We start from the raw sequence: 72,089 nt of genomic DNA on the forward strand, positions 1-72,089 counted from the left end.
GACTTTTCAGACCCCTTTAGCGACATTTAAAAAAAAAAAGCGACTAGCGACAAATCTAGCGACTTTTTGGACAAACCTTAGCAACTTTCCAAATTCCAAATATCGCCAGTACTGCAAGTGTGAGGTCTTACTTCCCCGCTGCGTCTGCTCTGTTCAGTGAGCGGCTGAGAGGAGCAGCACATTCCGTTGACTGCACGCCAGCGGACATAGACATGAATGAGCTGCGCATGTGCACGCTGTGTTAGCAGGAACCAATCAGTGATCACATATCAGCTGCCTTCTCCTTTGTTTTAATTCAAAACATTTAATTTGGCCGTTTTTCGGCTATATACTTATATAAAAACAGTATGAGCACGGTTTAGGGGAGATAACCGTTATTATAAACTAAAGTAGGCTACAGTACCGAGAAATTAGGCAGAATGCAAATACGACGCGATGACGTCATTAATATGCTAATGACGCATGACGTCATCTGGCGACATTTAGCTACTTTTCGAGCAGGCTTTAGCTACTTTCCATTGAAAATAGTTGGCAACACTGCTTCAAACTGGACAAGTGGCCAAATGGCTCAGAATCACATGAAATCAACGTGTTGTTTACACGTTGTTAAAACATTGTTAACAACACGTAAACAACACGTAAACAACGAGCGAAAAGTTAACACGTAGACAACGCGTAGACAACACGTTAACAACGTGCAAACAACGTGTTGTTGACGTGTTGTCTACGCGTTGTCTACGTGTTAAAATTCGCGTATATTTGAACTGCCTGGCGTTCCATAAAGAGCAAGTTCGGCAAAAGGCGGATTCGAACTCTGGCCAAACGCGTCAAAAGCTACCATCATGCACCTCACGCCTTACGCTACAGTAGTTATTTTGTGTCGAGCGTCTTTTTGCTAAAAAGACAGGCACCGGGCCGGCACGTAGTGCAAATATACGCTCCGTTTTCGGAAATGATTTAAAAAATAAAATAAAATAAAATAAATCTTCCCCTCGCTTGGGCCCCAAGTGCGCATGGGCCCCTGGGCCCCTGCCCATAATGCCCATTGGGTAATCCGGGCCTGAGTAGATGCCTCCAAGGCAAGTTCAAAACAAAGCGCGCGTGCGCTGTACTGTGATTGGTGGCTTGTTTGACCAGTTACGTTTTTATCCACTCATAAATAAAAAGGAACGACTGATTTTGAAAATGTAGTAGAGTAAAAAGTAAGATATTTGACTTTGAAATGTAGTGGAGTTAAAGTAAAAGTCTCCCCAAATTTAAATACTTCAGTAAAGTACAGATACGCAAAAAAGCTACTTAAGTACAGTAAGGAATTACATTTACTTCGTTACTGTCCACCACTGAGGAGGAAGTAGGATAGACACTATTATTCCTTAACACCAGAAGAACTAATGATAAAATACAAATGTGTGAAAGTTTGCTAAGTTTTGCACTTTTCCTGGCAGTGTGTTGTACCTGCCGCTCTGCATATCCTTCTGGAGTTTATTTTTAACAATGTTCCTGATCATTTAGTTTAGTTTAAGTGGCATGTCTCAGGATGGATTGTTTTGTGAACCTGTAAAAATGTGACTTCTGACTGCATTTTCCTTTTTTTGATTATTCCACAGCAACCTGATGTGCATCTGAAATGCGTGCTGGTCTACGGGGACTTTATCAGGATCAAGTAAGTCCAAAAATTGACCTTTTCACAATTCGGTTTAAGGTAACACCTGCTTCTCACACTTTATCCTAATGAGGACAAATATCCAGTGACAAGTCATTTGTCTGTCCACACTAACAAAATGCAAATAATCTGATTTACATGGAAGAGATAGTATTTATTGCTTATCGCTTTGTGTCACGCCTAGTTAAAAATTCCATACTTGAAGTTTGTGAAAGTTTTTGTAAGTGAGTTTGTCCTTAAACTTTTGCATTCTTGCTGTTTTGCCCATACTTCTCAAATGGATGCAGTCCTTAAACTTTTTTGTAAGTATTTATGTCAATGTTTAGTAAAGCTGCAGTGGGACAGGCAGGAGGGCATGATTGCTGATTGACAGGCTGGAAAATCCCAGCCATGTTTGCCTTGGGCTCAATATCCCCAAACTGGCCTGACAGCGTGCCACAGGACCCCACCCTCACCAACAGCGGCAAAAACATTAGCACAACCATAAAGAGCTTTTTAAGAGCTATCATGGGTCTCTAAACTGCAGGTTGTATTGAAGGATTTGAGATCAGATTGCTCTCACAGTGGCTAGTTAAAGTGTTTATGTGAGCGATTGAGGATTTTCTTAGCCCTGATGACTATAAGCATGTGTTCCGCTTTGTCTACTGTTCCCACAGACCTCTTGCTAGCACCACGGGTGAATTCCTCTAAAATAGGTCTGTGGTCATATGTTGTTTGTCTTTGATAGCTTATGCAGTGTGAGTTTGTGATGACAGGATGGCATTTCTTGGCTCTTAGGTTGCTCAGTATCCCTGAATTATCAAGACCCAGAGATGGAGCCTCAGAGCAGGACAGACGCAGAGAGCTAATGTTAGCCAGAATCCGAGCCCTTATCCGTTTGCACACAGAGAGTGAGGTATGTGTAACAGTGTACCCTTCACCTCGTGTGTCTGTGCACCTTCTCTGACACATTGGGCAACTTAAGTTCAAATCTGGTCCATGCCATTACACTATATCCTCCTCTTCTTCCTATCGTTTCCCGTCTTCTCTCTGATTTTCCTATCCATAAACACTATTAAAAACAACAATAAATTAAATAAACAAATAAAACAAAAAAAAAGACAAAAATGGAAGATCATGCTGCTTTTTTAGACATTGAGACACCTAGGGTGCATTCTTGTGTTCAAAAACATCTGATTAGCACTTCTAGTGTGGATGTACCATTAGCCTGCAAATGTTTTTTCACCATTTGTAGAGAGAATGTAAGAGTAGACAGGAAACCATACTGTACACCAGCGGTTCCCAAACTTTTTAAAACCATGTCATCTCTTTATAGTGTTTTTTTCCTCATGGCACCCCAACCACTGAGAAATAAATAAATAAACAAATATGCTATCTTTTTTTTATTTTAATATTAATATTAGCAAATTAAATTCAAGCAAAGTAGCCTTCAAGAATTTAAGCAATTAAACATTGCTTGAAGCTTTTAAAGTAATTATTCAAGAGCCAGTAGTAAAACAGAGAACAGTGTAAACAGTGCTTTAAATTTTTCAGTAACAGCAGTGATTTTCATTGAAAATTCTTAATAAAAGTAATCTAATGCAAAATAAATGTACATGAATTATTGACATAATCTTTACTGTGTGATTATTAGATATACTTTGATAGATTCAATACATTCAGAGTTTGACTGTGAAGCAGACCTGCCATTGAAATGTATTGGGCTTAAAGCTGTCCAAGTTATCCATCCAAGGACAGTGAGTTCTTTTCTTTTTTTCTTGTCAATATAGTTGTTTGATTAATATTAACAATAGTCCTATAACAGGCAAAAGCAGCAGGTCTATTAGGCTGCTTTTACACATCGCACATATTTTGAGACTCATGGGCAGACATACACATTTGAGCGTTTGAAAGGAGCTGGCTGTATTCTAATTTAGTCAGTTCTTGGTACTGCTGGTACTTTTAAAAGGAGACCTTTCAAATATGAAATTAGCAGATTTTTTGCAGCACTCCTAACCAGACGCTGAGGCACTCCAGGTTCAGGAACCACTGCTGAAAGCGCCCCACACAGCCTTGGTTAAATGACTCTACTCGCTCTCTTAGACAAGATTGTCGTAAGGCTGAGCGAAAGTGGAAAAGAGATAAACTTCAAATTTCTTATGAATGTTTAACTGCATGTTTAATCAATTACCAAAAATCAGTAAAAGAGGCAAAGTTCAAATTCCTCTCTAAAATCATCTCAGAAAATGCAAATCGGCCGAGAATGCTGTTTAAGACAATTGATTCTGTGCTAAAACCTTTATCAGCCCCTACTCTAATTCCTTCTCGAGAAACATGCGAGAATTTTGCAGTCTTTTCATGAAAAAGTCTTGACGATCAGGGGTTCGATAAAGCCAGCAATATATAATCCACTTTTGACCTGCTCACCGATGAATTCTTTAACTTGTTTTCATCCTATCTCCTCTTCTCAGCTAGCTGATATTGTTTCTAAGGCAAAATGTTCCAGTTGTGAGTCTGATATCGTCCCTACTTGTCTCTTTAAGGAAGCTTTTGAAACCTTGAGTCCAACTGTAACAGATATCATTAACAGTTCTCTAGCGACTGGAATTGTTCCCGCTAGTTTTAAACATGCTGTAGTTCACCCTCTTCTTAAGAAACCTCATTTAGATCCATCTCTCCTCAATAATTTTAGACCTATATCAAAGTTGCCTTTTATTTCTAAACTTCTAGAGAGAGTCGTGCATGACCAGTTGAATACTTATCTCAGCACATCTAACATTTCAGATACTTTTCAGTCTGGTTTTAGATCTATGCACAGTACAGAAACTGCCTTGTTGAAGATCAATAATGACCTTTTGCAAATCCTTGACACCGGATCGCATGCAGTGCTTGTCCTACTAGATTTAAGCGCCGCTTTTGATACTATCGACCATAGTATCCTGTTGCATCGGTTGGAAAAAGTGGTGGGGATTCAGGGTGCGGCCTTACAGTGGTTGGCCTCGTATCTCAAAGACAGAACCTTCACAGTAAATATGGGTAAATTTACTTCTGTATCTGTTCCCCTAGTCTGTGGTGTGCCCCAAGGGTCCATTTTAAGCCCGCTTCTCTTCTCACTATATATACTGCCACTGGGGGCCATATTTGAGAAACATAGAATATCCTACCACTGTTACGCTGACGATACACAGTTTTATCTACCGGCAAAAAACGATATGTCTTATCCCCTGGAAGCCCTGTGTGACTGTTTTGATGAGATCAAATGCTGGAAAGCAAACAATTTCTTACAGTTAAACGAAAGTAAGAGCGAAATTTTGATTTTAGGCCCACCTAGCTCCTCAGCTACTTTTAATTTCGGTTCCTTCCCTGTCAGTGTTCGACCTCATGTAAGGAATCTTGGATTTACATTAGATTCGGTACTTAACTTTGAAGAACAAGTCAGCTCAGTGGTAAAAGGCAGTTTCTTTCAATTGAGATCTATTGCAAAAGTAAAACAGTTCTTGTCCCCAAAAGATTTAGAGACTGTAATCCATGCCTTCATTACATCACGACTGGACTACTGTAATTCCCTGTACTGTGGTCTGCCTCAATCTACAATCACTCGTCTGCAAGTTGTTCAAAATGCTGCAGCGAGACTTCTGACTGGTACAAAAAAGAGAGATCACATCTCTCCTGTCTTAGAAATTTTACACTGGCTCCCAGTTAAGTTCAGAATTGATTTTTGAAATTGCAGTTTTGGTGTACAAAGCGCTATCCGGTGCTGCACCAACATACATATGTGATTTACTGACTATGTACACTCCCCAAAGAAATCTTAGATCGTGTAATCAGCTTCTTTTAACTGTTCCACGCTTTCGCTGCAAAACCAAGGGTGGTCGGGCCTTCTCTGCCGCTGCTCCTAAGCTCTGGAACAGTCTGCCCTTCGCTGTGAGGTCTGCTCCGACACTAACAAGTTTTAAATCGGCTCTTAAAACGTATTTATTCTCTAGTGCTTTTAAATAAACTGCTTGATTGATTGTATATGAATCTTTTGAATGAATTATATTAGGTGCTATATGTATAAACCTGTCTTTTTCCTTGTCTATTTCAATGCTTTTAAATTGCATATTGTAATATTGTACAGCACTTTGGCGCAGCTCTGTTGTTTTTAAATGTGCTATAGAAATAAAATTTGACTTGACTTGACTTGACTTGCTGTACACAACCCCCTGCAGGCCACATCTCCGTCATGTTTGTTGGAGTATGCTGAATTTGATTCTCTCACTTGTGTCATTGCTGCACCAGCATGTGCTGTATCTCATGGACAGTCTGTGGGACAGTGCAACTGCTCTGCTGGTAGACTGGACTGGTCTTACCTCACTGCTTTTACCTCAGACTTCCTGTCAGGAACAAGGTTAGTACATTCAAGTGCACTCTTTATTACACACTCCTTCATTGTAATGCTATCATTGCTGTTTTTTTTTAAATTTTATTTAAGCTTATGACATGTTAGTGAGCACACAGTGCTACCCATCCCAACAGCATTGACACACGTAAACATTACGTAAAAAGGTTAATACAAATTTACAATTATATAATTTCTTTTTGTTAATATTATTTTATTTTTTTGAAATGACACTACAGTTTTGACTAATGTTTTTAATGATTACTTACAGTAAAAAAAAAGGAAATGATTAATGGCACCATTGCAGTATCTCCACAGGTTGAAATTTGTACAGTGTTTATACAGTACTATGCAAAATTCTTAGGCACATAAGATGTTTCACAAAAGCATTTGTCTTAAGATGGTTATTTATATCTCCAGCTTTATTATGTCAATAGGAAATATAAATGTTTGACTCCCAAACATTACTTTTGCAAATAGAGAAGATTAGTATACAAGAACAGGGAGCCCTGCAACAGATGTCATGACCCCTACAAAACCCCCACTGAACATCGAGTCAGTCTGGGATTACATAAAGAGACAGAAGCAATTGAGACAGCCTAAATAGATTGAAGAACTGTGGCGAATTCTCTAAGAAGCTTGGAAAATCCTATCTGCCAACAACCAAGAAAAACTGTGTCCAGGTGTACCTAGGAGAATTGGTGCTGTTTTAAAGGCAAAGGTGATCACACCAAATATTGATTTAGCTTTTTTATGTTTACTGGACTATGACATTAAGTGATAAATAAAAACTATTTATGACATTATTTTTGAAGACATACTCACTATGCAACATTTTTCACAAGTGCCTAAAATGTTTGCACAGTACTGTATATATGTGTGTGTGTGTGTGTGTGTGTGTGTGTGTGTGTGTGTACAGCCATGTCCAAAAGTATTGGCAGGGACATACATTTTGTGTTTTGCAAAGTTTTCTGCTTCAGTTGTTGTGGTGTTGATTCACATTGTTTCTAGATTATTGTGCAGAGTGATCAGATGCATTTTAAATAATTGCAAAAAGCTTCATTGGGCCAAAACAAATTACTTTATCACAAAAACCCAAATTTCACTGTTTTTTGGCCCTGGCTAACATAATTTCACTAATCATATCAGCAGCACCTGGGAAATTCTGAACGAGTACTAGTTAGGTGAAATCACTCTATCATACTGATTGGATTATAAGAGCAGACTGATTGCTATAAAAAGAGGGAAGAAGTGCTTCCAATCATTGTGTTCTTGTTAGCAATGGCTACCTCTAAAGAAAGATGTGCAGCCATCATCGCTTTGCATCAAAATGGCCTCACATGCAAGGAAATTGCTGCAAAGAATATTGCACCTGAAAGAACCATTTACCGGAACATCAAGTACTTCAAGGAGAGAGGTTCAACTGCAGTGAAGAAGGCTTCAGGATGTCCCAGAGTGTCCAGCAAGTGCCAGGACCGTCTCCTCCTGAGGAGTCAGCTACGGAATCGTGTCACCACCAGTGCGGAGCTTGCTCAATATTGGCAGCAGGTTGGTGTGAGTGCATCTGCACGTACAGTGAGGTGAAGACTTTTGGACAATGGCCTGGTGTCAAGAAGTGCAGCAATGAAGCCACTTCTCTCCATGAAAAACCTCAAAGACAGACAGAAATTCTTCAGGAAGTACATGGATTGGACACCAGAAGACTGGGGTAAAGTTATTTTCTCTGATGAAGCCCCCTTCTGACTGTTTGGGACATCTGGAAAATGTATAGTCTTGAGAAAATGTGAAAGCTACCATGAGTCCTGTGTCGTGCCAACAGTGAAGCATCCTGAGACATCCATGTGTGGGGTTGCTTTTCATCCAAGGGAGTGGGCTCTCTCACAATTCTGCCCAAAAACACTGCCATGAATAAAGAATGGTATCAAAACTTCCTACAAGAGCAACTTCTTGATGATCTGTGCATTTTCTAGCATGATGGAGAACCATGTCACAAGGTAAGAGTTATAATGAAGTGGCTCGGAGATTGTTACATTGAAATTTTGGATCCGTGGCCAGGCAACTTCCTGGATTTTAATCCCATAGGGAACCTGTGGTCAATCCTCAAAATCCACACAAGAACATTGTATCAGATATAAATTAATTTGATCTGGATCTTGTCTTTTTGCATGACATATTGACATCCATAAAAAAACACTAGTTTATTTATAGTGGTGTTATAGCAACTGTAACCAACACAGCAGAGGTCTAACTAAAAGCTCTTCTTTTCATCTACAGGATGGTTTCACAGGACTACACTGTGGAAATTCTGTCCACACTAAAGAAACTTACTGTGTTCAACATGTAAGCCTACATTTTGTAAATGCAATGACAAACACCAGTTTCTGGAGCGTATTGGGAGTTATTTAACCATATTTATTTGTGGGAATGAATCCTCTAAATTTGCATTCTGTGTGTGTATGGAATGCAGGAGTCAACCCTGAACTTATGATTGTTGACATAGTGATAGCTATATGTTACCCAAATGCAATGTTTTGGGGTCATGCGGCAGTAAACATTTTTGAGCAAGATTGATATTCATTTGATTGTCGACAGAGGTACCATGTTTGTTTCATGCTCATTAAGCTGCTGCTTTTAAACAGCAGGCTCTCTCTAGACCATTATGTATGGGTTTCCCCTAGACCGCGGGACTGATAATCTTTTATTACATTGCTGTATTAGCAATTAGTTGTTCGTGTCATTGTGTACACACTTAAATATAAAAATTGACCGACAATAGAAAATGAATTGGAAAGAATAAAAACAGCAATTTTAAATCAAATAATTTGTCAAAATCAATATAAATCAGTCACAATACAGAAGAAACACACACATAAATGAAGGGGTGAGACTTTACAACATGCAGAGTGCAAAACACAAATGAAAAAATGAACTGGTGACTATAACAGATAATTTTTTTAATTTTTTAAAATAAAATCTACAATTCAGCCACAAAGCAGAACACACACACACACACACACACACACACACACACACACACACACACACACACACACACACACACACACACACACACACACACAAATAAATGTGTGAGACTAACACAGCCAGAAGGCAGAACACAAAACACTCACGCATGCACACAAGAGAAGTCTGGGTCTTCTGTTTTATACACTAATTTAATTTCATAGTCCATTGCTGTTAATTTCTTTTTAATTTGCTTAATAGTTTATTACTATTAATTTTCTTCACATTATTCATTTACATTATTACATTTTTATGTCTGACTTAAATGATTGGTACCAAATGATTATTTTCGGGCTTCTCTTTGTAACATCAGTTCAGGTTTTACTGTAAGCATAATGTGACATTATTGCAAAAACTGACACTTCAAAACATTCAAAAAAAAAAAAAAAAATGCTAAACTTTTAATTTTGTGATAATGTCTAAATATACACAGATCAGCCACAACATTAAAGGGGACCTATTATACAAAATTCACTTTTACATGGTGTTCGTACATAAATGTGAGTCAGCAGTGTGTGTACACAACCACCCTACAATGTTAAAAGTCCACCCACTCCTCTTTATTACATTTTTATTAATCAAACACAGTGTGTCAGAATGAATGGTTTTCGTTTTTACTCTAACTTGACGTCATGTTAAAGCAGGCCTCGCCCACAACTGGTGACGGACTCCACCCTATTATCATAGATCCTCCCCTGAGTGACCATCCGCCAACTTTTTCCACACTGGAGCAGATACAGTTACAAGAATAATTTCTCAGCTTCGTAAGCGTAATAAGTGTTCTGTTGTTGGCTGTAAAAGTGAACATTAGAGTCTTGGCCAGTCTGGCCATTCTCTATTGACCTCTCTCATCAACAAGTCGTTTCCATCTGCAGAACTGCCACTCACTGGATGTTTTTTGTTTTCCCAGGAGATCAGCAGTTACAGAAATACTCAAACCAGCCCATCTGACACCAACAATCATGCCACGGTCCAAATCACTGAGATCACATTTTTTTTTACCCATTCTGGTGGTTGATGTGAACATTAACCGAAGCTTCTGACCCATATCTACTTGATTTTATGCACTGCTGCCACATGATTGGCTGATTAGATAATCACATGGATGAATGTTGGTGCCAGACTGGCTGGTTTGAGAGTTTCTGCAACTGCGGATCTCCTGGGATTTTCACACACAACAGTTTCTAGAATTTACGAATGGTGCCAAAAACAAAAAAACATTCACTGAGCGGCAGTTCTGTGGATGAAAACGTCTTGTTGATGAGAGAGGTCAACAGAGAATGGCCAGACTGGTTGAATTTAATTGACTAAATCTTCGGTAACTCAGATAACCGCTCTGTACAATTGTCGTTAGAAGAATAACATCTGAGTGCTATTCTGAGATGTGGGTTAGCACTGTTTTGGTGCCACGAGGGGGCCTACACAATATTAGGCAGGTGGTTTTAATGTTGTGGCTGATCTGTGTATATATAAATGCAAACTTGTGATCAATTTAGAATTACAACACAGTAGGTGGCTGCATAGAACACAGCAGCCATCTACTTGCTATTGTTGTCTTAACATGATTTTCAAGTCATGTTATTTTTCTTTTTTGACCAAATGGCAGCAATCTGCCCTTAATCAAGGATACATTCTCATATTTTCTTCATGTTACTAGGTTTTACTGTAATGAAGTTACATACATTTGTTAGCTTGCATATGCAAATTAATGGTAAAATGAGAAATTTACAGTATATATAAATAAGCTCTAAAAAATATATAAAATATAAAAGGTCATATAAAATGACCATGAACAGCAAAGAAGAGGCCCTATTTGATCAGAATAGGAGGGCTAATGTAAATTCAGTAATCACTTCCTAAATTTTTCGGGAGTGAATTTGGTTGTAGAATATGGTTGTCACTCTGTAAATAACCAAACTGTGTGGACAGAATAGGATAAAGCACTCAGACAAGTCATTAAATAAAGTATACGTTTATTCTTATTTTATTTGTTGCTGTATTGCTATATAAAATCTGTCTAGTGCTCAGGATCTGTCAAAATGGAGCCTGTATGAGCTGGGGATCAAACTCTTGGGGGTGGAGATAAAACATGGTGTTCTGCCCGTGTAGGTAGCATTGTTAGCCTGAACCAGATCCTCTAGATTATACATTTATTCAACAGGACTCATCTGTCTAATCTGTGATTCTTGTAGTTAACAACGGAGGCTCTTTGCTGTCTGTGTAGCTGCATCCTGTGGAAGCACAAACACATTTGGAAAAGATGTGACCTCCAGGGTGAGCCATCTACCTTACTCTTTCACTCTGTCTCTGATTAAAGCATAACTTCTGTCATTGAAGACTGACGTCACATTTAGAATGCTAATAATCCAGCACAGACCTTTTCCCTTGGGTGATTAATTAAACCAGCATTTTTAGGTATGCTAGACTCACAGTCTACAGAATTGCTGTATGATCCATCACAGAGCACTGTGTCCTTTAAATCTGCCATATTACATTTCAAATATCAGCCAAAGGCCTGGGGTTATGTCCAGTGGATTTTAATAAGTGATAGAAAGCGATTGATCGCTAGTCTTTAGGAAAAGTAGGAGCTGGTGATGGATTGTAGTGGGCTTAATGGTTGCGCTCTTGTGTGGATGTTTCACCGCTAATGTCTAGACTTATTATTAGGCCTGTGTTTCCATGCAGTGCACAAGGTAATCATATTTCCTCACCTCTAACCTTTATGCAGTGAAATATTGACGTCCATTAAGACTGCTGTAGGTAAGATGCGTCCAATCCGGTGGTATAGAGAAGGCTCAGGAATGGACGTTTTGTCCTCTGGCCTCCTCATCAATAACTGACAGTGCAGGCGGCAATTTTTTGGCCAAGGTGGCAACTTGGCTCAATCTGCAATTCTAATGTCAATGGCGACCCGAGGTGAAGGGAAAAAAAGGCGTGTTCAGCATAAAATTGGGACTCATGTCTGTTTCAAAATGAGTAATTTAGCAGCAACGACATCGCGACTACGTGGGATGGGGGAACCATTAGAGCACGTCCACCCTGGAGCTCCACGTGCATGTAATTATGAATGAATATTTTACACAAGAGACTGGCAGCACTGCTTGGAAAAATGCTTTCATCAGTCCACTTCAGTTAGAACTCTGCTGTGGCCTTCTTGCAGTTTCTATTATTTAGCGTAATTATGCTCTCCTCATTCTGTCTGGGGTGTGTGTGTACAAAGCCAAGCTCTCTTGCCACATACTGTTCTGTATACAACATATTTTACACCAAAAATTCTTTATATTTCAGTCCATATTCAGTTTTGTTGTCCATACCGGAAGTTCAAAGCAGCATAGAGTGTCTATTTGGGAAGATTCGGTTTTGATTTATGGGTAGTTGATGCATTAAATGTCTATTAACATATTTTTAAATCAACATCAAGATTTTAGGTTAAAATGTATATGAATGCATAATAGAAAGCATACATTTTATGTGCTGTAAATGGTCATCATCACTCTTTGTTTTGTTTTTCACACTTTTGAATTCACTAGTGCATTTTACATGTTCCATGTATTCTCTCAAAATTATAATAAGCTCAAAAGAAACTTCATGAATAATAATTATAAAACGATTAGAAAAATGGAGATTACATTTATTTTAGATAGAGTATAGTATTTCACACTGCAAGACGTCAACTTTATCTATTTTGTGTCGGCTAGCCTTGGAATCGATGCCTTTTTTCACGCAATAATAATCGGAAGATTTTCCAGATGATTATCGATATATATCGGGCTTTTCTTGACATATAAATTGGGCTGCTCGTTGCACAATAGTCTTTGTCTTTTTTAACATATTTCACAACACAACTGTTAAAGTGTGAGCGGGTAAAAGACACTTGGACGCGTCTAGTGGACGAAATGGCGCGTTCTAAAATTAGAAACAAGTATTTTCTTAGAAGGTCTGCACACTCAGCCAAAGCTCAGTGTCCAAATTCTGTAATGCAAGGCAGTGCAACTTGCATAGTTTTCCATAAAATGTATTGCCAATCATAGTCAAAGGACAAAGATTATTTACTCTAGCCTTCGCTGGAGGATATTGTGTATATGAATCTTTCATATAACCTACACAATGTATTTTCAGTGACAAGTATGTCATTTTGTGGGTTGACTGCTTGAATGAAATACCTATTAAAGGCTAAATATTGAGAAATTGCATTATAAACGTTGCACCATCATTACACCAGTTTGATACACTAACCTGCAAACTCATCATCTTCACTTTGTTCATTCTTAAAGAAGTAGGAGTGGTGGTGTAGTGGGCTAAAGCACATAACTGTTAATCAGGAGGTCGCTGGTTCGATCCCCACAGCCACCACCATTGTGTCCTTGAGCAAGGCACTTTACTCCGGGTTGCTCCAGGGGGATTGTCCGTGTAATAAGTGCACTGTAAGTCACTTTGAATAAAAGCATCTGCCAAATGCATAAATGTAAATGTAAGTGCATCAACCATCGTAAATTTGGACTGCCATCTACTGCACCACATCAGCTCATCCTGTGTTTGTGTGTGTGATACCTGTGCCTTTTGTGACCGCGACCGACTTCAGGGAATGTTATATCATCCCTTGTGGTCTTCCAACGCTATTATGCCATTATGCCATACTGTTAAACAGAGGCCAACTTAGGGAATTGGAAAGCACACAAAATGTATTATTTCTAATTTAAATGTCAGCAAATATTTGAATATCTATAAAATAATGTGCTGATCAATAATAAATATATTATGACATCCCTAGTGCCAGTTTTACTTAAGCAGATGCAAATACTATATATTTCGTGTTAATTAAATGCTTTGAAGTAGACAAATGGTCAGTTTAATGGATATGTGTTCATGTGTACTTTTTTTTAGGAGTCAGCCATCCAGCAGAGAAACCAGCTACGTTGCTACTGTGAGAAATGCCACCACTGTCTCTCGCATGTGGAGCAGCTCATAAGAGAACAAGTGAGCATCACGTCTCTTTCTGTTCAAGACATTCCACTCCATGTAGAAGTTTCAGAGAATATTCTTTGCATACAATGCAGTAGCATGTGTTTTGGTGCCAGTGTTTGATTTCTGTTTGTTTTGACTTTAATTTCCTGTGAAGTGCCCTTGGCCCTTGCTTTGTGCTTTATTGAATTCCCACTCCATGCCAGGGGTCATTGACAGCAGAAAAACCCACTAATTGTAACTAAAACAAATCAAAGATTCTGGCAAACAAACTTAGTTTTTTTCAGTACAGTGATGTCACTTATTTTCTATTCATGATGTAATGGAACAAAACAATAGCAGCCTATTCTTAATCAATATTTTGTCTTTTTTCCCAGTAAAAATCCTTTAAACAAGATAATTTTTTGAGAAGCATAATTGCATAGGATATTAAAACTGCTTTCATAGAATACACTCCTGGACAAAACAATGGGCCAAGACCAAAATGGCAAAACATTATGCTTTTAATGGTCTCCACAATAAATGTTCAATTCTTGCTAATATCCTGGGCAATTATTTGTGGTTAAGACCATTAAAATCTTAATGTTTTGCAATTTTGGGCTTTGCCCATTTTTATTTTTGCCCAGGAGTGTATATATTGAATTAAGTGCAATTATCTTACCCCATTGTTTGAACTTTAGGATGTCAGGCAGTGGATGTTTAGGTATTGTTTAGGAATTATAATAGAATTTAATTATAATTATAATTAGTTTATGTTGTTGATTGGGCTCTGTGTTTTTTGTTTTTTTTTCATAAAGGCTTTCATGTGTCTGAGTGATGTTCTCATAGCTCATAATTACCAGCTTCAGATGTGGGATGCATCTGCAGGCATTCCGCTGCTGTACACCCCTGATCCCAAACCCCTGAAAGCTCTACTCTCCTTTGTTTTGGAGCATGTTTTCACCAACCCTGAGCTGGATACCCACAATAGTAAAGGTTCTCTCCTTCTCATTTAAATTGTAAGGGTCCTTGTTTGGCCTGTGCTCTGCAGTGGGGTGAGATTGGTGGCTTCAGCAGCTGAAAGTGTTTAGAGTCATTGCTCTTTAGAACTCATTTAATAACCATGTTCTTCAGATTTTACTGTGATTTAAAAAAAAAATTATTATCAAAAAGACTTGAATGTTGTCAGTGCTCAATGACAAAATGATTATCAGGAATTCAGGTACAGTTTAAAAAAAAGAGGGATTTTAAAATGTTTATTTTGTCTCATTTTGCACTGCGCTGATATTCCACAATACATTATATGTACTAAATGTACACACATTATCCTTTTCAAAAGTTCATGTGTACACATCACATCAGGGGCGTGTCTAGGGGGAGGCTGGGGGAGGCAGTGCCTCCCCTAGGATAAGCTCTGCCTCCCCTGAGAATTTGAGAAATAATCTGTCCATCTGATGATAAATTACAATTTAAAAGTGGATTGTTTTGTGCATATTTTTCCATCGCTAGCAGATGAGTGAGGTCTGACACAACAAAAATCCAGTTTGGCGCTGTTTCACAGTGCGCGCGAGCTCGGCGTACGCGCTCAGAAAAAGTGCATTATGTCAGAACAGAACGCCAATGACATGTTTACCTGGCAGAGCTTTAAAGCACGAGCAAACAATGAACTTTTGTGATTGCGAATAAGTGCAGTGTCCTGTGAGTGTAACTCTACCACTGCATTAACATATGATGTGAATGTACGTCGAGTTTTCGGGGACTGATCGAGGCGCCAGAATTGCAGCTGATAGAATGTGAGGCGATGAGAAAGCAGTGTGCAGTGCACTGTATGCGGTGCACGAGCAGCGCGAGATGCTTTCACATATGCTGCGTTACTTTGTAGGCTAACTGATCCGCGGCTGTACTGTACCAGAAACACATAGGCATAGGCCTACTCACTATTTTTTTTATTTCAAATCCAGAAGTTATCAACAACTTTTATTAAAAAAAAAAAAAGTTTTGTCTGCATTGCGATTCTCTTTGTACACATATAGGCTAGGCTACACTCTTTAATAGACGTATTCACGTTAAAACCCAATTTAATCAACGTATTCAGTGCATTACTTCTATACAGATGTACATATTATTTTGCTCGAGCAATTAAGTGGAAAAATATTTAACCATATATTTATATTAAAATCGCAAACATTTTAAATTAAAACTTAAAATTGACAAAAACAGCAGACTCATGCCTTTTCTTTTGCATTTAAATTTTAATACAATAAATCGACTCGGTTACTAACGTAACCTCGGTTCCCTGAGAGGAGGGAACGAGTATTGCATAAGTAGCTTACGCTATGGGAAAACTCCGTTTCTCGAGAAGTATTGAAGTCTTTATGTAAAACGCATTGCAGCTGCACAGCAGACAGTAATGAGCGAGGCAGCTCATTTCTATGTACTGATATGCATAAAAAATCCTCTAAGTCGGTCAGAGACGGACTTATAAGGGACCTTATAAGGGAGGAGATATTGCTCAGCATATACATACTCCAGTCCATTCTACAGTCAGGCTGATAGAATGTTGGAATGCAATGAGGGGACCTGTAGGTTATAAAACCTGATAAATGTCGAAGGCGAGGCCCAGCCCGCCACCGCACAAATATCTTCAATGGGTATCCCACTCGACCAAGCCCACGAGGTGGCCATGCTCCTCATAGAGTGAGCTCTGACGCCTAAGGGGCATTGAAGGCCCTTGGCTTCATAAGCTAGCGCTATAGCATCCACTATCCAGCGCGATATTTTTTGCTTTGAGACTGCGAGACCTTTAGTGCGGCCGCCAAAGCATACGAATAATTGTTCCGTCTGTCTGAACAGGGCAGAACGTTCCAAATATACTCTGAGCGCCCTGACCGGGCAGAGTAAATTAGCGTCGCTTTCGTCTGCTGGGGACGATAGCGCTGCCAGAGATATCACCTGTGCTCTGAAGGGTGTGGAGAGCACTTTAGGAATATACCCGTGCTTTGGCCTAAGGACAACTATGCAGTCGTTAGGTCCAAATTCCAGGCAAGCAGCGCTTGATGACAGCGCGTGCAGGTCGCCCACTCTTTTGACTGAGGCGAGCGCCAGCAAGAGCGCAGTTTTGAGCGAGAGCTGTTTAAGGTGCACGGTTCGGAGAGGTTCGAACAGGGCACTTTTGAGTGCGTCCAGGACCGTGGCCAGGTCCCAGATCGGCACCGAGGGGGGGCGAGGAGGGTTCATCCTCCTAAGCCTCTTAGGAAACGAATGATTAGGTCGTTTTCCCTAATGAGCGTCCTTTATCAGGATTGTGTGACGCCGCTATGGCAGCCACATAGACTTTGAGCGTGGAGGGTGTGCGGCCCGCCTCCAGCAGCTCTTGCAAAAAGGCGAGTACACTTGGTATCTCGCATGATTTGGGGTTCAAGCTCTTGGTATCACACCAGTCACTGAACACTTTCCACTTTTGGGCATATAAGCCTCGTAGAGGGTGCTCGCGCCTCAGTGATGGTTCTCAAAACTCCACTGGGGAGGTTCTCGGGAACCCATTGAGGGGCCATGCATGGAGGGCCCACAGATCGGGCGGGGATGAAGAATCATCCCGTTGGCCTGCCTGAGGAGGTCTAGCCTCAACGGAATCGGCCATGGGGCAGATTGCATCATCTGCATCAGTTCTGGAAACCACGTTTGGTTGTTCCAGCGTGGGGCTACCAGGAGCACTGCACATCTCACTTCCCTGATCCGACTGATGACCTGAGGTAGCATCGTGATCGGGGGAAAAGCATACAAGGGGCGGCTCGGCCAGACTTGGGCGAGCGCGTCCGTGGTCTTTGAGAAGAAAAGGGGGCATTGCGCGTTTTCCCTGGAGGCGAAGAGGTCGACCTCTGCCTTGCCAAAGTTTTGCCATAACCACTGAACCGTCAGGGGGTGGAGAGACCATTCTCCTGGGAGAACCTTGTCTCTGGACAGCATGTCTGCTCCCTGGTTCAGGGCGCCTGGCACATGCGCTGCTCTCAGCAAGCGCAGGTGGTGTTGTGACCATAAGATGAGCTCCCTGGCCATAGAGTGCAGGGAGCTCGACCTGAGTCCACCCTGGCGATTTATATACGAAACTATCGTCATGTTGTCCGTTCGGACCAGGAAGTGTTCGTTTTTCAGGTACGGAAGCAGGGCTCTGAGAGCCAAGGCGACCGCTTTCATTTCCAGACAGTTTATATGTAGGCGCTTTTCCGGGTTTGACCAAAAGCCGGATACAGGCCTGCCCTCGTAAAGGGCCCCCCATCCTATTTTGGAGGCATCTGTCGTGATCATTTTTCTCCACGTATTTACGCCCAGACTCACGCCGGTTTGATACCAATTGACGGCTTTCCAGGGCGTCAGGGCTTTTATACAGCCGTGATTCGCTCTGATCAAAAAGTGACCCGAGCGCCACGCGTGAGTGGGGACACGGCTCTTGAGCCAGCGCTGGAGAGGACGCATGTGCAACAATCCTAGCTGGAGTACCGCTGATGCCGAGGCCATGAGACCAAGCATTCTTTGAAATCGTTTGACGGGGGCGTGTGCGCCCGTTCTGAATGATGTTGCAAGGCGTCGAATAGAGAGCGCGCGCTCTGATGAGAGGCACGCTGTCATCTGCACTGAGTCTAGCACTATTCCCAGAAAAGAGATATTCTGGCTGGGGATAGCACGCTCTTTGCAAAATTGATTCTCAGACCCAGGCATTCTAGATGGCTGATAATCCAAGATCTGTGCGTCGTTAACTGACCCTCTGATTGTGCTATGATTAGCCAATCGTCGAGGTAATTCAGTATTCGCACTCCCGCTGTCTCAGGGGAAAGTGCCGCGTCCATACATTTACGTGAATGTACGGGGGCCAATGATAGGCCGAATGGTAGTACTGTGTACTGGTATGACTGTCCCTCGAGCTGAATCTCAGAAAAGGCCTGTGATGAGCGCTATCGAATGTGAAAGTAAGCGTCTTTCAAATCCACTGTTAGAAACCAATCCCGGGCGAACTTGCGCGAGGATATGTTTGGTTGTTAACATTCTGAACGAGCGAATCATTAAAGCTTTGTTCAGATGTCTGAGATCTAGGATGGGGCGGAGGCCACTGTCCTTTCGGGACGAGAAAATAGCGGCTGTAAAACCCGCCTAGCTCATAGAGGGAGGAACAGTTTCTATAAGCCCTTCTCTATCAGTCTGAGCACCTCGGTCGTAGAACATGTGACATCTTTCCTCACTGTCTCGACCACGGCTGAAAGCGGGCGGTCTCGGCGAATTGAAGTGAGTAACCGTGTTTTATTATGTTCAAAACCCATTTCGGCATGTCGGGATTTTTCCCAGGCTTTTGCTCGCACAGATATGGGCTGAATGCTGGCTGGGGGCATGTCGCTGTGACGTATGGGCCCCACCGGCAAATTGCCTTGTGCTAACACTGAGTTTACAGCTCTCAGAGGCGCAGGTGCGCGCTGAGCAGCCGTATTGAGTGCCGAGTGCAGAGGTGCGTGTGAGAGTACAGGCACGCGCGCTATCTCCGAAATGCTTGCAGCATGAGTCGGAGAAATGCCTGAAACTGTATGAACAGAGTTTTCGGGTGGGGGTGCATACATCGTAATAGGCACGTGCGCCACATTCATAAAGCTTCCCGCTTTTAGCGGGGCGTCTCTTGGCTTGCGCATCGCATCTGTGATGTTTGCGGCATGAGACAGAGAACTGTTTGAAACTGTATGGGCAGCACTTATGGGTGGGGGTGCATATACTGTAGTAGGCACGCGCACCACTTTCATAAAGTCTTCCGCCATGGCGGGGTTTTTGGCTATGCATACAGTGTTTGTGTGTAGGGGTGCATGCAGGACAGCAGGCACACGCGCTACCTTTATAGTATTTCCCGCTTTTACTGGGGAAGTGTTTATAACTGTGGGAACAGTGCTTGTGTGTAGTGGTGCATACATGACAATAGGCACACGATCTACATTTATTGGACGTCCAGCCTGAGCTGGGGAAGTATTTGGCACTGTTTGGACAGTATTGGTATGTGGGAATGCGCACTTTAGTGTGGACATGTGAACCCTTAGTGACACAGGCAGAAAATGACTCTTTTCGTGATTTCTGTGTGTCGCCGTTTGCAGGTGAGCGAGTTCTGTGACTGGCCCATTGACTGCTGTACAGACATTTCCAACCGCCTGTAAGGGGACTGGGTAATGTTTTACATGTTTTAGAGAGAGTGGTCCGGCCTTTGCGAGACACGTACTCTCTCTTTTTCTTCCTATTGCTAGGAAGACTTACGAGGCTCCGGGTTCAGCACGATCTTGGGCCGAGGACCTCGTTGCTCAGGCGGCTTTCTTCGGCTTTCTTTCGGCGGGGTCGAAACTCAAGCCCGGCCAGTCGTCGGATGCAGCGTCAATAGAGAGGCTGTCATCCTTTTCATCGTCGTCCCTTGATGCGCCGAACGAGACGAGACCCACCACTCTGCTCGAGGGGTGCTGGTCCGTCTTCATAAAATGGACTGGCGGCAGGGAGATCTCAGGCAGCGGTGAAGCACACGGGGACTGGGCCGGCGTGACGTCACCGAAGTCTATGTGCTCTGGCAGCCTCTGTGAGCGGCGCTTTTTCTTGCGCGGCTCGAACGGAGGGGGCGGCAGCACGGTGGAAGCAGGCTCGATTGCGGCGAAAGCGGCAAAGCGAGCGCGCAGCTCGGCGAGGCCCAGGGAGTCACATTCGGGGCATCCGCCCTGAATGAGAGCAGCTTCTGCGTGGTCTGGTCCCAGGCAGTGAGTGCAAATGATGTGACGATCCCCATCAGGAAGAGGGCCTCTGCACGAGGTGCAGGCTGAAGGCATTTGCAACAACGCCTTGAAAAAATTGCTCTTTTACCAATCAAAAGCGTCGCAGGGGCGAGCGCTTGCAGTAAAGGATATAGCGTTGCGCGCCGGATGGCGTAGCAGAAGGCTTCGAAGGCGGCTGAAGATGCCGGTGTCCTCTTAGCGGTCCTGCTGTAGGCTTTTCGACGGCGGGCGAAAGACTCCAACAATCCGGAGAATCCAGCGAAGAGAAGGTCTTTGCTGAAGGAGATTAAATCTAAAGGAACTCGCATGACGGGGTGCCCATTATATAGCCTGGCTATGCTAATTTCGGCGGGCTCTGAGCGCGTGAACGAGAGGCGCGCGCCCATTGGTCGCGCGTTCAGAGTCGCCCCGTCATTGGTTCGAGCAGTTGCCGCAGCACAGCCAATGACCGAGCTGCCTCGCTCATTACTGTCTGCTGTGCAGCTGCAATGCGTTTTACATAAAGACTTCAATATTTCTCGAGAAACAGAGTTTTCCCATAGCGTAAGCTACTTACGCAATAGGAGAGACCTCTCGATAGGGAACTTGCATTTCACAAAGAACTTTTTTCCACCTCCACGAATGAGACTAAAGTCGTTCATTATCCCGCCTTGAGGTAAATTTTAGTTTTCCTTGCTTTACCCCGGTCTTAAATTAAAAATGAGACTGTGAAAAATAGTAATATTTAAATAAATACATTTATCTAAGTCTATTTTGACTATAGATCTCAAAACTCCTCCAGTAGCCCCTTAAATAAAAAACGAACAGTCCTAACTAGAACGTTCATTAAAAAAAATGTAGCCTATTGCTTTTCTATTGGCCGTTATTGGGTGTGTGTCAGTCTGCTGCCGGATCACATTAACAACCAGAGTGCGCAGTAGTCACAGTCGTCAGCACTTAAAACCAGAGAATAACATTAAAATACTGTTCTCATACCGTTCAAATGAGCATATCAAAATTTTTTACCTGGGTCCGCATTCTCAAAGAATCTTATAAGAGGCTACAAGTAGCTTCATAACTTTAGACTCCTAATGTGTTTTACTAAGAGTAGGCCTAATTCAGCATTTTAGCCCTAAAAGTAGCACCTAAGTCTGGAACAGCTTAGAAGAAGAAACAAATTAATTTACCTCTTGTCTATACAAACGTGACTTCAGATTCATTTAAAAAACTCTCTCGTCTTGGTTGCCTACTCGTGTAGCACGTCTTCTCACAAGCAAACACCTGTCAGTCATCACCAGGCAATCACCGTGATCTGATATATGAATCTGTCAATAATAATAATAATAAATAATAATAATATCATTATCATATTATTAATGTTGTCCTGGTTTAACTAACTTTTATGTGATAGCCCTATAGTCTAATAGGGGCCCTGTGCCTATCTCTGGGTTCCTGGCTTAGAAAAAGATATGCACTAAAACAGATTGTGTGTAGTATAGCTTAATTTTGCGCCGATTTTTTCAATTGTTTATGTTGCCCCCAAAACATGATATCCTGGTAACCCCTCTGCATCACATATAAATCACATCATCACATTTAAAAATGTTCTCACCAGCAGATGGCAGTCTGCCTCTACCGCTACCAATGTTATGCGGAAGAGAATGTAAAGATCATGTATAGAAAAACAATCAGCCTCATTCTCACCTTATTAGTGGCAAAGTACCATATTAGAACACAGTATTTGTTTGAGGTTAGTTAATCTAATGGCTCCCCACCTTCTAACTGACCTATGAAACATGTAATTGAATAAAGACTTATAAATCAAACAGGTAGTAGTAACCCATTATCAAAATAATTTGTAAATATATTATTATTTAAGATCTCACAGAAGTTGTAGTTCTAAATGAAGAGATAATTGTATCAACACAAACCCAGTAGAATTTGAATTAGAAGCACACAAATGAAAATGATGGTGGCATATACTGTACAAAATCACTGCATATGCCTAAAAATCAATATTAGCTCTCGTAAACTAGTTTTTCGTTTGTTTTTTTGGCTGTTGTGTTGCTTTTAGACAAACAAAAGCATATGATAACATAAAATGTTGGGGTATTTGATTAGAAATCAAGAGTGACTGAGGTAAACCATATCAATTCTATAAATATTTCAGTGAATTGTCGATTTGTTCTGGCACAAATTTCTTACTTTTTGAAAAAAATGCAATATAGGCTTTTGCTGGTAACATGTAATAAAAAGCAATTTAGTTATTGGATTTTCTTCACGTCAGTAATTTTGTTATGAAAGCTCTCTATTAAGTGATGGCTTCAGGACCAGGCAGGATGATGACAGGCGCGTTCAGTTTTCAGAGTGAAAATGTTGTTAGCTTTAGCTCACCTCAGGAAAGCATTTAATTTATAAGATTCAAGTATCATAATTATACTGCTGTGTTATTGAATCTCCACCACTCTGCTTCAATATATCTCTCCTCTCTCTGTTTGTCTCTGCAGTCGGTAAGATTGAGTGTGGAGAGTGTCGGCTGGAAGACTTGAACATGCGGCGAAATCTTCTGGCAGCATACTGCAACATGATACTGCACAGTGTGTTAGAGATGAGCATGGCTGCTGAGATTTTCAAGGAGTACGTGAAGGTATGACACTCATTGTCCATGTTTTCTGCCTCTGTCCCTTTAAACAAAACTCTGACTACAGTAAACACCAGCTTGTATCCACAAAGATAAGATGATTCTACTCCAAGACACAAACACTTATGTAATGTGCAACAAACATTGGGAGGTTTTGGAGATAGATGCACAAAAAACTGGGTCCATAATTAAGAATATAATAATATTTAAGCTCAACTGTAAATGGTAGGTTAATTAAAAAAATTTACTGGTCATATATATTTATTACTAGCCATCAAACTGATTTTTGCATTATTTTTTTATTATACTATATATATATATATATATATATATATATATATATATACACATATATAGGGTTGGGAAGGTTACTTCTGAAATGTATTCCACTACAGATTACAGAATACATGCTATAAAATGTAATTTGTAACGTATTCCATTAGATTACTCAAAGTCAGTAACGTAATCTAAATACTTTGGTTTACTACTTCAGTACTGGCAAATTTTTCACTTGTTTTGACTATAAACAAGTAAATAAAGTAAGGAAATTCACTTAATTTTAACTTGTTTTAAGGATTTTTTGATATTTTTACAGAAAAACAATATATATACATATGCGTTAGCAAGCAATGTCTCGTTCCCTTCGTCTCAGGGAAACGAGGTTATGTATAGAGACGTTTTCATGTCATTCACCATCTCTTTCTCCACACATTTGTGTTTGATTGAGGAAAAAAAGAGCGCTATGATCAGACTCGCGGAAGGGCCCTGTACATGCCAGATGGACACTGCAACTCCAAATATCATGTGTTACGTGTAAAGATGAAGCTGGAAAAAGTGATGGGAGTTACTGTTTGCTACATTACTTCAGCCCAATAACAACACAGTATAAAGCAATCGAACAAATGTCGAACACAGTCTGACTCAACACAACAAACCCAGAACAACCAATACTAAAGCCGCTCTTTCCTCTCCGTGAATGTACAGAACAATATGGATAAAATAACAAAGATAAAGCATGAATAATGTGTACGTGTTTGCTGGGATACTTTTAAAGGTAAGCTACACCCTATTAAAACAGACATGAATTGTCATTTTTAATTACTTAAACCTGAATATTGCCAGTCTCAAGATACAAAATGCATACAGAATGGCATACATTTTACAATCACAAAACTACTTGTATCGGCCGATAACCAAATCATGGTTCTTGGTACTTGTATTGGCCTTCAAAAATTGGTATTGGTGCACCTCTATGATAGATAGATAGTAAAGTTTTAGGCACTTGCGAAAAATGTTGCATAGTGAGGATGTCTTTAAAAATAGTGCTGTAAATAGTTTTCATTTATCAATAAAAATTTTACAAAGTCCAGTAAACATAAAACAACTATATCAATATTTGGTATGACCACCTTTTGTCTTCAAAAAAGCAAAAATTCTCCTAGGTACACATGGACGCAGTTTTTCTTGGTTGATGGCAGATAGGATGTTTCAAGTTTTCAGAATTTGCCTCAATTGCTTCTGACACTTCATGTAATCCCAGAATGGGGGGCTCTGTGGGGGTCATGCCACCTGTTGCAGGGCTCCCTGTTCTTCTGTTCTACAGTGCTGTTAAAACGTATTTGGCAGACGTATTTTCTTCAGTTTTTGTCAGTTTCTTCAATTTTCATCCTAAATTGTAATAAAACAAAGGCAATATGAGTAAACACAAAATGATACTGTTATTTATTGAAGCAAAAAAGTTATCCAATACCAATTGGGCCTGTATGAAAAAGCATTTGCCCCCTTAGTTACTTAAGTTATTTAAATTCCCAAACCTATGAAACTGCATTCATAATGGGGTTCAGCTAGACTAGACACACCCAGGAATACTGCCAGTCCTGTTCAATCAAATAAACACCTAAATAGAACTTTTTCAGCAGCATGAAGCTGGCTAAAATGTCTCAACCAGTAGCACACTATGCCAAGGTAGAAAAAATAAATGTTTATTGAAAGGTGATTGAATTATATCAGTCTGGGAAGGGTTACAAATCTATATCAAAGGCTCTGGGACTACAAAGAACCACTGTGAGGGCCATTATCTCCAAATGGACAAAACTTGGCACAGTAGTGAATCTTTCCAGAAGTAGCCGACTTTCCAAAATTCCTCCAAGAGCACAGAAACGACTCATTGAGGAAGTCACAAAAAAGCCAAGGACAGCATCCAAGGAACTGCGGGCCACTCTCACATCAATAAACATCACTATTAGAAAGTCACTGGCCAAAAATGCCATCCATGGAAGAGTGGCGAGGAAAAAACAACTGCTAACCTAGAAGAACATTAAGGCTGGTCTGAATTTTGCCAAACACACCTTGATGATCCTCAAACCTTTTGGGAGATTGTTCTGTGGACCGACGAGTAGAAACTGGAACTGTTTGGAAGACAGGGGTCCCATTACATCTGGTGTAAATCAAACACAGTATTACACAAAAAGAACATCATACATACGGTCAAGCATGGTGGTGGTAATGTGATGGTGTGGGGATGCTTTGCTGCTTCAGGGCCAGGGCGACTTGCAATAATTGAGGGAAACGTGACTTCTGCTGTCTACCAGAAAATCTTAAAAGAGAACGTCCTGTCATCACTCCGTGAGTTGAATATCAAGCACAACTGAATTATGTAGCAAGACATTGATCCAAAGCATAGTAGTAAGTGCACCTCTAAATTACTCAAAAGAAGCTAAATTGAAGTTTTGGAGAGGCCTAGTCAAAGTCCTGACTTGAACCCTTGATGCTGTGGCAGGACCATAAAAGGGCAGTTCTTGGGAAAACCCTCCAATGTGGCTAATCTAAATCAGTTCTGCAAAGAAGAGTGGGCCAAAATTCCACCTAGTATTCCATCAGTATTTCATACTTTACATGTGAGCTAGAATATTGTAGCATTATCATTGACATGATCATGGTAAGGCTAAGAGTATTTAAAAAAAAAAGGAAGAAAAGTGATTCATCAGTCAGATGGAGGTGATCTGTTTATTTGACTTGAAATATTGAGTGAACTCCTGTGTTCATAACTGTAGTTCTTAGGCTTTAAATTTATGAGAGGATAGGTGGGATTTACAGCACTGTTTGTGTTTATGTATTTGTGTGTGTGCTTGATACGCTGACATGTTTGGAATGCACGCTTGACTTGGTCAGCATTGCCAACAGTCTCTTAACAACATTCCTCCTGGCATTCAAAGCGTAATTTACACACACACACACTTGTTGTGTTTCCATGTTTTATGGGGACTTTCCATAGACATAATGGTTTTTATACTGTACAAACTTTATATTCTATCCCCTAAACCTAACCCTACCCCTAAACCTAAACCTCACAGAAAACTTTCTGCATTTTTACATTTTCAAAAAACATAATTTAGTATGATTTATAAGCTGTTTTCCTCATGGGTACTGACAAAATGTCCCCACAAGGTCAAAAATTTCGGGTTTTACTATCCTTATGGGGACATTTGGTCCCCACAAAGTGATAAATACACGCTCACACACACACACACACACACACACACACACACACACACACACACACACACACACACACACACACACACACACACACACACATATTTCTGAACGATGGCTTTCAAAGTTGGGCGAAAATGATGTAAAGTTGGCGAGCAACGGAAACTCCTTATTTACCCTACTTCCTGTGTCCACAGCTCTTAGCAACAAGTATTCACTTCTCTGAGCTGTCCAGCATTGCAAAATTTCATGACCAATTTGAGCCTATAATTAATATTTATTAAAGCAAATACAGTCGGAATAAATGGAGGCCATTGTTTGGCAATAGTTAGTTCACTGGCTGGGTTAATGCAGACCGTCTCCTACAGTGTTTGGGTTTAATACACTGTACCATGTAAACATGGATTTTTCTGAACCACCTGGGTTTTTAGTCACAGAGTAGTGCATCAGGGCTGGCACATACTGCATCTAAAGGAACACTACACATAAAAGACTACAGCTAAATTAATCCACATAAAAAGGCAGTCCCACCTCAACATTATGATTAGGACATTTTTACAGCTCAAATATATATTTTTGTGTTTTTGTTTTTACTGAAGCATTCATGTAAATTCTTTAACAAAGAAATTTATTCCGACTCAGTTTGTAAAAACAAAAACATGTCTACAATAATGCACTTACGTACAATGGATCTCTATAGGGTACAAACGTTAAGCTTATATTTTTGTTAATCAACAACATTACACAGTTACTATCATTACTGCTCCAACTGTATGATATACAATTGTCAAGGTTAGTAAAACAGCATACTTAAGAAAAAAGAAATCTCAAGTGACTAATAGACCATTCAAGCGTGTTATCCTGAGGGCCAGACAAACTCATGGGTAATATGCTCTCAGAATGCCACAGACTTGCATTTCTAGACGTGAAGCCATATGGCAGATATCGACACATCGACTGTGCTTTACAGCTGTCATATCTCCCCTGTAGTACTACAATGACTTCGGCGACATCATCAAAGTGACCCTGACCAGGACACGGCAGATGGACAAGATCGAAAGCGCTCACACACTGGTACTGTGCCTTCAGCAGGTAAGGAAGGTGCAGTCCTTCATGTGTGTTCTGTCTATCTCTCTCTCTCATGTGAAATGCCTCTGCATGGCATGTCTGCTTCAGTTATTGTCCCAGGCCCCTGTGCTCTCTGCTCTCTGATGAGCCCCCGCAGCTGTTGACACTTCAGAAACAACCAGCCGCACCACTACCATCACTATGCTCTAAGTGGAATGTTCTAGTAGCTCTCCCACTCCTTGAATAGCTCAATGTAGATCTCTTAGGTGGACATACACATATACTCACACATTTGCTTTCTATGTCATAGATATTTTTACTTTTCTTTCCACTTAAAGGAGAAGTATGTTTGCTGTCCTTTATCACGGTGCCGTTTTGTGGTCCGTTCTGCATAACATGGCGGCTCATTTTAGCTTATCGCGGCCCATTCGGGGTACATATTAAATACTGTATAGCTATTTATAATTACTATAATTTCTATATGTGATCAATTGAATTAATCAGCATATGATTTAATAATTACATAAAACATTTGTCGATCGACAAATTTTTCCAATTTCTAGAGAAAGTTTGAATGGTGCTTGCCAGTGCAAAACTCGCCACCACAATGCAAGATACTTTGGGTAATTGCCTACCGGCCCCCCTTCTGATAGTTTAGTCCCTAGATAAGTCTAATTGCGTAATAAAGTCATAGCACGTCACCTCAACAAGCCACATGATTTAAGGTTTCAGTTCATGTCCTTCGTACAAACAATATAGGATTACATCTTAAACTTTAACCTCCTGAGACCAAAGCGTGACAGCTGTGTGCATTTTCCAAGTCCCTTTTTGATTTGTAACTAGTCGCACCTAATATACAAGGAAATATTTTTTTCCTAAAAGTTTATATCCACATATGTAGATAGCGGGACTAAATAACACCAAGGTAAAGACAGTAAGATTGTTTATTATGTTTCCTGGAGTGTTGACATTACAGACATTTCAATAGCAATTAACATAATTAATTCTGATTAAAAGTAATGGCCAGCATCATCCAATCACTGCCAAACATGTTAAAATAAAAGTCTACATGGTAAATTCTGAATTTAAGTATGAATTACCATAGTCCCATGTCTGTCAAACATGTTGAGTGGTCCAAACATCATGTGCATCCTGAAACTGCACTTTTGGTCGGATTTAAGGAGTGAATGCACTTAGCTGCATAGAGAATTATATGATACTCCCTTGCTCCTTATTTAGTGAATGACTTAACCTCCAGTGTGCTGTCTGTCTGCACTGGTCTCAGAACAATTTGAAATGCACCTGATTATCATCCCAACTCCATATAAATCCTCTGAAAGCAAAATGTTCAGCTTTTGGATGAACCCACTGATTCTCAATGTGAAAACGCACAGTGAATATATAGGAATGCATTTACTAATGTTAATTAATAGAACCATATTGTACAATGATAATAAAATATAACAAAATTTATATTAAATTGAAGTGAAATGACCCACAGATGTATTAATGTTGAAAGTTATTCAAAATAACCACCGTGTTTCTTCAACATTTTTAGGGAATACTGTTCCAATTTCCACATACAGTGGGTACGGAAAGTATTCAGACCCCCTTACATTTTTCACTCTTTGTTATATTGCAGCCATTTGCTAAAATCATTTAAGTTCATTTTTTTTCCTCATTATTGTACACACAGCACCCCATATTGACAGAAAAACACAGAATTGTTGACATTTTTGCACATTTATTAAAAAAGAAAAACTGAAATATCACATGGTCCTAAGTATTCAGACCCTTTGTTCAGTATTTAGTAGAAGCACCCTTTTGAGCTAATACAGCCATGAGTCTTTTTGGGAAAGATGCAACAAGTTTTTCACATCTGGATTTGGGTATCCTCTGCCATTCCTCCTTGCAGATCCTCTCCAGTTCTGTCAGGTTGGATGGTAAACGTTGGTGGACAGCCATTTTCAGGTCCCTCCAGAGATGCTCAATTGGGTTTAAGTCAGGGCTCTGGCTGGGCCATTCAAGAACAGTCACGGAGTTGTTGTGAAACCACTCCTTCGTTATTTTAGCGGTGTGCTTAGGGTCATTGTCTTGTTGGAAGGTGAACCTTCGGCCCAGTCTGAGGTCCAGAGCACTCTGGAGAAGGTTTTCAGTCCAGGATATCCCTGTACTTGGCCGCATTCATCTTTCCCTCGATTGCAACCAGTCGTCCTGTCCCTGCAGCTGAAAAACACCCCCACAGCATGATGCTGCCACCACCATGCTTCACTGTTGAGACTGTATTGGACAGGTGATGAGCAGTGCCTGGTTCTCCACACATACCGCTTAGAATTAAGGCCAAAAAGTTCTATCTTGGTCTCATCAGACCAGAGAATCTTATTTATCACCATCTTGGAGTCCTTCAGGTGTTTTTTAGCAATCTCCATGCAGGCTTTCATGTGTCTTGCACTGAGGAGAGGCTTCCGTCGGGCCACTCTGCCATAAAGCCCTGACTGGTGGATGGCTGCAGTGATGGTTGACTTACTACAACTTTCTCCCATCTCCCGACTGCATCTCTGGAGCTCAGCCACAGTGATCTTTGGGTTCTTCTTTACCTCTCTCACCAAGGCTCTTCTCCCCGATAGCTCAGTTTGGCCGGACAGCCAGCTCTAGGAAGGGTTCTGGTCGTCCCAAATGTCTTCCATTTAAGGATTATGGAGGCCACTGTGCTCTTATGAACCTTAAGGGCAGCAGAAATTGTTTTTGTAACCTTGGCCAGATCTGTGCCTTGCCACAATTCTGTCTCTGAGCTCTTCAGGCAGTTCCTTTGACCTCATGATTCTCATTTGCTCTGACATGCAATGTGAGCTGTAAGGTCTTATATAGACAGGTGTGTGGCTTTCCTAATCAAGTCCAATCAGTATAATCAAACACAGCTGGACTCAATTGAAGGTGTAGAACCATCTCAAGGATGATCAGAAGAAATGGACAGCACCTGAGTTAAATATATGAGTGTCACAGCAAAGGGTCTGAATACTTAGGACCATGTGATATTTCAGTTTTTCTTTTTTAATAAATGTGCAAAAATGTCAACAATTCTGTGTTTTTCTGTCAATATGGGGTGCTGTGTGTACAATAATGAGGAAAAAAAATGAACTTAAATGATTTTAGCAAATGGCTGCAATATAACAAAGAGTGAAAAATGTAAGGGGGTCTGAATACTTTCCGTACCCATTGTATGTGGACATCATGTTTATCAGTGTGCTGACGTGTGAAAAATTAATGATTTTTTTAAAGCGGCATATCAAACGCAACTACAGACACTACTCTTTACACCCAAACAGGTTTCAATGAAAAAACTTAGAGGTTTCTTACCAGAGGAGTGTTTGTTAACTCTGCGCTCATTGAAGCACTTCAAGGAAATCAACGTCATGTTGTCACGTGACTGTGCATCAGATTTTTTTACTCTTATATGACAATCTAGAGTCTTGTGAACAGTATCCAGACAGTTTAAATTAATTTAAATAATTAGTTGTATATAGCGAAGGCAAAATACAATGTCCACGCATGAGGATGCAGGGTCACACGAGGATAAAACTTTAGAGTTAAGAGTTTGTGAGCAATAATAATAGTGATGTCTGCCTGACGAAGCACCAGCAATAATTTTTCATAACATACGGAAACCCAAAAAGGCTATAGATTAAGTTGTTAACTCAAGATAACAATTTAGAAACATTGTAAATGCATGGTTTCTTCATGTTTGGACACTATAATTATTTTGGCATAACTCTTTGGTACCACTATTAAACAGCCAGTTGTATAGCGGTTTTAAGTCTGTCTGTTAAATTTTGGCATTTGTGATTTTATGTAATTTTTTTTATTTATTGCACATAAAAACAAGTTCAGATTTTTTTATTTAAACGGTATGTACTGCAAGTCCATCTCTTGAATTGAATTTAAATGGAATTCAACCTTTTTGTTCAGCTGTACTTGAGGCTGAAGCAGGAACAAGACAGAGGGAACACAAACAGTTCCAGGATTCAGACGTACAGCAGCATCAAAGAGCTGGCCAGATGCTTCTCCTTCACCTTCGGCTGGGACCAGATCAAATCCCACGAGTGCCTGGTCATGATTCACAGGTACAACTGATTCAAGGCGAAATTATGTAGTTTTACATAGTTCTGTTACTCTGCTAAAACCAAAGGATTGCTATTTTGGCACAGCAATAAAAATAGTTATGCCTAGACATAACTTTGGTTATTTCAGGGTTTAGGAGGCAATCTTGTGTTAATTTTGCCAGCAGCTGTGTAACATCATACATGTTGTGAAATGTATCAGTCTCAGTGACTTGTGAAGGGATGGCATTGAGTTCATTTTCAAAGGATTAATTCAGCAGTCTGAGAAACACTCACCACCATACATCTCATACAGTGCATCCGGAAAGTATTCACATCGCTTCACTTTTTCCACATTTTGTTTTGTTACAGCCTTATTCCAAAATTGATTAAATTCATTATTTTCCTCAATTCTACAAACAATACCCCATAATGACACAGAGATGTCCTGTAGCCACTCCTTTGTTATCTTGGCTGTGTGCTTAGGGTCGTTGTCCTGTTGGAAGATGAACCTTCGCCCCAGTCTGAGGTCCAGAGCACTCTGGAGCAGGTTTTCATCAAGGATGTCTCTTTACATTGCTGCATTCATCTTTCCCTCGATCCTGACTAGTCTCCCAGTTCCTGCCGATGAAAAACATCCCCACAGCATGATGCTGCCACCACCATGCTTCACTGTAGGGATGGTATTGGCCTGGTTTCCTCCAGACATGACGCTTACCATACAGGCCAAAGAGTTCAATCTTTGTTTCATCAGACCAGTTAATTTTGTTTCTCATGGTCTGAGTCCTTCAGGTGCCTTTTGGCAAACTCCAGGCGGGCTTTCATGTGCTTTTACTGAGGAGAGGCTTCCATCTGGCCACTCTACCATACAGGCCTGATTGGTGGAGTGCTGCAGAGATGGTGTTCTTCTGGAAGGTTCTCCTCTCTCCACAGAGAAATGCTGGAGCTCTGTCAGAGTGACCATCGGGCGCTTGGTCACCTCCATGACTAAGGCCCTTCTCCCCGATCGCTCAGTTTGAGCAGGTGGCCAGCTCTAGGAAGAGTCCTGGTGGTTCCAAACTTCCATTTACAGATGATGGAGGCCACTGTGCTCAATGGGACCTTCAATGTTGTAGAAATCTTTCTGTACCCTTGCCCAGATCTGTGCCTCGATACAATCATGTCTTGGAGGTCTACAGACAATTCCTTGGACTTCATGGCTTGGTTTGTGCTCTGACATGCACTGTTAACTGTGGGACCTTATATAGACAGGTGTGTGCCTTTCCAAATCATGTCCAATCAACTTAATTTACCACAGGTGGACTCGAATCAAGTTGTAGAAACATCTCAAGGATGATCAGTGGAAACAGGATGCATCTGAGATAAATTTTAAGTGTCATTGCATAGGCTGTGAATACTTATGTACATGTGATTTTTCGTTTTTAATTTTTAATACATTTGCAAACATACTTCTTTCACGTTGTCATTATGGGGTGTTGTTTGTAGAATTTTGAGGAAAATAATTAATTTACTCCATTCTGGAATAAGGCTGTAACATAACAAAATGTGGAAAAAGTGAATCGCTGTGAATACTTTCCGGATGCACTGTAACTCACCAGCCTCAGCGAATTTTCCAGCAAGCTGCTCAAACCTGACAAGAAGACAATGTAAGTTAAAGCTTAGTCAAAATCCAAAAAAACAAAACTTAAAGAGATGTTGTCATGTTGTTCCAAACCCATATGAAATGTAGATTTTTCAAATAGGTTATCTCCCACTTAGCTACAGTTATTTGCAGAAGTTTGCTTGTGAGCAGGTCATTAACATTAGTGAGGAGAGCTGGATGCCGCATATTTACTACAAAGCATCTCTGATGGGCATGGCTGAGGGAGAAGATGCCATCTCCTACATCAGCTCTGACACTAACAAACAACCCTCCCTCACCAACCGTCCAGATCAAGCTCCATGAAACAAGCAAATTCTGATGGTAAGAACCCTCATTGGGTGAGAGGAATCCATGTCAAGGTCTTTAATAATGCAAAAAATGGGTTCTTGAAAATTAACATGCACATAAACTTTCTGCTTTCAACATTAACAGTATAGATCTATAAGTAATGATCAGCTAATGCATCAGCCAAAAACATACATAGCAATCAGCTTTATAATAAAGCAATAAGCCACAACTTGCTGATTTAATGTGCAATTTACAATTGCTTCGAACGATGTCATCTAATCCTAATTATTCACATTTTTAACAAGAGATCAAAGATTTATTTCACCCTCCATAGAACCAAATGGAAACAAGCTTCTGAAAAGGTAAGGTCAATTAAAGTTCTTATTGACAGTGTGCAGAAGTGTCAGTCACTTGAGTCGTATGGTATTGTCTTTCTCCCAAGTGCAGTCCTGAAGAATCAAGGGTCCAACGTGCCCCACTGACCAGAGACCAGATGACCAGCGGTCTCATATCTGATAAAGATCCATAGAACAGCGATGAGGTGGATGTTGATACTGTAGATATAGATGTCTAATATTGTTGAGCATGAGTTTCAAAAGGACTTTTTTTTGTATTTAGTCTCCTGAAAATTGTGCCTTGTACAGTAATAATCATGATAAAATCCAGACATAGTATGCTGGTGCTGAAATAGTAGTAATTTAAGAATGCAATCACATGGTGTATTGCTGTCATTCTTTTTTTGTTTGTTGCACAAAGCCAAATGTAAGCTAAAGGAAGATAAAATATAGTATACTTTTAATATCCAGACATTAAGATACTTTGCCTTTCCACAGTTCTGAGTTAAACTCAAATTAATGATAGCTTTTAAAGTGGTTATGGGGAAACTGTAACAAACCTGGCCACCCGGCGGGCTTGAAAGTAAAGGAAGATGCACTTGATATAAAACACTTTAGATTTATGGCACAATATACAACCTATAATATTAGGACCTGGACCTTCAATATTTATTTCTTACATTTTAAACATTTGTAGGTCTGTACTTTTTAAATTTTGAAGACTACAAATTATGCCCTAATATTTTGTTGCACTTTGCTGAATCATAATCCGTTTACTTTCATTAAAGGAATATTCCGAATTCAATACAAATTAAGCTCAATCAACAGCATTTGTGGCATAATGTTGATTACCTCAAAAATGTATTTAGACTCATAGCCCTTCTTTTCTTTTAAAAAATACAAATAAAAAACTGTTTCATTGAGGCACTTACAATGGAAGTAAATGGGGTGAATCCTTAAACATTCAAATACTCACAATTTCAAAAGTATAGCCACAAGACAAAACAATATGCGTGTTAACATGATTTTAGTGATAAAATTGCATACCAAGCTTCTCTCTGTAAAGTTATAGCCAATTTTACAACTTTGTTGCCATGATTTAATGTCAACAAACCTTAAAACGACTTTATAACTCAAATAATACTTGAGATTCAACATACGCAAGTGCTTTTATTATATTATAATATTCACATTTCTGCCTCTAAACCCTCCAAAAATGTACCCATTCACTTCCATTGAAAGTGTCTCACTGTAATCTCGATTTGTTCTTTTCTAAAAAAAGGACAGAAGAGTCAAAATGATCTTCTGTTGTAATCAACATTATGTCACAAATGCTGCAGATTAATTTTAATTTGAGGTTGTAGTTAACTCAATTGTCTTGGTTCTTAAACATTAATATGCAGTATACAGTACACTTTGTGATGATAGATGATTATACAGTATCTAGTGACAAATTATGAAAGAATACTTTATTGAACTCCATTGATGTAAAACAGCTCATATTTTACAAAGAAAAAAAAAAAGTACATTGTTAGGAAGCACTTCTATACAAACATAAACATGATTTGTTGAAAACATTTAGCTGGACAAAGCCTAAAGGTTTTGAACAAAAAGATGCAAGCACAACATAAATATATATATATATACACACACACACACACACACACACACACACATTATAATTTAAAAACATCTCACACAAACACTGTAAAATGTCAAACTGGTTACTGCATTATTCCATTTTAGTGTGACCCTCAAATAAGGCATGTAGGCAAGAGCTCCATGAGAAATAATCCATCCATGAAATCAAGCTGGTGGTGAACATCTGAAATCACTTCGGTATATCTCTGGAATGTGTGAATAGCCAAATCTAAGTGTATAAAATAAGTGCACATTCAATATTTCATGGTTACTTTAAATGTCCTGGTTAGATCCCAGCGTAGCAACTTGAAACCTACAGAGCATCTATATTTGTTTTAGAAAACTGGCTGTGTGCAGATGTCGATCTAACCGATATACTCCGCTAGCTGTCCTACTGAGTCTTGCCAGAATGCTGGTTTACTGTTTGGCATCCAGCAGCTGAGTTTATCCTTAAAGACTTCGCTAACTAAACCAGGCAGTACCAGTCTTTAAGAGCGGGCTTTGTCCACTTCCTGTTATACACTACCAGAGGGTGGCTTTTCTTTTGTTACTTGTGGTGCACTTATTGGTGGATGTCATTCAAAATCGTCCTCGTATTCATATTCATCCAAATCCAGGTTACAGTGAGGGTTGGGGATTTCAAAGAGAGGTCTCTTCTCGTTGTGCTGGTCAAAAGCACATGTAAGGTTGTTGACTGCTTTTAGAGCATTTTCATAGCTGGAAGTGAGCATAATTGTGTTATCATGGCACAGAACTGAGCCCACACATGCTAAAATACAAAGGAAATGACTCAGGAAAAAGTTCAAGAAAAGAGGGCAAATATTGGTATGGAAATCATTGTTGGAAAAAATAATTTTGATAATACCCTCCTGAGACCAAAGCATGACTGCTGTGTGCATTTTCTATTTCCCTTTTTGATTTGTAACTAGTAATCCCTAAGAAACATGCAAAAAAATTATTAGTTTTCCTAAAACTGAATTTGTGGTCAGTGGAACTAAGATGTGAAATTTTAAATAGCAAGCTTAAGAAAGTCAGATTTTTTTGTTCATGTTTTTGAGACATTACAGACATTGAATCAGAATTATTTATGCTAATTTCTGAGGTAAATTAATGGCCAGCACCATCCAATCATTACAAACCATGTTAAAATAAGAATTTTCAAGACAAATTCTGAATCTATTTACTGATTATCAATGTCCCATTTCTGCCAAACATTTTGAGTGGTCCAAACATCATCTGCAGCCCGAAACTGGACTTTTGACCAGATGTTAGTAGTGAATGCACTATAGGATGCTCCATTGCTCATTAGTGAATGACTTAACCTCCAGTGTGCTGTCTGTCTGCATTGGTCTCAGAACAGTTTGAACTGCACCTTATTTTCTTCCTAACTCTGTATACAGCCTCAAAGCAACATTTTGCTGCTTTTGGATGAACCCATTGATTCCAATGTGATAATGCACAGTAAATATAGGATATTTTTAGGGAAATTAGCCTAGTGTACATGTTCATTGTATTTAACAGCATGCAGTTTTGTGATAAATCTATGGAAGTTTTTACATTAAAACCTGTTTGAGTCAAAGGAGTAATTAGGTTTCTCACCAGTTTTGTTGCAATTTCTCCCAAAGACAAACTCAGCTGTCATGTTGAGATCTGCAGCATGTGGTTTTTTCATGACATGACACAGAGCGTCAAAAGTTTAACCCTAAATGACAGCCTAGAGTAGGGCTGTCACGATTATGAAATTTGGCTGACGATTAATTGTCTGTTTTAGGGCTTTCACGATTAATTGTCATTTTATTGAGATGTAATTTTGCTTTATACACCTTAAGTCTTTTACATATTTAACCTCAAATATAGAACTCAAGTAATAAAATAGGGATATATGATTTCTTTTCAAGGCTTTAAAATTATATGAATGACATAAAAATAATATTTTAAATATCATAATACTTTAGTTTTGGCAAATTTTACATTTACACTTGTTTTTGGCACTCATTAATACTCACACACTCACACACACACACACACACACACACACACACACACACACACACACACACACACACACACACACACACACACACACACACACACACACACACAGTTGTGTTTCCATGTTTTATGGGGACTTTCCATAGACATAATGGTTTTTATACTGTACAAACTTTATATTCTATCCCCTAAACCTAACCCTACCCTAAACCTAACCCTCACAGAAAACATTCTGCATTTTTACATTTTCAAAAAACATAATTTAGTATGATTTATAAGCTGTTTTCCTCATGGGGACTGACAAAATGTCTCCACAAGGTCAAAAGTTTGTTTTACTATCCTTATGGGGACATTTGGTCCCCACAAAGTGATAAATACACACACACACACACACACGCACACACACACACACACACACACACACACACACACACACACACACACACACACACACACACACACACACACACACAAATATAATTTTATATTATGCAATAGTAAAATGTTTCTTTCATACTTCACTTTCAAATGTTATTTTAATGCTCTTTGATTCCCATGAGAAGTTTTGTAGTTGAGACCAGCTAATCCGGGTACAAGTCAAGTCCGAGACCAGAGTAGGTCGAGTTCAAGTCAAGACCAGAAGAGGGTCAAGTACAAGTAAAGTCCAAGACCAGAGAGGGCCGAGTCGGTGTCGAGACCAGTAAAGGCAGAGTCTGAGACAAGAGTTTTTTAATGAATGTATTAAATGTACTCTGACTGTCAATACTCGCTGAGCTACCTAGGTCCCCTGAACAGTCCTCTATTAACAAGTCACAGCACCAACGGAAGTTACCTCTCAAAAAAGCAGTCTTGTTGACTGTAGGTAAATATCCACTTTATCCAAGTTTCTGTTTTATAAAATATCCTGATGCTGTTTTAATGAGTGAGAAGTTGCTGCTATTTAGTGAGACAGCAGTCCGAACAATCAGACTGAATAGCCAAACAATTCAGACCTTTTTGCAAACCTGTTTGGCAAATTCGCTGAAAAAAAAAAAAAAACTCAATAGAATGATTTATTCGTGAATCGGGCATCACTAGTTCTGTGTGGTGATGGGGGCATGGTTGTGTGTCTGTCCCTCAGCATGCTTGAGAAGCACTTCAGATGCTCTTATGGACAGGAGCTGCGGTTGACATCCACGGTGCAGCTCAGAGTTAAACTGAATGACACAAAAATGCTTTTGATGGCATTTACATGTTCACTTAAAATTCCCTTATTTGGGCATTAAAATGTGATTGGAATTTAAGGTGCACAATAATCGCAGTTGTCTCAAATAGCCACGGTTGGAGCAAATAACCGTGACCAGACATTCATTTAATAATCGTGATAGGCCTAGCCTAGTGTCTCCTGAATTGAGATTATTCTGTTTAAGTGAAACGAAATTATGCACGAAATTATAGCCTATAGCGAAGCAAAAATATAATGTCCACACATGTGGATGCAGGGTCTCAGGAGGATACTGAAAGGAGTTTGCTGGAACTCATGATTATGATCCATGACCCATGACTAAAAGTGGGGAGAACATGTAAGGAACATCAACCCTGCAACTACAGTGTCTTATCTGTGTCCTTAAACTCATCCTGCTATTAGAAGTCTGTACTTATCCTAAACCATCATGATATCATTGATTTTATTGCAGCAAATGATAAAAATGGATTAAGGATATAGTTAAAACTGCCACATTAAGTCCAGTTAGATGAAGGGGCAAGTCTAGATATGCACCATAGAGGTTGGTAGCATCAGAAGTTGAGTGAGAAATGCAGTCTTACCCATCGTTGTACTGCTCGTTGGCAGTTTCCTCAGCCACCAAGTTATCATACTCTTCTGCAGCATATCTCTCCCAGTCAGAAATCTCTTGTCCTAGTATCTCAGCATCCTGTAAAATTACACATGCAGCCACCAATAGTAGTACATCATCCAAGTGCTCATAACAATAAAACCATATAAATACATCAGTTAACAATTACCTTTGCAGCCAGTAAGGGTTCCCTTTGTTCATGGTTCAGATATTTGTCGATGTTGAACAACGTGTCAAAGAAAATATAAGCAAGTTTACATCTCTTCAAGTCCCTGAGAGTGATTTTTCCTGAGAAAAATTAGAGCATTTTGTAAAGGTGATGCAAGCGATATTATGGTTTTGCAATCTTATTATGGTTTTGCAATCTTATAATGTAACATAGGTTCAGACCTGGAATTTCTGGCTTAACCAGGTCTAACATTTGGCACAGGCAGTCCTCAAAAGGCAGAGGCTCAATGGCCATAGTCTCCAGCTTCTGACACTGCTCCTGGTAGAAGTATTGAAGCTCATACATGGATAGCACACCATCCCCATCCAGGTCCATACAGCGAAACCAGTACTCTATGCTAGAGGAAACAAGCAGCATCAGTACCCATTAACTATTAAAGGGTTAGTTCACCCAAAAATGTTCTCATCATTTACTCGCCATCATGCCATTCAAGAGGTGTATGACTTTTCTTCTGCAGAACACAAAAGAAGATTTTTAGAAGAATATCTCAGCTCTGTTTGTCCATACAATGCAAGTGAATGGTGAGCAGTCCTTTTATGTTGACTTTATCTGCTTTTTGGAGCTTCAAAGTAATCCATAAGTCTCTGGTGGTTTAATCAATGTCTTCAGAAGCAATCCAGTTGGTTTCGGGTGAGAACAGAACTCCTTTTTCACTATACATATTGACAGCAGTCTCCTTAGCGATCATGATTTCAAGCTCGACTACACTTCCTTTTGCGCCATCTAGCGCTCTGCGCATGCATCGAGCAGTAGGAAGTGTAATCGAGCTTGAAATCACAATCATGCCTAAAGACTGCAAATGGCAAAATGTACATTGAAAAAGGAGTTACATTTTGGTCTGTTCTCATCCAAAACCAACTGGATAGCTTCAGAAGACATCGATTAAACCACTGGAGTCATATGGATTACGTTTATGCTGACTTTATCTCCTTTTTAAAGATTCAAAGGCCTGATCACCATTTACTTGCATTGTATGGACGTAGAGAGCTGAGATATTCTTCTAAAAAATATTTGTGTTCTGCAGAAGAAAGAAAGTCACACACATCTAAAATGGCATTAGGGTGTGTAAATGAGAGAATTTTAATTTTTTGGTGAAATATCCCTTTAAGCCTGCTGTAGAAAAATTAAATCACCTGGAACAACTGATTACATACAAGAAATCACTGAAGTGAAAAAAGAAATCAATTACCTGGTCTCAGTTTTTTTGTCCTCCTCAGATATGAGGAACCACACGAAGTCAGCATAGCTCAATCTGCCCTCTTTATGAATCTTCCTGTTCCTGAGCAACACCGTAAAATAAACTGCAGAACTCATATTAAATCTAAGATGCATAACACACATGCTTTAAACAATTGGAGGGAACAAAAAAGAAAAATGAAAGATGTTACCTGGTTACAGCTCCTGAGAATATTCTCTCAATCATTCTGGTGGATATGGCTGTCAAAGGGAGCAAATCAAGCTTAAACAAGAAAATTATTCACTTTTAAAAGGTTGTAAATCTTGTAAAGCAAGACACTGTGATTTAACACCCTTATTTGACCATTTTAAAAACACAATGATTATTGACCCTGCCTGAAAGGAGATACAAGTAATAATCACAGTGCCAGACATTCCGTCATGCTAGAGGAAATTGATGTTACAATATCACTACACTTCATTCAATTTACAAAACCCATCATGCACCAAACAGAAACATATGCCGTAAAGTGCTGCTGGAGGGGAGTGAAACTTCTCCCCCCTCTAATAAGCAGCCAATTTTTAGACATCATGTCAGAAGAGTGTGGTAGTCTTAAGGGCACAGAGGGTGGACGGGTACCTTGATCATTATGTCGGGCCAGGTCTCTCTGGTCTATGTACAAGTCGTGATCTGTGTCAAGCTCCCAGAATTTACAGTAGATTACATAAAAATGTTCATAAGAGAAGAACTCTGTCAAGTGGTTAATCTCTTCCTCTTCTTCCAGTAGTGCCACATTCTATTGGGAAACATTTTCATTATTAGACATAAGAAAAAGGTAGGTCTGCCTTATGTGCTGATTATTTGATCTAATCGCAATTACACTTACTGAGCACTTTACTGAACACCTGTACACCTACATATTCATGCGATTATCTAATCAGCCAATCACGTGGCAGTGGTGCAATGCATAAAATCAGGCAGATATTGGTCAGGAGCTTCAGTTAATGTTCACATCAACCTCCAGAATGGGGAAAAATATGATCTCAGTGATTTCAACCGTGACATGATTGTTGGTGCCAGATGGGCTGGTTTGAGTATTTCAGTAACTTCTGATCTCCTGGAATTTTCACGCACAACAGTCTCTAGAGTTAACTCAGAATGGTGCCAAAAACAAAAAAAAACATCCAGTATGGGGCGGTTCTTGGACGGAAATGCCTTGTTGATGAGGTCAACAGAGAATGTCCAGACTGGTTTGAGCGGACAGAAAGGCAAGGGTAACTACGGTATAGAAATGCAATTTTATGCCTCTTTCTGGAGCAGTAGTGTGTTATGCGTGCGCACAGGAGGTGCTCCAAGCACTGTTGGCTTTAAATCTGCATTAACACAAAGCATTCTGGTTTTACTTCATTTTCACAAAAACAACTCTGATAGGTGGGTTCTAAAAACACTGTGAGACTCTTAATATTAAGAATATTCTATTAATGTAATTTTATCTTGTGAAATAATAGTCTTAAGCCTCAAAGGAAATCATTCATGTGTGTAACCAAGTACACACATTTATGTTACCAAGTTCAAATGTAAATAAATGACTTCTTAAAGTGCTTAACTTCAGCAACTTTACCTGCAGAAAACTACTTTTCCTGAGTTCTGAACAAGTTATTTTCCCCGTCCATGAGCGATTTACATTATAAAATATCCTTTGGACAACCTGTTGGCAGAAAATGTGTTGAACATTTAATATTGTCATTGTATCTGCATCTTTGTATGTATTCCTGTTCCAAAAAAACAACAACCTAAAAAACACTTCTATTATACCTTGTTCATGTTATATGAAGTCTCAGTAAATGATGCAAATCCATGCAAACACAAAAATAAAAGAACAAATGCCAAACTGGAAGTAGTCCTTACTGTGGTAATGTAGCGTAAGTGAAAGTCTGAAGCCTCCTTTAGAAATGCCAAACCTGTATGAGAGTCCACCACATCCTTTCAAAAAAGTACAAAATAAAACAACGATAAAAATGATCCACACACCAATATACAATCAAAGTCAGAATGAATAATAAATTAATGTTAAACCTGTTTGTACTCTAATAGGCTCTGGATTAGATTACAGAGAAAGACAAATAATTTCAGTCTGTCCACTTGCTGATGTTAAAGTGTTGTGTGGAAGATGTGTGGAAATGTTAAATGCATTAAACTGAAGAACAAAGGGCCAATTTGAAGCCTAAGCTCAGTCTTTAGGTTATGTCTCACCACTCTGCATACTTGGCCTCATTCTAGTGTATTTTTCTTTTGTGTCACACGCAGACTAATTTTATTCATGTGTATTTCACAGTCAAATATCGATATGCAAAAGGCAATAAAATCACAGCGACTAATTTTGGGGAGGTGCGTTTTCTTTGAACCTATCCAATGTGAAATTAGACAATAGAAAAAACACATAAATCACTGCTGTAAAGGAGCAGGCGTGGACATCCCAATCTACTCAATAGCAATACTTTTTTCATTCATCAAAACAGTCAAAGCAATTGCTAAAGCTACACAATACAAATTAAAGTGCGGATGCCAGAATGGATTTCCTCTACTTTGCAACTGCTTCCCAGGCGGTGTGAATATCAATGACATGTCCATCAGGGCCTTGGCAACTCCCACCTCTCTTAAAGGGATAGTTAGCTTAAAAGGACAATTCTGTCATCATTTACTCACCCTCATGTTGTATCATAAACCTGTAAACTTTCTTCAGTGGAACACAAAAGATGTTCTCATTCATGGCATCTCATCCATACAATGAAAGTGAATAAAGACCGGCTGTAATTCTAAAATCTCTTGTGTGTTCTACAGTATAAAGAAAGTCATATGGGTTTGGAACAATACAAGGCTGAAAAATAATGACAGAATTTAAATTTTGGGGGGAACCATCCCTTTAAGAGGACATAAAGGATCAGTGCAGTCCACAATAAGTCACATTTGGAGTTCTCCAAGTACAAACAACAACAGCAAACGAGACAAAAATAATACATGCTGAAATCACCAATGCTCCTGTGCAGTGTTTTGACCCATGCGTGTGGGGTCGTGTCTGTGTTCACAGTGGTGGGTCTATATTCAAGCACTCTGTACCTGCAGGAATGAAATGAAGTCTTCTTGTTCCAAATAATTGCAGCCAGGCTTGGCAAGAAGGTGAAAAAATTTGGATGCGTCATCATGACAGGTCTGAAGCACTCTGTGGGGAGGAAACACATGGTTTCAGTCTCTTTCTCTCACCCTTTCAAAAGAACAATATGCTCTCCAAAACCTTTCATTTTAAATATGTGGCATCAGATGAATGGAATCTACAAATGAAGCCTCAAAATTCAAGCTCAGCCATTTCTGACATAAAATGATGGAGGAATAATGACTTAAAGGAACAGTTCACTCAAAAATGAAAATTGTCATTATTTACTCACCCACATCTCACCCAAATGATTACTTTTTTAAATGGAGCACAAAAGGAGACATTTTAATAATGTACAATGTGCAATGAATGGGGTCTTAAGATTCAGTAAAGGTCTACCGATAGTGGATTTTGCCGATATAGTAATGCATGTTGGTTGTGTAACCAAAATCCTAATAATAACCAGAACAAAATAAAAATTTGGTGTAAAACGCAGGACTTTTAATTATAAATAAGCCCAAAATATACCGGGGTCTCTTATTTTGAAATAATGTGCTTCCAGTATAAGAAAACATAAAAGGGAAACAAAACATGCACTCTTCCAATCATCTGCAATGTGCAATATATAAAGTAAATATTGTCATATGGGCTAATAAATACTGTATGAGGAGTAATTAATCAACAGTAGAGCTTTAGCGATTGCTTGTCAATCATCATTTATGCCTTCCATTACAATGTTTTATAAGTAAATATTCACCAAATCAAGCTTTTTGTAGCCTATATATTCACCAGATAAAAGGTTTTGGCCACAGAGGAAAAACAATAATCATTAAAATAAAATTGGCTGCGATTTTATGCAAATAAGCGATCTATCAGCACCGCTTAATCTGTAAAACCGATATATCGGTTCAAATCTAATATTGAGAGCTTCAAAAATTTAAACAAAAGCATTATGAAAGTAGTTCATATGCCTTTTGCACTATATTGAAAGTCTTCTAAAGCAAAAAATGTCTTTGTGTTCAACGGAAGATAGCAAAAAATACGGGTTTGAAATGACATAAGGATAAGCAAATGACAGAATTTATTTTTGATTCACTAATCTTTTAAAAGGAATGAGTAGATCCAAGAGAGCCACTCAAAATCACAAAGCTCTGCAGGGACACCTAAAATAAACCTGAGCAGTATCATTTTGTACCACTAAATTTGTACTCTGAGAACCCACTGCACTTCAGCTCTTTATAAAAGCTCTCCCATTCACACACTTGTTAAAATGTACCATTGACCAGTGCTGATATTAATGCGAGAGGTCACTGTGAAGAGAACTATTGTCTTACTTTCTCCACATTGCCACAAACTTATAAACAGACACATATCCCCTCCTGTCTCCTCCGGCAGCATGGAAAAATGGTGCTTTCCAATAGAGTGGGCACTCGCAAGCCTGTAAATGGACAAGTGATACACAGAGATAGCATTATTGCATCCTCAAAGTGTCAAAAAATGTCAAGACAAAATGCTTTTAAAAATGAATTTATGGTGGCCCAAAATCTGCCACTTTAAGGTTGGACTAAAATAATCAGCCACTCGATTCTAATGTAGTGATCATTCTGAATCTCCAGAAAATTAATCTCCAGAAAAGTTTTAGTTATCCTTCATTCTTTTGGTGTTTAGAAATGTAGTATCTATCCAGTACCCTTTTATAGTAAAAGTAAGTCTAATTTGAAATTATAAAAAATTATAATTCTTATATGACAGGACCCCTTAAAAAGAATGGAAAAAGAAAGAAAATGCAAGCACTTCAACAAAAACAAGAGCAATTCAGCACAAGCGTTTTCTGCCAAGTGGTTGGATATTATGACTGCATCTTTCACATGTTCTGTAGGAACTATAAACGGGGCTAAATTAGCAATGATTATGTTTATATATAAACTGTTTAAAATTCTGAATCTCGTCTTGAGGAGAATGTGTGGCTACTTAAGTCGCTCACCTAGCCAGGCTCTCTTCAGGATAACTAATTCAACATATAAACAGTGGTAATATTTTCCCATTGGCTACAGGAAAAGTAAAACCCTCAAACGTGTAAACAGTTACAAGTTAATTACACAAATGAACAATTTGCTGGGCGGGTAAAGGATGGTCGTTTCAAACCAGACTTACCTTGGCGACTAGCCCCATGTCGTTAATAGTGACTCTTTCATCAGGAAATTGAGAAAATGTTTTTTCTATCTTGGAAATGAGATTGTCAATGTTGATATTGGCCTTGGGTTGTCCTCGCGGGTAGTAGAACTTTGGAATGCTTTCACTCAAGGCTGGTGTAATGGGCTCCTCTTTCTTAGCCTGTGCCTCCTAAAACAGACAGAAATAACAGTTAGCCACAAGACTCATTCAGTTCAGTATTAGCCAGCACTATGTGGGGAAAAATGTGTAGTTGCACCAAAATTTGAAGCTTAATCAGCATTACAGAGTGATAAGACACGTTGCCTGTGGGTGTAAAACAAAATTGTAATCAATTATGACAAAGGACTTAAGGACAAGGGTTTGGCCAGCACATGCCTACTTTATAGCTCTATTGAGCACATATTTCTATAATAGTAAGGGTCCTGATATATGACATGTGAATGGGTCAAAATGGATGTTGAAAAAAAAAAAAGGAAATCTCTCTGCTGAGTGTAAACCAGTGCTTACCTTTTGCATCAATTGCTTTGCAAGCATGCCGTGAATAGTACCATTTTGAACAATCGGTTTGACAGCTGATAACTTGTGTTGGATTGCAGGTTCAGAATTGTAAACATAACTGTTGGGAATAAATTAATTTGGTAGAATGGACAAAGTCTCTAACCCAAACTCTCTATGCCCTCTTAATGTCCTCTTAATACCTGGTTTCCAAAGGCTCATTTTCCCACAGTAACTTAAAACCTCAACTATATGAGTGTCAGGCTGCAGCTGTGAAGATCTTGTCCCCCTAGAACTTCCACACCGAGAAAAAAAATCCAGAGCCCACTCTATGGAATAAGCCAATTTACACTAAACAAGACCCACCTAGCTATTCGGCTATTAGACAAACACATGAACATGTAGGCTTTAATTACCTTAACCTTCTCTGTCTGTACTACCATTTCATTTCCGGAGAGCAGGCATATTTTGAAAATTCAACAAGGAACCAAGGAGAAAAATTAAAGTGTATACTCTATATTTACAATGGTTTACATTCCTCAAGAAATTCTTTACTTTATATTAGGGACATGCATGAGTAAACGGTTAATCGAGTACTTATTCAGCTTTAAATATTCGACTAGTAAAAACACTTGAATATTAAAATTGTAATTTTCCATGTGCTTTTGCATATCGTGGACAACAATGAAACCATTTCTCTCCTCTCTTCTCTTGCCGTTATTGATTGGCACTGTGGATGCATGACGCTGTAAAAGGAATAAGTTCACCCAAAAAAAAAAACATTTAAAGTGATTGTATTGCTTAAGAAGACTTAGAATGTATGTTTATTTGTGTGAGAATTTTTAAACTAGATGTAGTTTATGCAAAATATTTTCACTAGAAAAACAGGTTCAAAGGTTGAACTTAAATTCTACATTTTCAAGTAATCTATTACTCGCGTTTATTTGTTCGAGTACTCAACTACAATATTACTCAAAATACCCATCCCTACTTCATATAGTTGAGTGTTAGTTAGTAATCCTGACTGTTTACTTATTGCTTCAGACACTTGTGTAGATTAGCATAAACATGATGTTTAATTTTGAAGGTTATAAACAACTGCTTTTCAGTAATGGAGGTGTCAATTTTTAAGTCACAGTCTAAGCTTTGGTTTTATATACAAAACATGGTATGACCTAATATGGATGTGCAGTTGGAAATATTCTCTTTGATGTGGAGTGCAGGGATTCTGCTTGTGAAGGATGAGTGCATTTAATCTTGCCTACTGCAGCCATGTCTTTAAAAGGGAATGGCTATCATCACCTCCAGCATAGGCTTGACAGAGCCTCCTGCTCAATCTTAAAACATGTGAATGCTCCTAAAATGCTTGAAAATCCCATAGCCTCTCAGGGAGTTAAAAAATAAATAAAAATGGCACAGTTGTTCGGTCCACTCAAAAGGACAGCTTAGCTCAATGTCATGGCTATATTCGCACAACTAAAGAATGCCAACATCACAACGCATTCCAACTGAGCGTTACAGCCTGCACTAAGCAAACAAGAGTGCACTGATTTCTTCACACAGAATATTAAGACAACCTGCCTGTCCTTGCCGGAAGGCTTTGAGTCTCTTCTTGAAGCGAGAGGGGAGCACAAAATCACAGCCACGGGCTAGCAGTGCCAGCTCCTTCCTCAGGTCAGGGTCTTGACGTAAAGAGATCTCCTTCATTCTCATGCTGCTGCTCGATAATGGAGCCAGTGTGATGGACAGTACACACACCGGGGTCTGGATAATCTTGCTTCGTGACTGTACCGCCACGGGAAACTCCTCTGTCTGTCTTTATCAGAGCACCAGTTCCCTCAATGGTGAACAGCAGTTGCTCCGCTTAAAAGTGCCGCAGCAAATCACAGCCCTGCCTGTTGCTCTATACATCCAATAGTGGCTAGCAGAGGTCACACAGTCCTATCGACTGGGGAGATAGGATGAGGGTGTTTGTGTGAGAGCGGTGGAGGTGGGAGGGTGAAAGTATGAGGGTGTGTGTGGATCTGCCCTAGAGTGCATTCCACAGTTATGTAAAGACACAAAGCTGATCTCTTGGACCTCTGTGGTTCTATATTCTAGAGAGAGAGTGGATACCAAGAACACTGGTTAAAAGTGGAATAACACGGAGTTAAGGTGACTACTGCAAGTTTTTTGGACATTAAAATACTTGCTCTGATCCCAGTGTAGGTAACCCATTCATTGGCTGATTTCCCTGAAAATTGTAAACACTGGAGCTTTCAAAACATTGCTGTTTGTTTTAAAAAAAAAAACACTCACCCTTAAGGGCACGATATACTTATACAGTATACTTCTTTAATTTTTTTTTTTTTTTTATGCATTTGGCAGACGCTTTTATCCAAAGCGACTTACAGAGCCCTTATTACAGGGACAATCCCCCTGGAGCAACCTGGAGTTAAGTGCCTTGCTCAAGGACACAATGGTGGTGACTGTGGGGTTCAAACCAGTGTCCTTCTGATTACCAGATTACCAGTTATGTGCTTAGACCACTACACCACCACCACTTTATATTCTGAATTCATGACACGGCAATAATATGTGCCGATTACACAATGTTATTGTAATTCATGATAAAACTGATACCACTGCAAAAATGGGTATACACCACGGGTATACAATGAAAAGAGTAATAATGATACCACTGCAAAGATGGGTATACTGATACCACTGCAAAGATGGGTATACACCACGGGTATACAATGAAAAGAGTAATAATGTCAAAATAGAAACAAACTGAATGATGATATGAAACTAATGAAGAGAGGCATATCTTACTTTGGGAAGATGTGTGAATGGCTTTCACTGCAGAAGGCACAAGTTAATGGGCACTTTGTCTCAAACTCATCTGAGTTTCTTCTGTAGACCACAAATGAAGATATTTTAATGGGAGATATGATGTGAATTTGTCCATAAGTCAATGGGACCCAAGAATGACATTACAGCATAAAGGTAATCCATATGACTTGAGTGGTTTAATTCATGTCTTCTGAAGCGATACGATCGGTTTTGTGTAAGAAAGACCAAAATGTAACTCCTTATTCACTACAATGAAAGTCATACGAGTTTGAGACCATATAAGGGTGAGTAGCCTAAATGATGAATGAATTATAATTTTAGCATGAACTATTCCTTTAATCATCCCGACCAGCCTGACAATTTAAAGCTGAAAAATGTTGAGCATTCTTATTTAGGTCTAGGGTTGTGCCACGGTGGTCGACTAATTGAGTCCAAAAACGTACTAGTCAATTTGTGGGGTTAACTCCAAACAATATTTTTTGTGGTGGTGGTTGTTGTTGTTTTAATGGGCGACACAATTCTCAAATTAAGAGAGACACAACTCCTTGGTGAGCGTTTTTACATGATAATAGCTTGCTGTGCTTAAAACGGAATAATGGTCATCACAGTAAAACCTACTGCAAGAAGTTTCATCTTTTTAATGCTTCACAATGCCTACACAATAAAGCAAGACACCTTGATTTAAAACTTAACTTTATTTATTATTTATTTTAAAGGGGACCAGTTATGCAAAATTCAGGTTTACCTGGTGTTTGTACATAAATGTGAGTCAGCAGTGTGTGTACACAGCTTTATATTCTGAAGATGTAAGTATCAGACTTTATATATATATTGTGAATGTTTGAAAATCGCCTTTCTGAATGTGCTTGTTAGCTGATTCCACGGCTAATGCAGCTAAAGTTCCCATTGTCACTGATTGTATTCACGGAGACCAGAGCTATATTGGGGCGGGGAGCAGCAGCTCATTTGCAGGGCCCTATAAAATCCGTTTTATTTTTTCCCAAATTCCGTTTTATTTTTTCCCAAATTCCGTTTTTTCCGTTTTAATTTTTGAAAATTCCGTTTTTTCCGTTTAAATTTTTGCGAATTCAGTTTTTTTACCCTTTACTGTTATTTCAGTCGTAAAAAGAGTGTGCTTTTAATGTTAATGATTAAAATGTACACAAATAAAACAGGAATGACCTTAAATTTATTGAGGTAACAAACATCACATTTACTCAGTACTTTTACTGCATGATGCAACATAAAACTGCACTCTAAGTACTAACAAAATATTAATGGTTATGAACCAATGGTTATAAATAAAAGTGCTCCATTAGCTTTTTCTTTCAAGTAAAAAAATAGGACCTCTCAATTTCTGTACTCAGGGCTTAGCATCGTGTTTCTCAACTTTTTCGCCGAAAGCGGAGCTGTGGAGAGCCGCTTCGCCATTTTTTCATTTTCATTGTTTTGATGGGGGAGGGTGAGGGGGAGCTGAAATGACGGAGTGGGAGGGGTTGTGTCGCCCAGATTTGCGTCCCCCGGTGTGCATTTCCCCCAGACGTACGTTCTTCTCCCACACAAAAACAGAATTTCATTTCAAATGTAAAAATTCCACGAAATTCCGCGTTTACACCAGATTCCGCGTTAATTTGCCAATTCCGCGATTCCGTCCGCGATTCCGTGATCGCGGAAATTATAGGGCCCTACATTTGCATTTAAAGAGACACACATGAAAACAGCTTTTTGATTCCACCCAAAAAGAGGTATTTACAACATGGTATAATAAACAATCCGTGGGGTATTTTGAGCTGAAACTTCACAGACACATTCTGGGGACACCGGAGACATATTACATCTTGTAAAAAGGGGCATAATAGGCCTCCTTTAAATACAAATTCAAATGAAACTGAAAAAAATTAAGTGCAATTAAAATGTGTGTTCAACTTTTTGAAAGATGGCTTTACAACAGTGATGAAGGGCAACATCTCTTTGGAAACTAACCTACTTCATCCTCTACAGGTTGTGTATTTCATTGTCCAGGAAAATACATTGTGTGTGAATAAATTAGTTTTGTTCCCTCCTTCAAGATATATATCTCAAAATCCAATTACATCGGCAACCCCCGGGCTGAGCGATTGGTGAATATTCTTGCTTTAGTGATTTTGCATTGAAAATTACATTTATTACATTTTTTTTTAAATCAAATATATTTCTAAATTCAAATTGCACTCCAAATGAAAAAGCTATTAAAATAATGAAGTGATCAAAGAAGTAACCACCTTTCCATTTAATGTCAGGCAAGTATCCGTCTAAACATGCAGGCGGAAAATTACTTATACAATGAAGACACTAACATTTATGAATGTCAAAATAATTATTATAATGATGATAATAATCACTGAAATATAAATCATGGTTCGAAGTGATCATGTTTTTGTATTATTTTATGTTTTAAATCATAGATATATATTGGCTGCCGAGTTGAGTTCACAATGAACTGCTCTGTGGAAATAAAGCGAACTGAACTCAAAACATCTCCTGAGCTGAGATGTCGGAGGTAAATTTGCAGCACTCATAGACGATACTGTTCTTGCAAAATAAAATTCAGAAGACAGAAACAAAAAAAGTGTGAGAACCTTTTACATGCGCATGTTCCATGAGACTGCATGCCTCCGTACAAACAGCGTGTCATACATGCACATAGGGGTGTGCCGGTTTCAGAATTGGTGATGACGGTTATGACTTGAGTCAAATGTGACGGTTCATAACATAAACGTCGGGGGGGGGGGGTATTTTGCGAGGTAGTGAACGGTCAGGCTCATATATGGGGTCATATTCACGCTTGACCACATATCTGTTGTCAGTGCAAAATTACTGATTTCCTGGAGTTCTCTTTGCACCTCATCCTTTACCTTACTATACAAGGCCGGAACAGCTGTTTGAAAGAAGTACTTTCTCCCAGGCAACTCGTACTGTTTGTCGAAAGTATGCAACATTTCTTTAAATGAACTTTTTTCCACTGTCCGGAAGGGTACCATTCCTAATACCAAATATCGAGTCACACTATCTGTTAGTACTCTCCATTTGTCGCAGTCTTTTTTATATTTCGTCGCCTTGGAAAATGCCTCGGCCATATTCAAATGCCTCTGACCAGATGTGGATGGTTGAGCGGCAGCAGAAGCAGTGGTTAATCCAAGGGCCGCGTAAGCCGCGGGGTGGTTAATCTTCAGATGGTTACGGAGATTGGTGGTGTTGGCATTTGTAACAAATACCGTCTTTCCGCATATTCTGCACACAGGCTCATCAAGATTTTCTGGTTTTCCGTTGCCATCTGGTTTAAACCCGAAATGTGCCCATATAGGCGATGTAACATTATTTTTCGCAACGAGATCCATCTGTTTTACCTTTCTTCACGAAGTTCTCACATGTAAAGTGACGGATACTGCAGCAGGCAGCGCGTCCGCTCCCATGCACCACGCGATCACGCGCTGTGCGTATGCGCACCAAAAATAGCCTAATGACAAATCATTCATCATATCATAGTCATAATTATAATGCCGATATTATTTCAGAATAGAAATATTATGCACTTTATTAGGGATGTATATAACAAAACAGGCGGACAGTGTAGGCCTATTTAATTGCTCTAGAAAGTAATGTGCCGCGCCGCCTCAGTGGTCCGTTGGATTGCGCGTTTAAAAGTTAAAGTTAAACTGTTGTTTTTAATTAGTATTTAAACATTCTCTATGATTATTTTTTTTTGTAAAAAATATTTTAATTACACGGTTTTGGCGGTTATGGAGTTCTAATGACGGTTTTCAACTATAACCGTCGGTCTCACGGTTATATAATAACCGTCACACCCCTACATGCACATAGACGGCTTTTTGGTCATCTGTTCTTTTAATTTAATAAAGTGTGTTTCTTCAAGCGCGTGTCTGTGTGCCATGGTCAAATTATTGTAATACTAATTTGATAACAATAATAGCCTGATAATAATAATTATAATACATTAATAGGAAAACAAGCCAAATACAGTCTTGACAGTAAAATATCTGTCAAGACTATATAGTAAAATACTCATTAAATATCGAGAATAAAGTCGTTGTGGTTCGAGAAAAAACTCGTTAAGTTTAATCTCGCATTATAATGACTTTATTCTCGATATTTAATGAGTTTATTCTCAAGATTGTATTTCGACTTTTTTTCTCGAAATTTAACGAGTTTAATCTCGCATTATAATGACTTTAATCTCAAGATGGTTTTATTTTTTTTATTATTGCTTGGCCCTAATCCTCTTCCGTAAATATATGACCATACTGGAGCGGAATTATTATCCTTAACTCAGACTAGTCATTCAAACAACCAGCTGACTCGTCAATTATGAAAATTGGTAGTTTTGCACATCCCTATTTTATGACGTCACACATTCAAGTTGCAAACAAAAGAAAGAAGCCAAACTATAAGAAATACAAAATGAACAGGAAAAGCTCTTTTTTAGTTGAACCAGAGAATTAGCAGAAGTGAATACATCTGCATGGTATTTAAGAAATGATTCATTAAATTCACAAAACCAGCAGCCAAAGGTGAGTAATGGCTCATATCCGATTTCAGAGTTTCCCACTGGTAAACACCAATGATGTGAGTTTGGGGAGGGTCTACCTGTTTGATCATCCAATGGAAGATGAAGAGTGATCAGGAAAACTGTTTGAAAACAGTGATCCTTTTTGCAATTCCATTTGGTGACACTAGTGACACAAATATTACACACTTCACCTTCAATCAATCTGTGCTTAGTGCTTCAGAACATTAGACTGATGATAGATCAGCAGAATTCACATCCACAGTAAGTACACCAAATATGTCTAATCCAAATATTGTATTGCAGTGCTCTACTCTACGGTCTGCAAAAACTGCAGACCATGAAGTCTGGCCCTGCTTGAGAGATGGAAAAAACTGCCTATGGGCTTTGTTTATTTTGCTTTCCAAGGCTACAGCTTCCAGCCATTCTGAGTCTTATTATAGATGACAAGTCTAAGTCAGTAGCACAGCATGGAAGTATTGAATTCAAAGCATGATGGCTGAAGCAGTCGAGGACTATTAAAAGACATAACACGCTCTGCTTCGGCAACCCCAAGAAACAAATATATCTTTAATCCACTTCCAGACTGACAGCAATTACATCAATTCCATCTAACTCTGCTGATCCAAAGACACTCAGGCTCTCAGGTTGGGCATTGTGCATCTGGAAACTCCTTTTTTTTTTTTTTTTTTAAACTAATTGGATTAACAGATGCAGACTTTTGTGACAACTGGTCTGCCATAAAAGTGAGTGAATATGCACGGAAGGCTTGGAGCCAGAGCATATAACAAACAAACAAACAAATGAACAGGTACAAAAATAAAGCCCTGCCTGGCTTAAACAAGTATTTTTAGATGACAGATCATTGGGTCCACATTCTTCCACTCATTCCAGTAGAAATGCAGTTCCTGTTGTCGTCCAATGGCAGGACAATGCACACATTTGATAAGCCCAATTTTCTCACTAACTGCTTTTGTTGTCCTCCATCATCAGTCTATTAAAGACTGATGATAGAGGACAAAAACAATACAAAAAGAACAAAAAGGGCCAAAGTAAATTTGCTGATGAACTTGCCATATTTGTATGTTTGTAATGTGAACTTAACAGAAAGTTTTACCTTAACAGTACTTCCCCTCCATCTGGCCCAGTGTTTGTGCTATTTGTAAAAACAACTCACAACTGTCAGAAAGAGCTGGTACTAACAGAACGAGGAAAAGATTTGCCTGAACTAGAGATGGCAGCTGTTCGTGCCAACAGTGCCAATTACCAAACAAAGCTCTGTGTCCAGTCAGAAGCACCAACTGGTTGAAGAGAGACTGACCAGCAAGGCAAAAGTGGGGTGCGCTAACAAACATATTTGTATTCAAGAGATGGAGGGGAGAAAAATGAAAACACTGAACGATTTTGATGACAGGCTATGCAGGAGTTAGAAACAGCTAACTAAAGTCTCACTAATTTTTCGAATAAAAGCTACACGCCTGCAGAGTGGAGGGCAAAAAAAATCATTAAAATTAACTGCTGGGGATTTTCCTTCAATCTCTCACAAAATAAGACCACAAGACCCAAATGTGTTCACAGAGCACAAAACACACAAATTGTTTTTGGTTTTCGGTGATACACTGAAGATTGTTGTTGCAAATTCTGCCATTCTTAAATGTAACCATTAAATATCAATAGCAGGCTAAGGCTAACAAAGACAAGGATTGGTTGAATTAGCAAGACGACGACATTTTCATTAGGTAAGATTAAATAAATAAACAGGAAATATCACACAAAGTAGGCAACAAACAACATCTACAGTTCCCAATATATATTATGTAGCTCTGTTATGTTAGGTAGAACATTAACATGCATAGGCAAAAACATTTAAGTCAGCAGTTAGCCTTTATTTTTCCATGTAACATGTGGCCTCTGACCTTGCAACCAGGAGCCAGTCAGGCATGCCCAAAAACACCCAATTATTCTGACAATTAACAGACTTTGATTTTATGAATACTGTATTACACCTTACACAAATATGCAAACTGCCTATGAAGTGCAAGCCAAATTCTCAGTAGTTAATTCCTACACAGGAGAAACAAGGCTATCTTTATCGGTGTCCTGTGTCAAAGCTGGACCAGTTGTCCAGAGCAGCATCACTGTGACGTTAATTGAATTTTTAACTAATACTTTGAAGAATGTATTTGTATTCTGGATTTCTTTAGGCCTCTCAAAATAGAGCATAAGGGATCAGAATTGCTATAATACATTGTGACAAGTTGTGGGCACATGCTGATTTTTCCATGCCAGAAAATATAAAACATCCAACAGTTGTTTCATCCTTTGAGAATAACTGGACATAGAAATCAAAGCCTCCACACATCTGCCAAATCTCTTAGCATTTTACAATAAGGAATCACACCGGTCAGATAATGTCCCTTCTCATGATTAAGGTTCACTGCAAACAGATGTCTTTCTTGAAAATGAATCATTGTGTGTAATCTTTGAAGATATGGGAAATTCAAGTTATGCTGCATTCTGTCCCATTTCTGGTCTTTAGATTTAAATGGCAATCTTCCCTCAAAATTTAAACAAAATTAGATCTGCATTCATTGGATGAGGGACTGAAAGTAAAACAGAGACCAAAGAAAATGTGGTTGACGTGATCTTTTTTCCCTGCACATCACTACCTGCACACCTGTACATCTTGATACCAGCTTCCTCCAATTGGGCCAACGAGAAATACCTCACTGAATTGACACATAGATTTGGTACTGACAGCAGGAAGTTTTATGGAGGCATAAATTCAATTAAAGATACCCCTGCATAATCCAATTCAAAGGACCAAGAGCTATTGAAATCTCAGCAGGAAATCCCACCGGCATTGCTGGACAGTTCATGATGACAGAGTCATTAGCATTCCACGGATTGACAGCATTGAGATTCTCACGTCTTATGAACTGTATTTCTTAACACAAAAGACATATAAAGTTCACAAGGATCATCTGACCAGAGCAGGATCAATCTGTGCACTGGCCACAAGCAGCAAAAGCCATTCAGCATCCTCAAGTGGCAAATCTGGTTAAAGGAGTACAACTCTCTGTATGTGGTAAACTGATGATCAGCTATTAATGAAACTGACGTCCTGTGTAGGACCTTCATAGATCCAGCTGCTGAGGTTAAAAAACAAGGTGTATATACTACATAATCACTTTTTTTAGGTGAGCAGTTTTTATATTATATTGTGTTTGGGTGATGCTTTCTCACTACATGAAATGCTTGTTGTGCCTGTGATGAATACTTCAGTAAAAGACCTTATTCACAGCAGTGGCATCTTTGATTTTTGACGGGAAAGACAACAAGACTGTGAGGGATTGACGTACCTCTTCAAAGGGTTGTAAAGATGTTGAAAATGTTTTTGGATCGTTCCGCTGACGAAATATTGAAAACATATCTTTTCAAGAAATTTCAGCATTCAACAAAACTCAGACAACATCGGTTTTGGAAAATTAGATGTGATCTAGGAGCTTTTTGATAGCTTTATACAGTACATGTCATTGAAGAGACGGTAAGTCTATCCCTCAAAGCCTTGTTTTCATTCCTGTCAAAAATCAAAGATGGCGCTACTTTAATAAGCATAATAATACTGTAATACTGTAATAAGGTCTGAAGGCCAAGCTTACAAGTGGTGTCATAAATGCCAGTATGATTGCATGCAGTACAAAAGACTATAAAATTACTAAGTATAAATCAAAGTGCTAAAACATTTAATTCTCCAATTAGTTATATTGTTTAGTTCAATATTTAGCCGATGTATAGGAGGAATGACGGCATTCCCAAAATATTAAAGCACATTTATTTACAACAATCAGGAATATATAGAAGAAACAAGATGCAAGGAGACAGAACTTCAGTTCTGAATAAAGTGCTGACCACAGGTGCTTTACCTTCTTAATGCTGACAGAGCATCGCAGGGCCCTCGCATTTAGTCCAGCTCTGTTATTGCTGCCACTCGCAGATGGCAGCATGGCTGATAGGGGGCTGCACAAGGCGCCAAGGGCCGCATCTGGTTTCTCTGTTGCATTAATCTTTGATGAAATGTTGTTGTTTTCTGTTAAGACTAGAGTGTTCCTGCTCTTGAAATCCCCAAGACTCAATTCTATTTCTTCTCCATTCTTGATTTTGTTCAGGTAGTTTTTCAGCATCGCCTGAGTGCTCGGCTCACTCAACCAAAAGAGGAAGAGCTCGTCAACCTTCATCTTCAGGACAGGCTGAAGCGTATGTGGTGATGCCATGTCTGTTTTGCCTCATTCAGCCAAGATGCCCCCCCCAAAAGATAAATAAAAAACCTAGAGAGGAAAACAGAAAAGATTGTCAAACCACTTCGCCAAGTTTAGCTAGCTGAAACATGTACCAAGACAATCACAAATGCAATTAGGGAATAGGCATATTGCAGACATTCATATACACTCACTGAGCACTTTATTAGGAACAATATGATCCTAATAAAGTGTCCAACGTGGTCTCCTACGGTTTTAGCCCATCCGCCTCAAGGTTTGACGTGTTGCGCATTCTGAAAAGCTATTCTTCTCACTACAATTGTACAGAGTGGTTATCAGAGTTACCAAAGCCTTTCTGTCAGATCAAACCAGTCCGGCCATTCTCCGTTGACCATTTTTTTCATCAATAAGGCATTTCTGTCCACAGAACTGCTGCTCACTGCATGTTTCTGACAACATTCTGAGTTAACTCTAGAGACTGTGTGTGAAAATCCCAGGATATCATTAGTTACAGAAATACTCAAACCAGCTCTTCTGGCACCAACAATAATGGCATGGTCGAAATCACTGAGATCACATTTTCCCCTATTCTGATGGTTGATGTGAACATTACCTAAAGCTCCTGACCTACATAATTGTATGCATTGCACGGCTGCCATATGATTGGCTGATTAGATAATCGCATGAATAAGTAGGTGTACAGGTGTTCCTAATAAACGGCACAGAGAGTATAAATCAAGGAATCACTTATGTTTGCGGTATAACTTTAGGAATATAACCAATCTTAGCTGAAATATAACATATATGAGCGGTTTTGTTTCAGTTGCTAGCTGACAAGAGTGCAGCGTTCACTTCCACAGCTAACGGATACAGTACGATAAAAACATAAACACCGCCAGTATTCCATAACATAAATAAATGTCTTCTACATCTGTAAAGTTCACAGGACTGCACGAAACCGGTTTGTATTACTCTACCTGTTGTTATCGGGTTGAGTTGTTGGTGTTGGTGTTGTTGTTCATTCAAATAAACTCTCGTTTCCTCGGTTAACCGGGAAACATTTGTATCGCGAGAGTTTATTCTCGAACGACTCGTTCTTCTGACATGCTATTTTTTAGGATGTGAATCGAATCGCCGGATACGAACTAATTTAAGTTAGTGTTTGAATGAATTACAGAGTTGAATGACACGAGTCAACTGCTGAACCGAGCGTCAAGGTCTTGTTCGACTCGATGTTTGTTGTTTGCAGGACTGTTCTGTATTGAGGAAAAATGTTGTGAAGACAACAGTACGAATAAAGACATAATATATCTGTCCCCGTGCCGTCGTATTTATACAAACGTAAATTTAAAGTGTGAAAAAAACATGCTCAAAGTTTACTTGGACATTGTTGTGGTTGTATTTTCTTTTCTTTTACTTTTTTATTTTTTGGTTGAACCTTTTCTTTTACGTGACATAGTGTGTAGATTTTTCTCTCACATAGACATTTTTATCAGAACCTCATTAAGCTATATTTTAATAAATCAGTAATAACACAACATTCAATCAAAAGCTGTCTTTATTCAATGTAGTTTTGCACAGACACATAGTTAGATGTTGCTTACCTTGCACACACTGATTAAATGTGAAAAAGATTTATAAACGAGGACAAATATTTGTGTGTGATGATTGATAATAATTCACATATTTACAATAATTGTCTTGAATAGGCCTAGTGAATACATTTTGTTAATAATAATCATAATTAGTGTGTTTACACCCCTAATGTGCTACATCAGCAACATTTTTGTTATTTAGAAAAACAGTAGATCTGTTTCTTCTTTTCTTTTTTTGAAGACTCTTGCTTGCTTTATTATTATTATAGTTGTTATTTTAACATGTTGAAATCTGTTAGGAGCAGAATAAAATCAAATATGATGTTGAACAAAAAAGATCTTAAAATGCAGCACAGATACAAGTGCCATTTAAAAATGACTTCTGTCCTTCTGTCCTTGGTTGGTCCTGTGGTCCCAGCAACTCAAATAACCCAATAGGTCCTTTTGGATAAAGAGCATCTTATTTTATTCTGATGGATATTTAAGGCAAGTATTTCTACTGAAAACAATATTAGCCTAATCAAACTAGCAATGGATTGTAACATTGTACTTACTGTAACACTAAGAAACATGTTAATCTAATGATTTCCTAGCAACCAACACTGTATAAAAGTTTTAAGGAGTTTACCTCAAAATGAATTGTACCCCAAAATGAATCATTTACCCCGTTTTGTTGAAAACCAGTAGGAATTTATTTTTCTTGCGTGGAACACAACATGAGTTATTTAGCAGAATGTTAATGCTACTATTTTCCATACAATGAAAGCAAATGGTGACAATAACTGTCCCTGGTCCCCCATCCACTTTCATTGTACTATCTACACTAGACAACTCCTGTAATAATATTATGCTTAAGGAAACACAATGAGCCATGAAACAGTCTGAAATAATTTAATATTTATTCCACACCTCATGATTTATAATAAAAGCACAAGAGGGTTCAATCTTTATTCAGAAAACATTTTGATTTCTAATTCACATTTTAAATGAGTGCTTGATGGAAAGAACAGATTTTAAAAGACACTTCAAATGCTCTCAGATGTTCGCATTCTTTATTTGAGATCACAAAGGGATATGGGAACAATGTTCATGACTTTAAAAAACCATGGAGATTTCCTCATGGTACGATGATGTTAGTGGTACAGTATGGAAGCAACTTTCATTGCCTAATATAATTTCAAATATAAAATGTGATCATGTCATGCTACGGAATGATAATAGACAATGATTCAATTATTTTCCAATTGCACCAATGGCAGGTAAACGACTGATACTGCCTTCTAATTTCTTTTTCTTACAGTAAGTTTTATGTCTTCTTTTGCCATGATTTTAAGGACAAGGAATTAGTGTTTGACCTGCAGGGGTCATACTTTACAAGACTACACACACTCACAAGCAAGTTCCACATTGCATATCAATTAGTACGTTAATGTCTCATTGTTTCGCATATATTAGAGGATTGGCCATTTCTGAAACATTCTAAAATCTTGCTATGGTCACAGTTATCAGTCAAGGCCGCAATGTTTACTTTTGCTGTTAACTTTCTGAAGACTTTAAGGTCATGCGCAAACATGTTATACAAGTATTGCAGTAAATACACTTCCATTTTGAGTTCACAGAGAAGTTTATATTTGTTTAACAGCAAGGTACTTAAATATATGCACAATTATATGCATAATCCTTTTATTGTTTTATTTAATCACACTAAAGTACCAAGGTCAAGTCGCATGTCAGCAATATTAATCGAAGAACATCATGGTATTTGTTTATTGATGTGCTATTAACTGTATTTACAGGCAGATAAGCCAGTTTCCTTTCGAGATAAAAAGGAATGGACATTACATCATGGCATAAATTATTTCATGCATTAACTAAATTGTCCCCTAAATGCTTCCTTCAAAACTGAGTAACCTATTTTACAAAAATGTGTTTCATCTATTAACTTGAGATTTCAATCTAAGTTTTTTTCGAGAACATGAGAAGAAAAGTTGTGTAGTTTGCGATTCCCTGCCCTAATGCTGCAAATGTCTGGCTGGACAAAGACCCATTTCTTTTCCCGACATGCTTGCATGCCATGTGAATGTGGAAATAGGTTTTGGTTAATTTTGCCAAAGACGTTACAGTGTTTTCATCCCTGGCTGAAAAAGGTAAAAGAGGCCTGTTGGGGCCCATGAGGCCTGGAGACACGCATCACATGAGTCTTTCATTTGAGCTCCCTTAATTTCATCATTCATTTCACATTATCTGAAGCTCCCTCATACAGAGCTTTGCTTGCTGTTGAGATGTCGTTGTTGCTTCAAGAGCTGTTTGAATAATTCAGAAAAAGAAGGAGAAGATTAGAGGGCATTGGATATCAGTGGAATTGTGCTTTGGCAGACAGTGGTACTGTAGCTGGTTGTAGTGCATTTATTGTGGAGTAATATTTCACTTATGTGATTGGCAAAAGGGTGGATTGAGAATTTAACACAGCTCTGCACTATAAAAATCATTGGAACTGTGAACACAGTTTAAATGTTGTAACACTGTCATTCCAATCTCCAGCTCAAGTTAAGATTTTTAGATTTTTACATAATGGGCAACCTGGAAAGCCAAAGCAATGGTTCACATTACAAATCTAGAAAAGAACTGAAGAGGAGGGATCAAGATTTCTTTCTTGTTTTGTTCGCAAGAAGCATCTAGTTTTGGGCTAATAGACCTACTTGGTCAAAAATGTATAGTTATACTACATACATTTAGTTAAAGGAATATTCCAGGTTCAATACAAGTTAAGCTCATTTGACAGCATTTGTGGCATAATGTTAATTACAAAAAAAAAAAACTTCAGCAAGAATCGAGGTTACAGTGAGGCACTTACAATGGAAGTGAATGAGACCAATTTCTGGAGGGTTTAAAGGCAGAAATGTGAAGCTTGTAATTTTATGATAGCACTTACATTCATTCTACAGTTAAAATTATATGAGCTTCGATGTGAAATCGTCATTTTTACAGTCATTTTAGGGTTTTAGTTTTTGTTGACATTACATCATCCTGGCACAAAGTTGTAAATTTGGCTATAACGTTACACAGAAAGGGTTAGAAAGTGATTTTATCACTCCAAAATCAAGTTAACACATATTGTTTACGTCTTGTAGCTATACTTCTGAAACAGTATTTTAACATTAACAAATTGGCCCATTCACTTCCATTATAAGTGCCTCACTGGAACCCAGATTTGTGCTTTTTTTTTTTAAAGAAAAGTAAAAACATATTTTTTTTGTAGTACACATTATTATGCCAGAAATACTGTAGATTGAGCTTAGCTTGTATTGAACCCAGAATCTCCTTTAAGACTTTTTTTTTGGTAATTAAAATACTAATATGCAGGAACAGGCATATAAAAGAAATATATAGTAAAATGAATTGTAAATGTGGGAGACTGCAATTAAAAACCATTAATGGCCAGCCACATAAAAGCTTGGTCTGAACAAATGCAAAGTGTCATCAGTAACACCCATTTAAAATATGTTTTGCACAAAAATATTAATAATAACAACTTAAATAGAGCAATTATGTTATTATTTTCAATGTCTAGATATTATTAATCACAAATTAAAAACATAATATTTTAATGAGCATGAAAATGCAGTAAAGTATCAAAGTCTTATCTTTCAAAGAGACAATATTCTATATTCTATATCCTATGCCAAATAATGTCTCCTTTGACCACAGCAGCATCCTGATCTCATTTGTGAGTTTCTTTACTAATGTGCTAAAAAAAAAAAAAACGGCAAACTGCACTTCATTCTCAAATGAATCCATATATTTTTCTTTGAGACTTCGCTGGTGTCCAGGGATATATTTGAAGGCGAATATAAAGGTGACCAACATATTCGCTTAGGAAAAAAAGATACTCAGATCATATGATCTCATTTAAATATTTTCAGTCATATTTACCCAGACAATTCTGTATCATCTCCTCTGCTCTCAACCTCTTGGATGTAAAGATTTTGTACTTATAATCAGGCTGTAAGTGAATGCATCTAAAGTGTTTCCATGTACAAATGCATGGTACCATGGCAACAGCTATGGCTGACTGTTAAAATGTGACAATTACAAATGTTCAGTTTTTTCTTTCTTTTTTATCTTTCTGAAAAAAAAAAAAAAAAACACCCATGTCCTCATTCAGTGCTCAGTTATGTCTTTAATTTATGGGGCTTGGGACAAAATTATAAGAGTGGGCCCCTGCTTGCATATACTCAGCATTGTAACTTCACAGGGCCCTATCGGCAAATACATTTCCTCTGTGCCTGTGCCATGCCATTGTGTCATGTGAGGAAGTATCTGTTTGATACGTGCTGAAAAGGACACACACTTTTCACATCACAGGAGGCCCAAGCCTTGGCAGTGGTCCCTGAAAAAGGATGAAAATGAGCCGTCTAGTCAGACAGAATCAATGTATCAAAGCAATTACATTAGCATCCCAGGGAGTAGGCAGTGTGTGTACCTGTGCAGCATGCAGACTGTGGAAACTGAAGCATCTGCACAAACATGCATCTGCAGGAGCCTGAATTCCTTTCAAATCACTCTTAAAAAGCATTTCCTAAACTCTACCTTTGCTTGTATGTGGGAGGCACAGATGAGTGTGTGCAAGTATGTGTGTGCATATGCAATAAAGGTAAGTGTCTTTTATTTTGTGTGAGTCTACGTACTTACCTATAGCTTGGGGACCAAATTGTACTCAAAAAGCTAGCTAAATAAGACCGAACCTTTCTTTGGGGAAATACCGGGTGATCCTTAATTAGAAAGTCGATTGATAAGTAAATAAAGCAAATACTACATAATTAAAACAATCAATAAACAATCATAATCTTTGTCCCCATTTAGATCATCTAAATACGCATGTGTGTGTGCATACGCAAGCAAATGCATGTGTGTGTGCCCTACTGAAATTACATCCATTGTCTGTGCTATTGCTAATCATTGACAGAGCACGTTGTTCAAAGCAGGGAAAAAAGGGGCAACAAGAGCATTGATTCCTACTGAGTTAGTGCTCAAAGTATATGCAAATAAATCCTCTTATTTGCATGCTTGATTTACAACATGTTTTGCTCATTCCTGCTGCTCTTTGTTCTTGTTTACTCAAATTGCGCAACATTTTATACTAGTATATGCGTGCTGATACAGATCAGTGTTGGCTTTCATAAAATTGTTTTCATAAAATTGTTTTCAGACTCAAGACTATTAAGCATAAAGTGATTATACAAGAGTCAGAGATCTCAATTTTCCAATACAGTTCAAAGTTCAAACATATATTTATTTATTTGATTGGTATAGCAAAGATGTTGTGTATTATAATTGAAAAATCTAGTCAAAACTTCCACCCAAATAATCTAATATTTAATTGCAAAAAAAAAAAAAAAAAAAAACAAATAGCAATTTTACAGTTATTTCGCTAGATGGCAGTATATGCTATTTATAGACGCCTTCAAACAGCTTACACTCTGCTTCTCGGGAGCGCGTTTGTAATGGAAGAAAGACGAAAGATTTTACTTAATAATACTTTGAGACACCGAGGTTATGAAAACAAACGAACAAAGAAATCGCACCTGCCAAAATATATTGATATTTGAATTAGCCTTCTATCCTACAAAGATTCGATTAAAATATCAGTCACAAATACTCACATGAGGTTGAAAATGCAACAAAAAACGCTTAAAAATAAACTTGCGATTGAAAAAACATTAAAGTATAATTATAATACAGGTACACGTCATATAAACTCATAAAAATAAAAAGCCTGGGTCAAGAACAGACTGACATAATTCTTTCATAACTGGAGTTTCTACATATTCTTGGATATTAAATAATAAACGCTTCCTCGTCAAACACATCACTAGAAAGACAGGGTCATTCGCTCATATTTTTTCATTTGTATTTATTTTTTGTCCTGAACTGAAAATATAGGCTATAACTGTGACTGGGGCTAGTTGTTACACATTTACTTCAGAGAATATTTAAAAAGTCAGTATCTGAACAGGCACATTTTAACATTAAAAAAAGAAAGAAGCTATTTAACATATCCACATGAAAATATCACAATGTTAACCTACCATTAAATAGCCTATAATGGACTTTTCAGCTAAATGTGTACAGCAAAACAATTATAAAGCACAAAACAATTCACACACCCCAAAAAAAAACAACAAACATTATAATTAATGAATTTAAGAAACTTGCCCCAACCTGATATATAAGAAAATATAAGAACTGATATATAAGTTCTGCTTTCTGTCTACCTTAATTATATATATATATATATATATATATATATATATATATATATATATATATATTAAATATTTATATATAGTATATACCCAACAGCTAAAAATAAATAATTTTAATCTTAGAATTTAATTTGGGGATAAACTTCACTAAAACTATTCTAATTTAGGACTATTTTGAATTAGCTCTTTGAAACTAACATACAAAACCACTGCTGGAGAAGCATTTGTGCAATTTGACTTTTGAAACACAACCTCATAGTAGTTTCAGAGAGATAACTTCAGAGAGATCACTAAAGACAACTTTCCCATTTTACAACTAGCCCTGGTCTCTCCAATGTATTTCTACAAATACTATAGGGACAGAAAGCGGAAACATTTTATCATTGCTTGGAATTATTCAGGTCAAATTAAGCTCATAATATATATATATATATATATATATATATATATATATATATATATATATATATATATATATTTTTTTTTTTCTTTTCTATAAATTCTATAAAATATATTTTATGAGCCATGTAAAGGTCTAAAAGTACACTTTTTGAACAGGTTTCACTCTGGGTTTCCAAAACATCCATAAGCATACAAGTGTGTGGAAAACATGCCAAGACCGACCGTCCTCACGGCCAGACTGCTCATCGTCGTCTTCTATTATGAAGACAGCGCTGGGCTTGAATATCATTCAATATCTCTAGGACGGTTGTTAGTGGAACATCAATAGAATAATACAGAGCAGATAAACAGAATAAACAGTCATTGCTCATAGTAGCCCAGTTCATTTGCCCATTGATTTATTGATATTCCACTGCTTAATGCAATTAAAGAGCAGCAATTACGGGTGCTGAAAAACAGGTTGTTTGTGTTATTATGTTGCCCTGAAAGCATCAATCCACCCTGAGGCTGTGCCCCTCCCTTGATGTCATCTCATCAAAATGATAATGATATGTGTTAATCATATAATTTCTTTGGATTTATGATTCTAACACAACCAACAGCAGATTTGTTTTTTTTTAAATTTCAGGAAATCATCCATCTGCTTGTGGAGCGGAACTAAGGCTGAAATCTAGCCAGTGTAAAATAAATATAACCATAATGCACTTACAGTATGACACTTTCCCAGCAAGACAGTGCAGGAAATTAGTGAATACTGTAATTTCCTAATCTAGTTCTGAAATTGATTTTCAACATTAGCAAGTGTGTGCCTCACGTCAACAATAGCATATTACAAAAAAACATCCACTTAAAAAATTCAATACACAATACAATAAGAGAAAATTAAACAGCTTTTATTGGGTCTCTCCAAAAAATAAAAACAACAAGTAACAGCCTGTGATCACTTGTAATTTTGATCTAGGTCCATACCACAGCTTGCTTCATTTAGAATAAAAATAAAACACAAGAAACGGTTGTGGAATGACAAAAAGTAAAATTGTTCTCTACAGCTGGTGCGGGTCTACTGGGGTTTGAGCTATCGAGGTACTCAGCTGTCAGAGTGGTGGGTATAGGAAGATTTGAGTGCAGATTAATAGACTGCTTTGTGGGTTCTCTTCCTCATCTCTGCTCCCTTCCTGCTTTTTAATTCATGCAAAATGGAATAAAAACCTTCGTAGCAACATGCATATTCTTATGCAAAGCAGATTTACCTATGGTGCATGGACGGCAGCATTTGGCTTTGATCTGGGTTTCTAAAACTCTCTAACTATAAAGAAGAAAAGAACTTAAAAACTGTAAAGAGTCTTAATTGAACTGAACATAAAAGAAGATACATGGTGTTAATTGGTCTATGCTAAGAATAATTCAGGCCTTGGAGACTACTGTCCCTTACCGGCCCCCCTGCCAAAGTGTCAAGATTTACATTTTTAATTCAAGATTTCCCTGTATTAATTACCTCTCAGCAAGATGTGAATCGGTTCATTATAAAGTATAATAAATGCCAAATATATATATTTTTCTGGCCTGTGAATATCAGATTCCAACAGTAAGCACAGATACATTACTACTCTTTTTTCATACATTTTTAGTAGAAACTTTCTTGTCCAACTAATTTTATCCACCACAATGTCTGTAGATTATATAGAAATATATAAAAACACATTCCGATCAAAACTATGTGGAAACCCCAGCACCATAAGGTGGAAACTTAAAGTGCATTTTGCTTGCATGCATTGTTTTTGTTTGTTCTTTGCTTTTAAGTAATAACAAAATTATACTGCTGTTTCAAAATACTCATTTCAAGTTCAGATACCAAACCTCAGTGCCAATAAAGGGAAAGAAAAGAAAAATAATAATTTTTTTATATCTCAAAAAAATCAAAGTGAGATTCTATTTGACATGAACACTGAATATACAATTTAATTCAACTACGATCATACACTTTTCATATAAGTAAAAACTATTTTGACCCAAGAAAAAAGACTGAATACAAACAATACATAAAATCAATATAAATTCAAAAACAAATCGTTTTCACTTACGAAAAATATACGAAACGAGACAACATAATGGGAAAGGCCCATGTGAATGTATAATAGGCTTTGGTGTCTTCCATTTAGCTGCAGTGTTGAAAACAAATCTATTACCCCAGTGACTATGAGACCATTTGAAATTCTACCTCTGCTTTAGACTGCCTTCCTTGGTATGGCACCACTTGGGCTGAGCATGTTTCATTGTAAAGAAAAGCAATTTCAACACTCCACCCCCTTTGTGACCTTTCATTATCACAGCCCAGTACATGGCTCCTCTATCCTGGAGTCCTTGGCTCACCAGGAAAAATGATAGATGGGACAGTAGAACCTGCTGGACAACACTAGCATTTAGGGCAGCAGAGCAACACACATTACCGCTAATACCCCACAATACAAGCATTTCTCGCACACAGGTAACCACATTACACACCTTTCTTAAAACCTCAGCAAGAGCACACTGAGCATAAAAAGTAGTAGAGACAGAAACATCAGGTTTGATTTGGCAGTGGTACTGAAAAATCACAATGCAGTTTAATATATGCAGTATATTAAAGAGATGGTTCACTCCAAAATTATAATTCTGACATAATTAACTCACACTCATGTTGTTCTAAATCCATATGACTTTCTTTACAATGATGAAATGAAAGTCAGTGGTGACTGAGGCTTTTCCTTTTGTATTCCATGGAAGACAGAAAGTCATACAGGTTTGGAAAAGCATGAGGGTGAGTGCATGATGACAGAATGTACATTTTTGGGTGAACTATCCCTTTAAGACACAATATGCTGTTTATGCAAACATAGTTCAACTCCATTAGAATTAGAATGGTATTGTTTTAATGTAATTTTATATTGAGTTTTTAACTGTAATTTACTGACTCAAAGTGCATGATCCGGTGTTAAAAATTATTTGATAAGGAAACCTACAGGGATGTATTAATTAAAAAAGAGAGAAACTAATTAACATTCTGCAGTGACTTAAAAGCTGAATATTATTAGAGCTGCAACCGTCAGTGTGATGAAAATAGAAACATGACAGTGAAATTGAAATTCAAAGAGCTGCGAATAATGTACACACAGATCAAAAGAATAAACAGTGGGAAAAAAATAACACCACAAAGTTTAATTTCCCTGCCATGCAAGAACAAGTACAAAAGCATTAGGAGAGTGCGCTCACACAAACAACAGTCTCCTCCATGATGAGCTCTAATGTTGCCAATTAAAAGGAGTCACAAACAGACAGGGTAGGAGCACGACGTCCCGAGATTCGTCTGCTCTCATGTGGCCTGAATTCTCTAGATCAATGGCTCATATGCATCCAGCGTCACCACAAAACAAACCAATATGCTCATAATTTCGTCCAAGAGAAATGTTTCATCCTTCACCTTGAGTTTGCATTGCTCCCTCGGCTAATCTGCTGCATGTTGAACCCGTTAGTCATTCCTAGCACTGTACATTTAAAGCGTATTAGCATTTGTCCCTGCCGTACGTCTGGGTGCCAAAGAGCCTGTAATTATTATTCATTAGTATTCATTAGTGCAAGGTCCTGCCCAGTGTGTAGCTCATATTGAACCAGCTCTGGTGTTAGATTTCTGATGAGGTCTGGGTGTGGAGGTCAGGAAGGATTCCTTAATTACGCTTACAAGTCACAAGTCATTTTCCATGCTGTACATGCAAGGTTAAGAATGTAACAGTGCTATCACTCCACTAGGAACGAAAGGTGAAAAAGCAAGGAGAAAAAGACAATGTAGCCTGCTATCTCTTGCTTCTATTGCCTGTCTTTTTGTGTTCAGTTAAAAGAGAAACATTAGACAGAGCAAGGGCGTAGCAGCCAGGGGGGACTTGGGGGACATGCTCCCCACACTCTTTAAAAAAGGTCCTTCGGTCCCTCACACTTTTTCATGCTAAACCCATACAGAGTCCAAATGGTGCATTTGTATACAGTATTCTTTGCGTTTTGTTACTTTGGGCTGATTGATCAAACATCCAGCCCATCACAGGTGAGTTTCATGAGTCGAAACAACCCTTATGTAATAGGCCGCCAGTCAGACAGTCTAATCAGAGATTACTAGATCTGTGTTAAATCTGTAAAGCTATTTTTAATATCAGTTCCTGTTTTTTACCTCTATGTTGATGTGCGGTTGACAAACTGTAGGTAAAAAGATAGATCTGATGAGTTCTTAGAACACTTGCATTTTACTGAAGTCAATAGATATGTAGACATGCTTTTTTCTACATGAAAACATATGGATGTTATTGAAACTTATAATAATATAAGACTATTATTGTTGTCTTATGATAAAATTCATGCTCAGCAGCTCACAAACAAAAGGGAACTTATAGATTTGCTTTGTTCTTAGAATGGATAAAACATCTACTAAAGTCACTTTGTAGGTCTGTAGACATACGCATTTTCTTTTGATCATTGTTTCAGTGACAAACTAATTTCACACAAGACATCACCAGAAATGGTCACTGAACAAATCATTAAATAGATATGAATGGGGGGCCTGGGTAGCTCAGTGGTAAAAGACACTGGCTAACACCCCTGGAGCTCGCGAGTTCAAATCCCAGGGCGTGCTGAGTGACTCCAGCCAGGTCTCCTAAGCAACCAAATTGGCCCGTTTGCTAGGTAGGGTGGAGTCACACGGGGTAACCTCCTCGTGGTCGCTATAATGTGGTTAGATCTTGGTGGGGCACGTGGTGAGTTGTGGGAAGATGCAGCGGTGCATGGTGTGAAGCCTCCACACGTGCTATGTCTCCATGGTAATGCGCTCAACAAGCCACGTGATAAGATGCGCGGGTTGACTGTCCCAGATGCAGAGGCAATTGAGATTTGTCACCCGCCACCCAGAATGTGGCCGGTCACTATGCGACCGTGAGGAATTGGGAGAAAAAGGGGAGAACATTTTTTATCTGAATGAATTTTGGTGAACGTAGTCAAAACAGCCAAATTTAAATCCCACAAGTACAGAATGAATTTTCTTTTATAATTGTACACATGCAGAATTGGCGTTATTGTAACTGATAAAATAATTCAAGGACCAGTTAGTGCTCAGTCTTTTATTGGAATGTGTGAAACAGAACCA

General features: G+C 38.6%; 2 protein-coding genes across 5 annotated transcripts; one reads left to right on the forward strand and one right to left on the reverse strand.

The window, feature by feature from the left end:
- Positions 1 to 1,627: 1,627 nt before the first annotated feature.
- On the forward strand, positions 1,628 to 33,992 carry LOC127654611 (cohesin subunit SA-2-like). Its single transcript, XM_052141839.1, has 12 exons — positions 1,628 to 1,663; positions 2,391 to 2,558; positions 5,924 to 6,032; positions 11,272 to 11,321; positions 13,932 to 14,024; positions 14,807 to 14,978; positions 23,254 to 23,393; positions 27,873 to 27,974; positions 31,917 to 32,071; positions 32,289 to 32,361; positions 33,638 to 33,693; positions 33,806 to 33,992. Exons 1-12 carry the CDS (start codon positions 1,628 to 1,630, stop codon positions 33,990 to 33,992), a joined length of 1,341 nt encoding a protein of 446 aa, XP_051997799.1.
- A 1,394-nt stretch (positions 33,993 to 35,386) lies between these two features.
- On the reverse strand, positions 35,387 to 59,679 carry LOC127654547 (serine/threonine-protein phosphatase 2A regulatory subunit B'' subunit beta-like). 4 transcript variants are annotated; one of them, XM_052141750.1, is made up of 14 exons: positions 59,643 to 59,679; positions 58,333 to 58,734; positions 46,492 to 46,680; positions 45,672 to 45,775; positions 44,304 to 44,406; positions 43,095 to 43,169; positions 42,808 to 42,894; positions 41,826 to 41,982; positions 41,398 to 41,446; positions 41,199 to 41,288; positions 40,171 to 40,346; positions 39,950 to 40,068; positions 39,752 to 39,858; positions 35,387 to 36,670 (listed from the first exon to the last, which is right to left on the reverse strand). In XM_052141750.1, the coding sequence occupies exons 2-14, from the start codon at positions 58,678 to 58,680 to the stop codon at positions 36,529 to 36,531; spliced, it is 1,746 nt and encodes a 581-aa protein (XP_051997710.1). In that variant the 5' UTR covers positions 58,681 to 58,734; positions 59,643 to 59,679; the 3' UTR covers positions 35,387 to 36,528. The 4 variants fall into 4 exon arrangements, with proteins under 4 accessions (XP_051997710.1, XP_051997713.1, XP_051997711.1 ...); XM_052141753.1 differs by lacking the exons at positions 58,333 to 58,734; positions 59,643 to 59,679 and adding an exon at positions 55,524 to 55,577 and having other exon boundaries at positions 35,391 to 36,670; XM_052141751.1 differs by lacking the exons at positions 58,333 to 58,734; positions 59,643 to 59,679 and adding an exon at positions 48,589 to 49,024 and having other exon boundaries at positions 35,391 to 36,670.
- Between the last annotated feature and the right edge of the window lie 12,410 nt (positions 59,680 to 72,089).

Source organism: Xyrauchen texanus, chromosome 14, assembly GCF_025860055.1.
Source record: "Xyrauchen texanus isolate HMW12.3.18 chromosome 14, RBS_HiC_50CHRs, whole genome shotgun sequence".
NCBI lineage: Eukaryota > Metazoa > Chordata > Actinopteri > Cypriniformes > Catostomidae > Xyrauchen > Xyrauchen texanus.

What these genes read in the sequence shown, in the direction of transcription:
- LOC127654547 (XM_052141750.1), bottom strand. Translation starts at nt 58,680, where the DNA reads ATGGCATCACCACATACGCTTCAGCCTGTCCTGAAGATGAAGGTTGAC. An exon ending in AACCCTTACTGGCTGCAAAG is followed by an intron (nt 39,859 to 39,949) that starts GTAATTGTTAAC and finishes GTAATTTTACAG; the next exon opens with GATGCTGAGATACTAGGACA. An exon ending in AACGAGCAGTACAACGATGG is followed by an intron (nt 36,671 to 39,751) that starts GTAAGACTGCAT and finishes GCTCACTTCCAG; the next exon opens with CTATGAAAATGCTCTAAAAG.
- LOC127654611 (XM_052141839.1), top strand. Translation starts at nt 1,628, where the DNA reads ATGCGTGCTGGTCTACGGGGACTTTATCAGGATCAA. An exon ending in GACTTCCTGTCAGGAACAAG is followed by an intron (nt 6,033 to 11,271) that starts GTTAGTACATTC and finishes CTGTCTGTGTAG; the next exon opens with CTGCATCCTGTGGAAGCACA. An exon ending in GAAAAGATGTGACCTCCAGG is followed by an intron (nt 11,322 to 13,931) that starts GTGAGCCATCTA and finishes ACTTTTTTTTAG; the next exon opens with GAGTCAGCCATCCAGCAGAG.